Source organism: Homarus americanus, unplaced genomic scaffold (assembly GCF_018991925.1).
Source record: "Homarus americanus isolate GMGI-L3 unplaced genomic scaffold, GMGI_Hamer_2.0 scaffold22250, whole genome shotgun sequence".
Classification (NCBI taxonomy): Eukaryota; Metazoa; Arthropoda; class Malacostraca; order Decapoda; family Nephropidae; genus Homarus; species Homarus americanus.
Window position 1 is genome coordinate 11,486,515 of NW_024741189.1, and position 72,089 is coordinate 11,558,603.

The window sequence follows — 72,089 nt, forward strand, 5'->3', positions numbered from 1 at the left end:
ACAGAGGTCCTTTTGCAGCTCTTCACAGTCCGCTTGGTTCTTGATTTCCCGAAATAACTTGGCATCATCGGCAAACATTTGTATGGAGGAGTATACAACGTCAGGCATGTCATTTATGAAACAAACAAACAACAGCGGGCCCAATACACTGCCCTGTGGTACCTCGCTTATGACAGGTACGGATGATGATTTTGTGCCATTATTCACCACACACTGCTTGTGGTCATGTAAAAACTCTTCTATCCACGCCAGGACATTTCCCTGAATTCCGTACCCTTCCAGTTTGATCTTCAGCCTTTCGTGGGGTACACTGTCGAAAGCCTTGGCAAAATCTAGATAAATATTGTCGATATTACCACCCCGTTCCAGAAAATGGGTCCAAATATCCAATACCTTGAGCATTTGTGTTAAGCAGGAGCGCCCTTGCATAAAACCGTGTTGGCAATCCTTTACAAGGTTGTTTCATAGTAGATGTTCCATCGCAGCATCTCTGATAATACTCTCAAGTACTTTACATATTATGCTGGTCAGGCTCACCGGTCTATAGTTGTTCGTTGAGTGACGATCGCCTTTCTTGAAGATAGGACTCACATATACCACTTTCCATTCACTGGGGCCCTTTTGTTCATCCAGGCATTTACATAGGAGGATTTTCAGGGGCTCGGCAAGCTCGTTGCACAACTCTCTTAGCACTCTAGGATGTACAGTATATATATTGGATTTCAAATGTATCTGAAATCACTAAAAATGGAATTGATTACAGATTTTACATGGTTCTATTGCTAAGAGTTTAGGATGTAAGAATTATTTTGCAATAGTTTAATTTTATTATCACTATTGATTGGTTTTAAGGACAGTGGATCACTTTTAAAATCATTACCAAGTACAGTACCATGTATTTTTCTTCTGTTGAAGTAATTTTTGATGTGACTCATAGTATATTCTTTTAATGTTGATTATTGTTGTAAAATTTTGGTCAGTTTATCCTGTCCATCATATACTATAGTACTGTACAGTCCATGCATGTGTTAGAAACAATGCAACTAAGCAGTCAGGATTACACTAAGGGCCAATGAACAGCAGGAAACAGTTGATATTATTTCACAAATGAAGAATGACTTTGTCTACTCACATTTCCAGTGTTGAGAGCATGGTGGCAAGTGCTTGCATGTGTATTGTATGTGCCATTTGTGTAATTATGTTATAGTAAGGTGACTGAAAATATGTGAAATACTGTACATGATGATAAACTCATGTACAAACCAACCAGCCCTCCACCTCATTCAATGATATTGTACAGGTTGTACCTCTCTAGTTCGGCAACCTCGGGACCTGACCGGTGCCGGACCATGGAAATTCACCCTTTTCCTGGATAGATAGTGACTTGTGCTTATGCTTGGAAGCACTAGCACCACTTTCTCTGCATCATGATCTCTTTGAAGACATATTGAAGGGTTAAATGTCGTATAGTAGCTTCTCAAATTTCGCGAGTTTTTAATTCTTAACGTATTTTATTGGAACACAAAAAAATAAATCAATCAAAATTTTGACGGCGGAAACTTGAATTTCGACGGGTTTGAACGGCCCGCCAACGTGCAGACGACGTGCATAATTGTGTAAACAGCTTCATTTCTCTTATGTACAAAAGATTCATTTTTGTTTATTACTGAATGTCTTTTTAATTGAATTAATGTTTATGTGTGCAAAATGAGCAATACAATTCATTAATAATACGTAGAATATTAAAACACACGAGGAAATGACATAGCATTGTGTTACGAACCACGCCATCAATTGTCATGATCTACTTACCCAGCACTACGAACCACGCCATCTATTGTCATGATCTACCTACCCAGCACCACGAGCAACGCCATCTAGGGACGAAACCCGAGTATGACTAGTCTTAGTTACCACTCCGGGGTTTCCCTTCTCCATATCCTGGTTGTTGCGTCACCTCCAAGTCTTCCTCATCAGCTCCAGATCGAGGAGAGTTCAGTTCACTCTGGGAAGTGACCACACTAGGATCACCTATCCTGGAAACCTACGGCACAGTGACTACCTACCATCTTCTTCAATACTCAGCCTTACTCGTCAGCCATCTCAGCACTGCACTTGAGTATTTTGTAATCTTATATTGCCTCCCACCTCCACTTGCTTCTGTTTGTTGTATGTTGTATAAATATGTATATACTGTAAAGCCAATGTTGCGTATGTTTAGGTTAAGTATGGTTAAGGGTAAATTATAGAAAGCTGAATATTTTTGTTAAGGAATTTATGGTACTTTATTATACACAACAAAAACTCGCATCCTTTGTCTAACCTTTTATAGTCCGATTGTCTTTGTTTTTTTATTGTTGTTGCCTGTTGGGATCTGGGTAGACTTTTAACTATATTCTAAATCCCTAACTCGTAACAATTGTTTTCGTTGATTACAAAACCAGTGACTGACTGGTTCTACATATAAAACTGAAGAAAATAAGACCTTGGCTGTAGCTGTAGTAAAATTAATATGGTTGTTTTAAGTAATGTTATTTAATGTTAATAAATGGAACAATAGAAGTAGCTAACGATCATGGTAAAGAAAAAAGAGAGCGCGTATGTAAGTGCGCATGCGCACACGTGAAAACATATCGTCATTACTTTACATAAGAATATGAAAGCAACATTTATTTACTGTTCATATATATTTTAATTTATGTTTCTGAATTTGTTTTTATTGAATTAATGTTTGTGTGTGCAAAATTAACAATACAATTTATTAATAATACGTGGAATATTAGAGACGAGACGGCTGCTGGCATTGTTTATGTTAAAACTTACAAAACCAGTGACTGATTGGTTCTACATATAAAACTGAAGAAAATAAGACCCTGATTTTAGCTGTAGTAAAATTAATGTAAAAAAATTAATATGGTTGTTTGAAGTACCTGTAATGTTATTTAATGTTAATAAATGGAACAATATAAGTAGCTAACCATTAATGGTAAAAAAAAAGTGAGACTGCGCGTATGTAAGTGCGCACATGTGAAAACATATCGTCATTACTCTACATAAGAATATGAAAGCAACACTTATTTACTGCTCATATATATTGAAGGGTTAAATGTTGTACTCTGTATAGACAAGCAGAGAGAGAGAGAGAGCAGCCGAACTGCCGGATGTAAACAAACCTTAATTTCCCGCGGCTTTTTTTTTTAAGGGGATTAGCCCACCCGGGCATAGGTCACTGACCCACATTGGGGCCTGAGGGGCAAAAATTTAATACTCCTGTAATAATAATAATAATTCAGAGAAATAAAAAAAAGAAAAAAAAAGAAAAAAGCTGCCTATCTACCTATTGGACAAACTAAAATCGTTCCGGACCACGGGAGTTTCCGGACCACAGAATGCCGGACTAGAGAGGTACAACCTGTATATATATATATATATATATATATATATATATATATATATATATATCATATATCAAAAGGGATAGCCTAATAATAATTAATAATAATAATAATTATTCATAGTAAATAAAAATTTTAATAAAAATACACCAAAATAAAATAATAATAATAATAATAATATAATAATAATAATAATAAAATATAATAATAAAATTAATAATAATAACAATAATACTGTAATAATAAAATAATAATAATAATAAAGAAATACAAGAATGAAAAAAAGATCAAAAGTGAGAAACACGACCTAGACCTATGAATTATTATTATTATTATTATTATTATTATTTATTATTATTTTTAAAAATGTGGGTCAGTGATCTATGCCCGGTTGGGCAAAAAAAAAAAAAACTAACCATTCTGAAAATCAAAAAATTCTGAAATCCGAAATGCCTCTGGCCCCAAGGATTTCGGATAAAGGATTGTCAACCTGTACCACCTTTCACCTGGTTACAAATCTTGTTAATCACAAAATTGTCCAATTTGTACATGTCATTACTCAAAATCATGTTGACAGATTCGGTATTTTTGATGAGACTAGATTCTATATTGTTCCTACTGACAATGCAGTAGTCCAGCAATTGTGACACAAGAGAATAATGACTCAATCAAATATTTATTATGTAATCTCTTATGTGTGCTTTTCTTGTTTCCTTATAATGTAGTGTATCATTGTTACATCAATATGATAACTCATTTCTGTAGAATAATGAATGTTTTATTTGTTTTTTATTAATGTAAATAGTTTTAACCTAACTTATATGAGTTGCAGTATATAGTGTTAATGGTTTGCTTCCATAAACTTGTTTTAGTCAACACTTTTACCATAGGTTTATTTCATAAAAATTATGAGAGTAGGATTACATATTTGTCTGATAAACGGAATATTTATAGTCTTTAAAGAATAGAATGTGATTTATTTGTGAATGTTAGTAATGTTATGCACAGGTTACTCCTTGAAAGGGTATTTTCCTGTTTGAAGGAGCTTCTTTGTCAGGTTGATAGACCACTAGATCCCCATGCAATTAGACTGACTTAAATTTTTAGCCAAGCAGGTTAATGGGGTAGTATTCTGCTGTGGTGTTATATTAATGCCCAGGATTAAAATTGGAGGAAATAGCATATATAGTATGTTAGCTGAGCAATTAAATTTTTTTAGATGAAATACAGTAGTTATCACTAGCTCTTTGTCAGGGTTCCTCCGCAGGGTTCACCAAACTTAACATTAAAAAAAATGTTTTATTGGTTTAATACAAATGTATGTTCATTTTAGGCCTACCACAGTGATATCCCCATTAGCCTGAATAATTGGTGCAGAACTCTTCTGGGAATAAGAGATTTCTGGATAATGAAACTGCTACAGTACTTTCTCATCCTATGAAAAGTTTTCCAAGAGTCTAAACTATGCATCTCACATGGACAAACACAAAAGCTGTATTTATTTCTGCAAACACCACTGTAAATAAACAAAATAATGTATACTGTATACCACACTTACAAGTTTGATAATTTTTACATAACCCCCACACCTGAATCACTTCACTGCCTATGTGTCTTAACTTGTTACGGTATATTAATATTACCGTAGTTGAACAGAGGTGTGTGTAGAAGCATTTTGAATATATAGTACAGTACTTGTTCTCAAAAAATCTTGTTCCTTGTAACAAAAAAGTTGTGGTAAAATATAACACAAACAAATTTTCTACCGTTTTCTAATGCAGTGGTGGGCAATTACAAGTATTTTGATTGGCGGGACACTTCATAAATGGTGGTACACTTTGCAGGCCACAGACTTAATATAGATGCAAATGCATAATATTTGCACAAAGCAAAGCCTTGTATTTGTATATATATAGGATGTAAGGAAAATATTACGTAACATACATAGATATTTTGGGTAAATAAATACATCACTTCTTAGCTTGTCTCTTTTTATTATTAATAATAATGCTAATACAAATACTAATATTAATACTACTAGTAATAACATAGAGTTAAGGTGGAGTATAATTAGTACTTTATGTACATAAATGTAATAGAGCAGAATCGATCTTGCTGGCTGAAATTCTTCTTCTCTTGAGACGTTGTCTTTCCTCTTCCTTAGGTAGGTGGTGGTAGGGCTGAGTTGGTCAGGTCTGATCACAGCTAATCCTGCTTCTGGCTTCCCTAGGGAGGTGGTGGTTGGGTGGAGTCGTCCAGGTCTGATTGTAGCTGTCCCTGATCCACGTTGTCACTGCTGCACTCTGCTTGATAAATTAAATTAATAAAATTAAATATTTATTGGTTCTTCTTGATAAATAAAAAGTAATAAAATTAAGTTTTACATACTGTACAGTACTATGCTAGTCAGGCTCACCAGTCTATAGTTATTCGTGGAGTGACGGTCACCCTTCTTGAAGATAAGACTTGCATAAGCCATTTTCCAATCACTGGGATCCTTTTGCTCATCCAGACATTTACTGAAGAGAATCTTCAGGGGCTCAGTTAGCTCATTGTACAACTCCCTTAGCACTCTGGGATGCACCATATCAGGTCCAGGACTCTTATGAACCTTCAGCTTTGACAGTCTATTTCTTATAACCTCTTCTGTGAACACAATGTGGGTCAGCACTGTGTTGAACTGTCTTTATTTATAGAAATTAATTTGCATAAGTAGTTGATATTTATGTAATGCTGTGGCTATTACGCCGTCTCGTTGAATAGCCTGGTACTCTACGTAGCTGGGATGGCTACATAGACAGCCAGGCTATTCAGCTGTGAACCCATAAACATGTTCACAACTGGGATCATATGAAGATCTTCCCCCCCAAAGTATCCAACTGAAGATCCTCCCCCCCAAGTAGGTTTGGGGGGGAGGTTAGGTTTGGTTTGGTTTGGTTTGGTTTGGTTAGGTTAGGTTAGGTTAGGTTAGGTTAGGTTAGGTTAGGTTAGGTTAGGGGGGGGTGGTGGATCTTCAGATGAGCGCGACTGGGCTTGATCATATGAAGATCCTCCCCCCCAGGCTAGATCATATGAAGATCCTCCCCCCAAGTAGGTTTGGGGGGGAGGATCTTCATATGATCCCACAACTGAATATCTGTAACTATGTTTTATAGTCTTTGCTTAATATGCCCTTTGATTTGGAAGTTAGGCAAGGTTAGGTCAGGTACTGTGCATTGTCATTTACATTTTCTTGTTTAGTATCATGTAAATAACACAACCAGAAATTTTGGTGTAATTCTATAAACTCTTTCGGGTGCTAACCGGGTCCTCCACCATTTCCCCAAAATTTAACTCGTCACCGAGGGAGATTGGATGGGTGGGGGGGTATGGTAAAGCTGGAGGATTTGACTTAAGATATAGTTGATAGAAAATAAGTGAATTAAAAGTGGAATATCTCTTGCATCCAGGTAATTTTTTTAAATTTTGAATGGTAACGAGGATTATTAAAACCGATATGATTCTTTTAAAGTAATGTATGGGATAAATTTGTTTTGCTGCTTAGATATATACAGTAACTTTTGTCTCTGTCATTAGTTCGGGGATTAAAGGTAAAAACTTTGACGATATTTAAAGTGTAATCCCCCCCCCCCTCATTCGGGTTAGTTTATAATCGTTTTATAAATGAATTGTAATTTTAATAATCAATATATATTTTGTAGAAAATAAGGGAAATAGGGGCCATGTTCAAGCGGCTAACAAGCCGATCAGTGGCGAAGAGGATAAAAGTATTACCTAGGAATATGGCTTTGTTGTCTCTGATTTTGATTTAGGTTCGGAAGTAGAGTGGCGGGTGTTTATACGAATCCAGGAAAAATGTCAGATAAAAAGGCACGGAAAAAACCTAACCTATGTGAAATGCCATCATATATTTTTTTGGGTGGTGTCAATGCGTACAAGTCATGTGACTTTTTTTCCTGTGGACTTTATTTCCGTCCACCGTTTATACACCTTATAAATCTGAAAATAATTAAAAATATTACTGTTACAATATTCTTTGTTGGTTATTATAATAAAATTTAATATAATAATGCGAGGCAACAAATTAGAGAACAAAGTAAATAATAGAAGAGATAGATGAAATACCAAAGACTATATACGAAAGATATGAAAACGGACCGAAATGTGTTCATTGGTACTTGGCAGGTGCTGAGCCCAAACAATAGATGGCGCTAGTGTGCAACGACTAGTTAGTCTCGTCTGTTTGTTATTGTTATGTGACCGCGAAATTCATTTACTGTCAAAATGACATTAAGACGACACCCGTGCTGGCTTCCGGAAAAAAAATAAGATTCATCTATGGTATGTACAGTATGGCATTTCAGTAAACATCATGGTATCTAATTATCAAATTTGATTATGGATTTTATAAGCCTTGCATGGAAATACAATTATTTTTACTATATGGCATATATTTCAGAGCATGTATGATTTTGTTTTGTTTTATGCTTTATTTGGTTTCCTTGCATGCATTTATTTTTTTATTAATAGTTTTGTATATAAGCATTATGTAAATATTTTGTTCTGCGTGTCATTTATTCTTTCCTTTGCAACATTATTTTTGTTTTAGGTTTTCTTCTATGGTTAATTTGTTTTATTAGTGTTTACCTTTTTGGCATGTTTACAATTCCTGTTGATATTGTTTTTGTCTTATGTAATATAAAAATATATTAATGATTTTGTTCTGTTTGTAACAAAAATATGCTTTTTTGGTTCCTTTCCTGCGCGTGTTTCTTCCTTTTTGTGTCATTTTGTTGTGTTATGGCATGTTTTGTTATGATCATCCTCATATTTATTAAAGAAAGTTCCTTTAGGTTTGCATGTGGTGCTTAATTAACTGTGTGTGGCTTTTAAATTATGAAATGTTCTGTTATACATACGCAAATAAATGTTTTCATAAGTATATGTCTATATTTTGTTTGTTTAACAAATTTATTGGCAGAGCTTGTAGTACAGTTTGCCTATTCTGAGTAATTCAGTCAGGTCTTGACACTGAGGGTGGTATTGTGGAGTTCAGGATGTTTGGTTCACACTCAGGATGGGATGGAGAAAGGAAACTCACAATGTGCTCTCTATATACATGTTGTATTGGATGTACAATGCAGCTTGGTACTGGGAAGGCAGCATGGTTACAAGCGTTGTGTAAAGAGAGCTGGTTGGTGAGGATGCTCAGAGGAGGACCAGCTTGTGGGTCGCCATGCTCGCCGGCGGGACCGAGTACCGCCAGGCAGGCGGAGGAGGAGGGGGTGTCGCTGGCTGGTTGGTGTAGGTAGAAAAGAGGCAGGTCACCACGAGGTCAGGTCTTAAATACCGGGGGTAGGCGTGGCTTAGTAGTTGACCCCCGCTCCGTGATGTATGGCGGCGCTGGTTGACCTAGACCACGAGGCGTACACTGGGGAATTGGTGGGGTCAGTTACTGAGCGACAAACAGCGTTTGTAGGGGAGAAATCCACTACAGTATCACTTCTCACTGCCAGGCAGGACAGAGGTTCATACACAAAGAAATACATCATATTCATTAACAGCTATAGACTTAATTTTATGATCCACATTTATATATATTTTGTGAAAAATAAATCATAAAACTCTTTATGTATATCCTTCTCCCCCACAATACCGACTTTTTTGGGGGGTAGGGGGGGGGCTCCCCCCTACATCCTTGTGTAAGGTGAAGCGCAGAAGCGTTTACAGTGCCCAACAGGGAAGCATGCTAACTTCATGCTTGCCTTATCACACACAATACTGACTGTTACTTATGATCCTAAAAAACAATGTAATATTTTATATTCTGAATCATAGAACATGGGTTGGCAGTTGACTTAAATGAGTACATGCAATCGGATATTTATATGATTCACACAAAATATCCCTAAATATGTTCCAAATATGAATAAAAATTAAAGGGAGTAACAATTCTTCCAGTAACTTATTATAACATAGCAAGGTGAACGAATTATTTATACATTTTATGTGTATTATATGGAGAAAATATAAAATTGGTTATATTAACATATCTTAAGCATATTCCATACAGAAAAAAATACACGTTAGCAATCGTTAAATGATTCTCCGTACAGTGAAGCGCCAGCTCAATAGATAGCGCTGTCATAGATTCAGACTGCACATCCTTTCTAACAGTAGGGATAGTCGCTTTCCTATCTTTCGTATAGTCTTTGGAAATACTGCACTGCCCGTGAGAGGTGAATGACGTAAATAAAGAAATCAAAACCTATTTTACAGGGTAAATATTTCTCATTTATTATATTTATTTTTTAGTTATCTGTGATATAATATGAACTTATATTCATTAATATTATTTGTAAACGTGACCTGAAGCTCAAATATTTTTTGTAAATATTAAAGACGTGTTGCATAATGTGTAATGTGAGAAGCTGAGAGCTCCAGCTGACACACTGACAGTAAACAATCTGAGTTGGCGGTTTGTGATCGTCCGTAGGTAGACGGCATCTGTTACGATGGCCAGCCCAAGAACACGACGAGTACTTGCGGAAATTAAACCCAAAGATGAAAACAGTGTAAGTAACGATGGTTTGACGAAGTAAAGTGGAAATTTTGATTGGAAATCAAATTATTTGTGTGTTAGAAGTGGGTTACAGCCTTGAGGTCAAGGCTGCAAATTATCATTTGACCAAGGTCAAGCTTCTGATAGAAACTTAGATTTAAGATTCTCTATATGTGAATTGAATGAGTTTGTGTACAAGTTCTGGTATATGGTAGGCAAAGGACTAGTTAAAGCGGATATTAATTGGGTAAAATTTCTCCTGTGGGCACATAGAGAATTTGAAGAAATTTATGATTGCAATCAATAGTTTAGATAATTCTAAGGCACTTTTCAGTAATTTATGAGGAAACCGCTACCACTAGAAGGAGTTATAATCAACGACCTCACCAGCAAGGACTCGAACCCTCGACCTACTGGGTGGGACTAGGGAACGCTTACCAGCTAACCAGCTGGATTCGGTAAAATGCTACTGACACCACATACGAGGCACGGGCAGTTTCCCTATGAGGTTCACGGCGCCATCAGCTCGATGAACAGGCTTTGTGTGAAATATAACAGAGTCTAGGACTGCTTTTAGTGTCCTTGTGGGTTAGCCGGTAAGCGTTCCCTAGTCCCACCCAGTAGGTCGAGGGTTCGATTCCTTGCTGGTGAGGTCGTTGATTATATATATATATATATATATATATATATATATATATATATATATATATATATATATATATATATATATATATATATATATATATATATATATATATATATATGATCATAAATCACCTGTAGTGGGCAGGGTATGAAGGATGGGGGAAATTGCTGGGTAAAACATGGTGAAAAACTTAAATGACACTAAGATGATGTCTCTATGTGCTTTGCAGGCCAAGAAATTAATTAACTATTTAAAAACGTAAGAAATATGGTCTTATTTTACATAATGTATGGGTGTACCTGTAGTGTATTTTATTTCTAAAGCTTTTTGTTATTTTGTGTAACAGCAATGCTTTGAGTGTGGTGCCCACAATCCCCAGTGGGCCTCAGTGTCCTATGGCATCTGGATATGCCTCGAGTGCTCAGGGAAACACCGTGGATTGGGAGTACACTTATCTTTTGTACGTTCAATCACGATGGATAAGTGGAAGGACAATGAACTAGAGAAAATGAAGGTAAGTGACAATAATGAAATTGGTTTGCACATTATTGATTTATTCTAATATGGTACTGTATACTGTACTGTATACCTAACACACATTTTAGATTCTTGAATTTTAATTAATTTACTGTATTACTGTGATCATGTATAGCATTGAGTAGGTATATACCAGATAGTGAATTATACTTGATACTGGATTTTCTGGATAATTACCCAAAAACCCATTGAAACAATGGTTTCGGTTAACGAACTTTGTTTTACATCGTCCTGTGCATACCATACCATACCATGCATTTGGCTACTTTGGGCTTGCTATGATGACGCAAGAGATCTGCCCTGGTAACTGTACCGACACTCACAGCTGGTGGTGCGTTGGTGCGTCGTTTCCATTGTTTACTGGTAGTTACTGGTAAATATTTTTCAACCTAACGAAACTTTTACCCGTTTAGAGGTCGACCCCCAATTTTTTGCCAAATAATTTGGTCTTAAAAACTCGAACTACATACAAGTATATACGGTAAATAAGGACATGGGGGGCCAGGGGTTTTTTAGGGGGGCAAAAGAACACAGATTTTTAACATTCACGGGTATCTCTGTTACCTGACACCCGCGTATGTTAAGGGCCAACTGTAATAATAAAAAAAGAACCCTAAATAAAAAAAAGGAAAAAAGATAATGGGTGAGAAAAGATACTGTATACCTGTATGTTGTTGTCAAAGTAATAGAAACAATTGAGACCCTGCAATTATGTGTAAATGAGGCAGAAAATCTGTTTGATAGTTGCTTGCTACCTACAGGTTACAGCCAAAATATAGTGTGCTCTAGTTTTTCTGTGGTGTATCTTTTGCAGTAGGATTTCAGTGTTACCATAAGACTATATACAAGTCGTCTTACACTCTTAGTATACAGTAATCATTATATTGTACTGTACTTATTTACTATACCTGAAATATAGTTAATTCCCTACTGATTTATCTACAGTATAGTGTACAGTATAACAAAAACTCCTTCTGTACTACAGTAGACCCTTGCCATTCGCGAGTTTGCGATTAGCGATTTCGACGATTAGCAGTAAGCAGATGTGGCTATGGTGGCTAGCTTGCAAGCCTTTTCCCGCAGCCCAACGATTCACCCCACACAGCATCTCGTGTTGTACTCTCAAAACTTCAGTGTTTCTGTGTGAAGTGGCCCCTAAAAGACTGCCTAGTGTCAGTGCTAGTGATGCTAGTGGAGTGAAATGTAAAAGGCAGAAGTCAGTGATGACCTGACAAAGAAAGTTTTGTTATTAGATAAGTTAAAAGAAGGGATGAGTGCTGCTGCAGCTGGTCAGTTGTTTGGTATAGGTATACAGTTGTGCACTAAGGTAGTATAAGTTGCTATTTGCGGTTTTGCCAATTCACGCCATTTCTTGGAACCTATCCCTCGTGAATGGCAAGGGTGTGCTGTACTGGTAATTACTGTATTTATCAGAAATCACAATATATGAAAGGGTAACCAAAATTATGTTGACAAAACAACCACCACAGCGACAAAATCACCATTTGAACATGCTTTTGGTAAGAAATGGTCACAACTATAAATTTAAGGTGTACAGAAAGCCTACACCGCGGTAAACAGTTTCACACTTTTTTATCGAGTCACCTTGAGTCTACCAAAATGTCAGTTTTATTTATTTATGTATTTTTTTGTTTTTTTTGCTATGTTTTTGAGATGTTTGCATACCGGTATTTGTGACCCTGAATTTATTGAAGAAGAACTGCAACACATTTAGTTCATTCCGGAAAAGCTTGGCTACCCTTCATTGTTTGTTGATCGTTGTCTAAAAAGGGCTAAAAAAATCCTTCTATTGTACTCCTACTAGACAAGTTCCTACATTTGACTCTATCTTATCGCAATGAATTTGTCCCTTTAGTTCAATCCTTTAGATTACTAAACTTGTATGTTATTTTTAAGTATGACTCAACTATTACTAGTATGTTAATTAAGAACAGCCCAACCTTGAATGTAAATGGAAGTGTTTATTGTACAGTATTCCCTATAGCAATTGTAATGGAAATTATGTAGGTCAGACTGGAAAAGTATTGTAACTTAGAATAAAACAGCACAAGTATAATATTAGAACAGCATCTGAAACCAGTGCACTTTTCGTTCATATAAGGAAAATATTCATCCCATGGATTGGGAAAACAGTATAGAAGTGTTTAAATCAACATGTGTCACAGAAAGACTTCTTTTTGAAGCAAGTCTGATTAGGGAAATGAATTCAATAAACCTTAGTGATGGTCCGTACAAAGCTGATAATATGTTATATATATACGGCAGTTGCAGTCATATATAATATTTTTCAAATTAGGTATTTTCGAGTGCCGATGTTAGTGATCGCTCTGTGTACTGAAAAAATTTTCGTTTGTAATTCCCTTTAAAATGGCTTGTAAGCATAAAAGTGAGAGTTCTCGTGGTGTTGAGAAGAAAAAGAGACACCTATTTTAGAATTTCTATGTACTGTATTATTTTCGCCATTTCGACTTACGACCAATCGACTTACGACCTGGTCGTCGGGACGGAACCCCATCGTAAGTCGAGGAGAAACTGTATAGTTGAAAAAATTGACTTTCTGTTTATCTGGCTAGATAGAAACTGTAAAAATTATCCAGCTGGTTATTCTATGTGATACAACCCTAACATTGAACATTTCTACAGACTATTCTCATATTTTCAATACAATATATTTTGCCTTGTTATATATTATGACTACTGTAATCAGTTAATTAATTTGCAGATTGGTGGAAATAAAAGAGCCAAAGAATTCTTGATGAGTCAGAGTGATTACGACCACCATGCACCAATGCAACAGAAGTACAACACAAGAGCAGCTGCTCTCTATAGAGATAAGGTGAGTTACTAGTGTTTATATAAGGAACTATTTTATTGAAGGGGTCTTCTCATGGCCCTTTCATCTTGGGTGTTTGGAGTAGTACTGTATGACCGGTGAACGTGCCAAAACTACGTTGTGAGAAAATGAGTGCTCGAGTTTGAAATCGCAAAATGTATTTCATAACATTACTAATTGATAGATTTTGATGTACAGTTTTTTGTCTCATTAAACAGATTTTTTGTACATTGTAATTAGGAAGAAAAAATGATAATGAAATTTCATAACACAATATAATACACTTCCTGGCTCTCTTCTGTGGGTAGCCTGACATCAGGTTGTGCTTTACTCTGATGAGCCCATCGAGCATAGGAAAACTTAATAATTTCCTATGAATAATGCTAAATAGAGAAAAAATAAGGCATCCATAGAGGTGCAGGAATATACTGGCCTGGGCTGGATGCCCAGTGGCTCAGTCAGTCATGTGACAGTCTAGTGAAACACTCGTTGGCTGTGGGTGCTGGTGGGATCCTAATTACTGCACTGGCAGAATCTGCAATTTCTCCTCTTAAGTGCATGGTCCATCACCACTTCCAAAATGAGGCTACTGATGAATCTGCCATATGGAACTAAAATCATTTGAAAGAGGAAGGCTAGGGTAGTCTTCTTGTATAGATTTTTTTTTTTTAGCCCTGGCAGCCTCTTCATTACTATGCTGAACATCCTGCAATCTTCCATCTACTCATGCCACCTCTTATGTACCCACTTCTCCATTCATTGCATATAATTGAGTTGCTGCCAACACCTTTTTTACAGACAGCACTTGGCGATTTTTCCTCTTTCCACTATAGGTCCTTCACCTATGCTACTAAACAATACTTTAATTTTTACCACATTCACTCTCAGTCTTTTGACTACAGATTCCATACATCTATTTCTTAGATTTCTCCTGTCTCCATTACGTACTGTACTATCCGCTATCAGTGATCCACATACACCAATTCCCAGGGTAGACTAAGTCGAGACACATTTTCCAAAATTTTACTCTAATAGGTTTTTGAGCCCTCATATAAGACTATCACCACTCAAACAAGGCACTCCTCAACCCCTAGCTTTCTCATTGCTCACTTTGCTACTTTACATGGTATCCTGTCAAATGCTTTCTCTCAGTCTACAAACATAAAGTATAAATTTCTTTCTCTAGATATTTATCTTGTAGTTGCCTTGCCTTAAATGTTGCCTTTGTAGTCCCCCTACCTGACATCAAAGTGCATTTTCATTTATATCCACTCTCTACCATATAAATTTTTTGATAATTGTTTCCAAAACTTTCATTACCTGATCTAACAGCTACATGCCTCTGAAGTTCCCATGTTCAAATATATCACCTATACCCTTACAAGTATTTACGGTTACACTTTTAAACAATACAGTACATTCAGTCATGATTGCATTAGTCAGTTTGGTCACCATTGATGCACCTACATGCTTGATGCTTTCAGCATTTCTGCAACTACTGTATTCCTGAACTTTCACCCACCTTTCCATCGGCCCTGCACTTGTTTTATTACCCTTAGGCTGATCCTGTCATTCGTACTGCTTATGCAGTAATCAGTCGTATTATTTTCTCCTTAATTTCCTCACTATCAACAACCATGTTACCATGGTAATTTCTCGCACATACCCTGCTCACCAACAACATCCTTGCTTCTACCCACTACAGTACAGTACTGTACAGTATGTACATATTTACCATACTTATCTAAATATTTCTCTTGCGTTTGCGCTATTTTACATACTGTATCCGTGAATGTGTCCTGTACATGCTTCTTGGCCCTTGGGCAAGGGTGGCAGTACGGTATATTAAATTACTTTTTTTTAATTCCTATTATAAAAAAATATTTTACTGTACTGTAATTCCATATCGCATACCGTATATTAAATCATCATTACTGTACAGTTCTGCTTACTCTGCTTATCTTCACTGTAGTTTTAGGTAACTTCATTTACACAAAATTAGTATTTACTACTGTATGATACTGTATTCTTTTATAATTTCAATTTGTTAATTGATTTTTTATTTTGATAATTTCTATGGTATGTATTTGAATGTTTATTTAGGCATTTATTGAAGGAAGATTATTCAAAGGGTAGTTTTATGGAAACTGAAATTGGTATGTTGCTATTCAAGGTGCTTCTGCAACCTTTACCTGTATCTACATAAATACAGTACTGTACTCTCCTGTGCTCTACTATACTATACAGTGGTACAGTTATTGGCGTACCGAAGGGGAAGACGGCAGGGGTGATCCCCCATTGGGCTAATAAATTATTCCAAATAAACCATATTTAACAAGAAGAAAAGAAAAAATACTGTAATAACGATAACAAAATAAATACAAATAATAGCATCACTAATTGAACAGTTAGGTCATCGTGAACATATAGAAAAATATTAATTATCTCGTATTTCAACAATGCCTCAATATGTTTCGTTCAAAGTTTGCCCCCTGGCAAATTTCTGGGTACATCACTAAGTACCTGTACTGTACAAGTGTGAGGTGGTGTAAGATTTGCTTAGTATGCAATTATTATTATTTCAGTACAGTATTGCTAAACAGCAATTGTGTATTTGTTTTGTTTTTGACCCTATAATTTGTGAGGTAATTTTAATACTGTACCTAATTTGTGCATTTTGATAATCTTGAAAGAAACTTAGTGTGATTTAAAGAAAAACAATATTTCATTATTTATCATCCCTCTTAAGTGATTACAGTACAGTACTTTGATTTAATTTTTGATGGTACAGGTATGTAGATAACACACACATGAAGTGAAAGTGTTAACTATGTTGTATTGCTCTTTAGGAAGGAAATATATGAACAGTTTTGTGTGTGTATGTGTAAGCTAATACAGTACAAATATAACTCATTGTGCAGTACCTGTTACATGCTTGGAGGCTAATATTTTTATATCTCTCTCGATCAGATTAGTTGTGAACATAAAGCTTTTGCCAGGTTGTAAATGTGTTGGTTAGATGGATCCTTCTTATACAGTACTATCTTGAAAAGTTGATTAATCGTTGTTTCATATCTTGACAGCTTGTGATGGTATAATAATGCATTTTAATACTTTTACATTAGAAATTAGTAGCCTTATTTGCCAACAATAGCATTACTAAAAAAGTAAAACTGAAAGAGTTAAAAAATAAATACAAAATTGTCCCACTGCTAGGCTTCTTCAATACCAAACATAACATGTTAGTTTATGATTTTTTATTTACTACTGTATTTATCAGTGTCTCTACAGGAATTATATTAAAGTTGTTAATAATGATGTACAGTACTTTTATCCATTTATTTATTTTTATTTTTTATTATTTACTAGTGGTGACTGATTCTAAAGTGCATACCCACCACAGGTAACAGCATTGTCACAGGGCAAATCCTGGAGCATAGAGAGTTCATCTGCACGGAATCACCGATCAACATCAATTCCTAAGTGTACCTCAGCACCTGCCTTCAAATCACCAGGTAGGCTTTTTTGTCAATATTTAACTGGTTTGAGACCTTACTGAAGTGTTCAATTTGTAGAATTGATAAACAGTACAGTACCTGGAATGTAGATGTAGTAGTGTACTGTATTGTATACTATTTTATGTACAAAACTTACTCGTCGAATCAGATGATAAGGAAAGATGATATTCAATGCATGTGTTCTGATACAGCCAGCAAGGAAGTGATGTAGAGGAAGGAAAATTAAAATTTTCCTTAGTTTTACAGTACTGTATAAGAGTGGTGTGAGGGCAAGGCACAAGATTCACTTTTTAAATGAGACCTACTACAGTATATAGTATTTGTTTTACAGTACAGGAATTCCTTATACAAAGGCTTTTCTCACTTATACGAACATGGTCCCTTTAGGTAATGTACCAAATTTATATTTTGTTATTTTTTTAATGTGATAGGCTCTAAATTACAATTGTTAGGTATTAAATTACAGCACTTAGGTACTAAATAACAGTACCTAGGTACAGTACTAAATTACAGTAGTTAGGCACTAAAGTACAGTAATTAGGAACGATTACAGTAGTTAGGCACTAAATTTCAGTAGTTAGGCACTAAATTACCATAGTTAGGTACTAATTTACAGTAGTTAGGTTGTAGTTTGTTGTATGTGAATTGATTAAATTTTTTTAGGTGTGATATGGGGATTTTCTTGTCATTGGAGAACCGAACCCTATTTTTACCATATGTTATACTATTCAATATACGAATATTCACTTCAAGAATAATTTTCAAGGAATTTACCCATTCGTACAGCGAGGGATGCCTGTACTGCATACAGAACATTTGTAGTGGTTCCTTAACACTGATGTTAATTACAATGAGACATACTCTTTGTTTTCAAATTATTTCATTGTTTGATCTATTTGATTTACGATTTTTTTTTTTATGAAATACAGTATTATGCTGCACACAATTGCAGTACTGTACTGTACAATATGTGTTCTGGAAGTTGAATATTATAGCAGAACACATTTGTTCCAGACATTAAAGAGAACAAATGACAATGAATGGAGAATCAATGTCACTCTTGCTTCCAGTCACCTTGCAACTTGGTAGACCAGTACTGTACTTGCAAGAGTAAAAAAAATGCATGTGTAATTTCTACCTTTAATCTCCAATTGCAGTTTAAGATTTTAGCTGTCCTTATACAGTACACATTTACCGGTAACTGTTAATTTGTTAAAGTGATATGTAGCTCTTATGTGATTTTTTGCCTATCATCTTGTGTACCGTACTGTAGATCTTTAATTTGATTAGCTTGCCCAGTGTTTATGCTTTAACTTTGATATGAATACAAATTTTCTTAAACTTTGGGATGCTTAAAATAAATTGTATATGAAAAACTCAGAAAAATTTTTATTCTACTTTTTTCACCAGTTTGCTTTCAACTATTACATCTAGTTTTACTCTACTGTACTGTAGTAAAATCTCTGTTAACCAAAATCCCCATTAGCTGGAACTTTCCAATACTGTACCTGAAATTGAAATTGGCTCAGAATTTTTCTGGAAAGATTCTATCAATTTCGGGTCTGTGCATGAGTTTCCAAGGTTGTAAATCAGGCGCATGTTCTGAGGAAATTACGGAAAATCTGTCCGATTTTTTTTCCTGGTCTGGGAGCAAATTCCAAGGATGATTTGATGTGTAATTCTGGAAGATTCAGAGAAAATTTTGGAGACTTGAAATTCCGAAGATGAAAATTCTGAGAAACTTTTCCCAGTATGTACCCAGAAAAATTCTCGGGATGTGTGATTTTTCCGGGTTTGAGAGAGTTTCTCGTTACCCGGAAATCTCTCATCCCGGGAAGAATTCTGCACCAATTATTCCGGCTAATGGGGATATCACTTATAACAAACAGCAGTTCAAGGCCACCATCCACAATCTGTATTATAAATTACGGGACTGTACAGTATTTACTGTATACAGTATAACGTTGATATAACACGAGATATGTTCCAAGAGAGGTCACTTTAAACCGAATTCGCACTAAATAGAAGTGTTATTTCAATGGAATAATTTAGTTTGGTACTTGAGAGAAACACAAAGTACTAAAAAGATTGAGAATCTACCCAGATACACCTCAGCCCATCTCCTAGAATAAACAAAACATTGTTTTTTGTGGTACAGGTATTATGTTAAAACAAACACTCATAAATCAACACAGCTAAAATTAAGGGATGTGAAATGGTCTGTTTACTGGCTGGGAAGACGGGGGGAGGGAGGGAGGTGAGGTGATATGTTTGATAGTTGATGCCAAGGTCTTGTGCTTATTTATTTATCTGTCCTTAGAGTGACTTTACGTTTTTCTCTTATAAAATGTCACTGAACTGACATGGAAGAATATAATTAACATTGCTGGAATTCTTATAAGATAGTGATTAATTTGAATATAAACATGCTATAGCTCGCATTAGACATACACATTTTAGTTCTAATTTAAGAATTTTAGTACAAAGAGCAAAAAAATTTATCTCGTGCAAAAATATGGCATTTTTATTCAAATTATTTGCTGTCTTGCAAAGATTCCAGCAATACAAATTATATTCTTCTAACTTTAGTCTGTGACATAATATAAGATAAAAACTTTAAGCCTAAAACACCAAACCCTGGCTGGGAAAATGGGGGAGAGGGAGGGAGGGAGGGAGGAAGGGAAGTGACAGTGACGTGTTTGACAGTTGGCACCGAAGGTCTAGTGAAGTATTTATTTGTTTATTTATGTCCTTTAGCTTGAGATTATGTTTTTTGCTTATAAAATGTCACAAGTGACATAAATTTGCTATCTTCATCATCCGAGAGATATTAGCTACTTTTCCATCTTTTCTCTTCTAGGGCAAAATGTGTATTCTTCCACTGGCAATAATTATGATAACTTCAGCGGTGGTGGTTATCAAGATTATCAAGGAAGTTATCAGGGTGGCTACCAAGACCCTAGCTTAAAGAGCCAGACAGAGGCATTCTTTGCGAAAATGCAAGATGAAAATGCTTCCCGACCAGAGTAAGTTTCCTTTTTAATTACATTAATGTTAAGGTGTTAAGGTTTTATTCTCTGATTGTTAATGTCTTCAAAGAGAAAGATATTTGCAGAGATATATGATTTGGTAAACAGTATGTTTTAGAAGGTTCTTCCAACACCACAAAACTTAAATCATGAAGGATTGTCTATTAGTTTCCATCATTATTCACCAAATGGTGATACAAAGCTGTAATTATCCCCTGCAGAAGAGTATATAGAGATAGTAGGCATCGTTATTTTACTGCATTGAAAATTGCATTAATGTAGTTACCAATAAGTAGTGTACTAGATATTGGTCAACATTGTGTACGTATTATATATTTAGTATGAGTAAAAGTTCATTGTAGACATTAAATAAATTGTTTACATCTTGTTCCATGAACTGACAAATCTAGTATTTCTTATCTGTATTTTTTGTTTTAGTTTTGTGTTAGATGTTCAGTTCAAATTTAATTTCATTATGTTGAAAATTAAGGATGTTAGTAATCTAATTTGAATTAATTTCCTCTCCTTCACAGACACCTTCCACCATCTCAAGGAGGTCGGTATTCTGGTTTTGGCAATTGCCCCAACCCGCCCCCAAAGAGTGCCTCTACAGAGATTTTTGACACTGCTGTAACTTCTTTAACTTCAGTAAGTGTCACTTACAATATTTATATACAATAATGCATCAAATCCAATGATTTTTTTCAAGATGACTTGAAAGGAGAAAGATGCATTATATTATAATTTTAGTGGAGTTTGCAAGATAACACTGAAGAACTTTGTGATAAGGTAGAGTAGTAGGGTCACCCTTTTCATTCTTGTGTAGTTGGGTTAACTCTCGTAGGGTAGATGTTTGCTGAGTTAAAGAATCATTTGTAGTACCTCCTCCTCCCACTTTCTAGTTGGCTTTCAGTGATGAAAATTTCTTAATGGAGGATTTCTTGCAAGAAATAAAGAATTTCTTTGGAAATCCTATTTTCCCATAGAACCTGTTTCTAGATAGCTTGGATACTGTACCATCACCTTCTTTAATATGCAGACACACTATTATTTGTTTTACAGTCTGTGTCAAGGAGACAGTGAACAAGGGGGAGATAAATATGGGAGCTCTGTCCCTCACACCCTCCACCCCCTCCCCAACCCCCTCAGGCACCTGGTACAATTGCCACTAGTCCCATTTTCACTTATTTAGACTGTAAAAATGTCACCAGTGAGCACGGGAAATACGTAAATACAGCTGCATTTTAAAACAGCGGTGACAATGGGTTAAGTGCTGATAAATCTATTCCAATATTATTTACCAACTGTTGAAGACAGGTGTTGTGGTAAGCATGTGAGATGGGAGGCTGGCAACATGGTGAGAAGATCAGCTGTTAGCATTTAGTTAACAAGCACCAGTACAGTAATTTAATATGATGCACTGGCTATCTGGTGTTGAGCAATTCTTTTTAGGGGAAAGTTTATAATTTTATGATAATATTTTATCACCTGGCACCAAATGAACTTAAATAATATGGGAATTGTGGTGAAATTGCATAAAGATGTGTTAAGGTGTCCTTGGGGATGGAGGGAGGAGTTGTCAACCCACACTATCTCCCGCCTGCTGCTCCAAGATACACTCTCATCTCCCACATACAATACACCCCTGCTCATATATTTTCTTATTTTCATCTATAGTCCTGTACAATATTTAGTTTCTCCTTATTAAAAAGACAAATTCTGTGGTTTCATACATACAGGGTACTTAATTAAGATAAGTATATCAGGTGCCATCAAGAGAACACAGGCTCTCAATTAGCTCAGCCATGTCAATATTGTTATTATTAATGACTGTATCTTTCTGGCTAAATAAACTGTTTCACATATCAGTACTGTACTATCAATAATGTATAACACTTTGCAATACGAAACAGTCGTATCACTGTATCACTGAACAAAGTTTTCGACAAACATTCTTATGTCTGATTTTCTTGAAATCGGCTATGGTTATGTTCAGTCCCCCTCCCCCAACCATCAATTCACTTTTTCCGGACTGGGGTCTGCCTCAATTAATCCGGTGTATCGAGGTACTACTATAAATAAATATATTTTACTAACAAGAAATCTGATCAAGAGAAAGTGCAGTAATACAATTGCAGCAGATGAGAGAGTCATTATACAGTATCTACGTATACTGTATGTTAGATTTGTGTTGTAAATTTTTGTAAGTATAACTTGTAAAATTATCCAGATGAAATTCATAGTGAATGTTCTTTACATTTCAGGGTTGGTCAATGCTTTCTCTGGGTGCCACTAAAATTGCAGGGAAGGCGATGGAGTACAGCAGCATAGCCACAGAGAAAGCTACAGAATACAGCCACACCATCACAGAGAAGGTAAGTTAACCCATACTTGGTATCAAACTACAGTAGATCATCTCCACAGTATGAGATACTTGTGTAATAATAAAGATACAGTATTGTGTCCCTATGCCTTTATCACAAGTCACAGATTGTTAACCTCTCTCCCCAGCCAGCATCTCACTTATTGACTAAAGGCTTTAGCCTCAGATATCTTTTGTCCATGCCATTGGTAAGCTTGTAATTCCATACTAGCAGTTAGAGGCCTCTGTTTTAATATTCCACTTTGAGTGTGGGTCAGTGTTCGTTCATCCATTGATTTTTCTCAAACACTTTTCTCATGAAACTTCAGATGGATGTCTACTACAGATTGCATCAAAAGTCATTGTGACCTACATTTTGGTTGTTTTTCATTGTTCATAAGTTTTGGTTAACAGTTACATTTAGATGATTTTGAATGGTTAAACTTTGGGATCAATGTGCAAAACAAGGAAACTATGCCCTCTAGACACAATTTTTTAGTTATATTTTACATATAACCCTTCTTACTTAACCCATTTAGTGCCTCAATCTTGATACATCATGATCCCTTAGCTGTGCACTTCAGAATCCTCAGGTAAATACAATTCTGTTATAAGATTCAAATGATCAAACTTAAGAATTAGTTTCTTCCATCCTGTAGAAGAAAGATCTATGAAGGTACTGTATGTGAAAAAGTGTAACTACTGTAGTAGGGGCATGGTAAAGAGGCATGTGCTTATCAGTAACATTCTTTTATAATTTCTTTATGCTAATTGTATCTATGAATGCTTTTGGCTATTCTGTTTTGTGATGTTTTTCCTTTGTTTTTATATATTATTTGTGATCTTAAATATGAATTAAGCCTTAGTTACAGCTACTTCTTTTGTTATGACAGTTCAGTTGCAGAGATTGTTGTAGAACTGTTATTGTATAAAGTAGTTACTTTTATGATATATGTAGAAAAAGAGATCTGTGATAGATCGTTTGAGGTACAGTATGTGATAGTAAAATCAGGGACTGTGGTGATGACCAGTGGGTTACTAGAATGACCCTCAGTGTAGGATCACTAGTGTGATATAATTCTGTATTTAAGATTGTGATAAATTAATTATTATAATAATTAAACAAAAGATTAAACATATTTCTATACATGACATTTACCTAGAACTTATATAATCACCATTTGATGTTAATCACGACAGAAAGGTTTTAAGGTATTCAGCTATTATGTAGGAATCTCATAAGGTGGATTACAGTAGGGACATGCAAAATAATGGAGTGTGTGTAGCTTGTAAACATTAATGCCTAAATAGTGAGCATTTTCATAGAGAGATATAAATTTTCTAAGTGAGCACTTGTTGAGGAAATGAATGAGGTGCAGGAAATGCTACTGTACATAGAAGGCAATTTCCATATTTATTCTTTCAGACCTAGCAGATTTTGTTCAAGGCTGCTGCCTATGTTCATTCTGAGGTTTCAGGGAAGGCCAATCACAGACATGTACTGAACTGGCCTTGATGTTTTAATAATGTACTACAGAATGCATTAGCTTTAGGAAGTACCTGTAGTGCAATTTATTTCCTATGTTATATAAAAATGTGTTAGTTATTGGCTTGCCATATCCAGGGATTACTGTACATTTTGGAAGAATAGGGGATATGTTAGTGAAGATATATAATAGAGAGATTTTAAAATTATACAGGGCACAACTAAACAAGAACCTTTTTTCAACTTTCCTGCTCACACTGTAAAGCATGCAGAGTTTTCAGTTTTTACTGACTTCACAGTCGAGAGCTTTTTGTATTCAAGTACAGTAGATAAAATTTATCCTGCGAATTATTTAGCCCATTGGCTCCAGTGCTTGACTTTGAGCCTAAAATCCGTAAATCAATCAATCTGTGAATAATTCAGGGAGAGATGATGATGACCAGTGCATCAGTGCTAATCTTATCAGGCAGTTCCCTTTGACTAGTGCATTTACAGGGGCTTGTCATATAAACATTTCACAAGTCATTATCTTTGAAATATTTGTTTTTATATTGTTTTATTTTGATTCCATGGTATGTTTACTATTGCCAATTTCCTTCTGTCAAATGTAAACAAACACAGGGCTGCCATGCTGCACAAAACCTGACGAGCCCCTGTAAATGAACTAGTGAAGGGGACTGTACGCGTGTTCAGCCTTATAATAGCTGAGAAGGGTCACTTTGTTTCAGCTGTTGCAACTGTCTAATGGGCATATATCTAAAGATGCTAATGTACATTTGAAATGAAGTTCTTGTTATGTTTATCATGGTCAATGAGTATGCCACTCACCCTTTCATTCTCAAGTCTTTTCATCTACTAGTTCTTTTAAATGGTCCTCTCTGTAATGACATGTCTTTTTATTGTCTATGACAAGACCACTTAGTACTCCTAACTGAGCAACAACAGGAGGGATTCACCGGGTTATCTTAAATCTCTCCCTCCAACTTGGACTGTCCAGGAGGGTCTCATATAGGATGCTACCCACCAACATTGACACATCAGTAACCTCATTTGACCTGTCACCTGTGATATACTAACAGGGCTGAAGACAACATTGACTCCCTATGCAACCTGAGTTTTTAGTTAACAGTTGCTTGAGGAAAATATTTCTCTTCTGTTGGACCCTAAAAGGGAACAGTCACTCTTTTTTCATTGTATCTTATTGGATCCCTGAAGAGAGAAATATTTCTTGACTCTAATCTGTGGGTATTACAGCTATTAATTAGATTGCTTATTAAATACCCTAACCATACCTACTTAAAAGGGATCTACTTAGTTGTAAGTAATGCAGAATGGGAAATTCGATTACTTGAAAATGCATGATTCATTTCTAGTGAAATAACATGTTGTAGCACTTATTGGCTCACAATTCCAACTTTGTCACTTAAGCTAATTTAATGTGTTAAGTATGTCTTTGGAGCAGAGGATTTTTTCATCTAAGCTCTGTTTTTTAATTATGGTTGTGTTATGATACCCTTGCTTTATATTGTTGGAAAGACATTATGTAAATAGACATACCACAGTGTTCTGGATTTTTCTGGATTTTTGTAGTTAAGAGATTATGTTGGATAGGCACTCGGTAAAATTGGATGAATGTAGTACTGTATTTATTAAGATGTCTTTGGATTTAGCATTCAACAGACTGAGTATGGTTTCAACATTTAATAAGATGGGTGTGGGTTCAGTGTTTATTAAGTTAGATTTAGTTTCAGTACAGGCATCCCCTGGGATACAGAATTTCTGGTAATGGAATTTACAAATTTAGACCTTAATTTTGTGGTTGCAGAAAAAATTTGCCCTTACAGAATTTTTTTCATTTTCACTATTAAAAAAAAGATTTTTAATCTAAATTTTTACAAAAATAGTAAAAAATATTGTGTAAATCCTTCTATGGTGGCCACAAGGCAGTTGGAAAGCCTCTCACCTCCCAGTGGCGTGTTCAGGGTGTGGCCTGGGGTTGCCACGGCCCCCCTGAAATCTGATAGGCCACCCCATTTGCCCCCCAACTCAGAAGTGGTGAGATGTGTACGGTGATAAGACCCAAAGAGCAAGAGTTTCTTGGAAGTAGGAAGCTGTATTTTGCTTAGCAGAGATCTATGAGTGTGATGTTGAAGATCTCAGCCATGAGCTGCACCAAGCAAAGGGGATTTTGGAAAGGAAAGCTCAAAGTGGAATGCAGAAGCTGTCCAGTGTATTAGAGCTAACGGTGTTCTTTGAGCCCTACAAAGAGGTCTTTAATGAACTGTGCAGGATTGCCTTGGCCTTCCCAATAAGCAGCGCTGCTGTGAGTGCAGCTTCTCAGCTCTTAACTCACAAAAAGCCATTTGTGCACAACTATGGCAGACAGCAGACTGAGTAACCTGGGTGTTCTCACCATTGAGACTAGAAGAGCTAAGTCATGGACGAGTTTATTAAAATGTTCGCTATCCAGCACGAGAACAGGCGAATTCAGCTGTTCTAAAGGTGTATATAGCTTTGCAATATAAGGGTTGTGGCTTTGAACTTTATGTGGATTTTATGTTCTTTTTTGTGCTCATGTATTACAGTGTGATTTTGAACAATGTTCATTATATTTATGAAATTTAATTTATATTTTATTTATATTATATTCAATAAATGGAGGTAAGTGGATTATTACCTTACCATGTATCCTTATTACTCTTAGATGATTATTAGGTTACTTTGGTGTAACCTCGTTTGGACATTTCTGGTTGAGAATAGGCTCATTTGTATGCTAAAATGCATTTTTATTCCCTGAAAATATGATAGGTGGAAAACTGAACAGTACTGTACATGCATTTTGCGTTATCTTAATTCTTCAACAGGTTTAAGTTAGTACTATTCTAGTAATATTACTTTACAGTTATATAAGACACTTTGAAAGTGGAATTAGTGTTGTATGCTCATTTTCTTAATATATCATCCTGGCCTTGAGTTCAAACATGGAAATAGATGATGTCATGAGTTTTGAAATTGATGTATGAATTATTTCAATAGGAAGATGCATTCATTTAAAATTTTATATGCCCCCCCCACACTGGGTCTGTGCCCCACTTTGGCATCCCACTGTCACCTCCCCAATTGCAAGCATTCACCACAACAATGAAGCTGCTCGGTTAGAATTCTTTCCCCAGCTTGTGCTCAGTTATGCGTACATGTTTATGGCTTTATTTGCCCTTGCAGAATTTTGGTTAATTTACTAAGATTTTAAAAAGAAAAAAACTGCAATATAGAAGAAAAAATTTCACTGAATTTATAAAATTTATTTTGTGTGGATTCTCGTGGTAGCTACAAGATGGTTGCCGGGCGGCTCACCTCACCAGCTGATAGCAGCCACAACAGAAATGGTGCTGCTCAGTTTTAATTCTTTCCTCAGTTTATGTTCAGTTATGCATCTGTGTTAGTGTGTACCCTTAATCAAGATGAGTGGAAAAAGACCATCAAGTTCAAGTGAAAGCAGTGGTGATAAAAGATTCCATACATAAAGGAATTGCATTGGACATTAAACTTGATGTTTTAAGGAGGTAACTCCCAGTAATTATGATCCCACAACCTCACCTCACCACCACCTGCAGCACTCAACATTATTTCTGATAAGTAAAATTTCAGTGTTTTGTTCATTTATTATCATGTTACATCACAAATGACTCATTGTATGTGGTTAAAACCATCTACACCTGTTATATTATACATATATGTGCTTGTGTCACATTTTTGGGCCTCAAAAACTGTCCTTAGGAATGCGTCTCAACTTTTATAATGGAAGTACAGTACAGTATATGGGAAAAATGGTTTTGCGATATGGAATTTCGTGTTACGAAAATATTTACAGGACTGGAACCCGGGTGAAGCCTGTGCATTAGAATTGATAAGGTTTAATATTTATTAAGATTGTTATGGCTTATTCATCTAGTAAGATTACTCACATTTTTGGTCAAGTTGGTCGAGAGTTACTAAGATTAGGCTGACGAGATAAATTATTCACAACCTGATTTATTGTAGCTTATTGTTGAATAGGGTAAAGGAAACTGTTCCTTGATTATTTGTTTCATATATGATTAAGGTCATTATTGAATGAGGAATATGTTGTGAGGCTGTTGTCTTATTGTTGTGGTGGTATTGGCTCTAGGTAACAAAGAGTGACATAATTATAAAATAATGGTTTGTATAGCAACCAGGAAAAAGACCTTTAAGTAGATTTATTTTTTTTAGTGTACAGTAGAATGCTGTCAAGTGTAGAGTAGAGCATGCTGATGTTGTAATGTTGATTTCTTTTATTTTGATGTTTTTAACGCTAGGTCCGTGATGGCAACCTGATAGAGGAAATAGCGACTCAGGCCACTACCCTTGGCTCTAAGGTAAGTTGGCAAGTGTTCTATATCTGTGTTGTTTTTACAGGGGGTATTTCATTTCTATACAATATTTTGTAATTATATGTTCTGAACTCTGTTCTACCTTAGGTGGACAAAAATGCATGTCATATTTTTCTGTTCCGCGGTTTGGAAGGTACTGTACTTAAGTGAAGTAATTAGGACAGATATATACACTCTACAAGGCTTAAGTGCATATTTTCATTGAATGTCGTGTACCAAATTGGACTCCTTAGTATAAAAAATATTGAAAATGGAAAAATATAGTGAGTGATGAGCCAAAAAGATGATTCCCTGGTATGTACAGAACAAGCTGTATGAATCCTGTTTAGAAGAGCATAATTTGTTTAGTTGCAGAAAATGGAAAACGAGGGGATTTAATACTCGTATCAGTAAAGTATTCCTTAGCTGAATGTCCCATAGCCAGAAATTTCCAGGAACCAAATTTGAGAGCCATCCAGTGTTTCTGATGTTTTCGTTCTTATGTACTTACTCATGTGAAGATCCAGCCCACCTCCCTGATTCTAAAAATGCCTGTACTCTTCTGGTACATGTGAATTTTCTTGTGGTTTGATACTTGCAAATGCTCTGGAGGCACACAGGACAACTCTGATTGACTGGTCACGTGACTCCCCAAGCGATTGTGTGGGTTCTCTTTGAAAGTGTTGCCCACATATTTTGCCTGTTCCTTTGTCTTTGTGTGTTGTGATCACATAGTTGAAGGATTTATTGATATTTTCTCACTTTCTTTGTGAAATATCTCTGGAACCATGGGGAGGAGAGGCACAACGAAAAAGTGGTTGACAGTGAAAGAAAAGCTTGAGGTTAACCATTTTTGTGTTTTACTCAGAAATAATTTTTCCTGATATTTTCTAGCTTAACATTAAGTTGATTGTCAAATTTTCTATTAACCCTTAACAAACGGCTTTCTGAAACTTTGCTACACACTGTCTGCGCCCCCCAAAATACAGGGTTTTCGGGTGTTACTTTTGATTTTATTTTTTTTTTCATTAAATATCTGTAGTAGTAAAAACGTACTGTATGCAAGAATGATATATTATGGTGGAGACTCCACGTAGTGGTGGACTAGATTTAGTGGGTTGCCTGGTTATCACATGATGTTGGCTGAGTTTGTGTGTCAAGGAAGCATGAATACTGTACAGGTACTTTGTTTGAAGGGATGAAAATTATGTTTTTCTGTATATTATATATATTTTTTAATAACATTAATGGTAGTCCATTGTATTATATAATATAGAACAACTTTTACCCACTGTCTGTGCTAATTATGGTCCACAAATATTTGTAAAAATAATATACAGTACTCTACCAGAGACTGAAATAATAATTTTTTCTAACTCCTTACACAGTTGTGTGTTCACCTCTCGAGATAAGCTGTACTCCTAGACCTACTACACACATCTCACACCATATATATCATGGAATACACAGACAGACAGACAAACAAACTTACACAAGACCTTTGTGTCTAACAAAAATAGATTATTTCTTTACAGAACAGAATATGAGATGAAATACACATACACACACATCATTTTATATATATAGTAATGACATTTTCACAATAATACAGTGTACTTACACCTTTCCTACACATACACACGGTGATTAAAAGAATTTCAGTGTGTGGAACTCCACCAAAGCAATTACTGACACAGACCTACACCACATTTTGGGCAACAAATTGTAGTCCAGGTACTACTGTACTGTGCATCTTTTCTGCTTCCTTCGGACAGTATGTTTGCATACATAACTAGGTCTACTCTCCATAATGGCCCAAGACTTTCTGACACCCATGCATTGCCTAGGCTCACCATAACTCAAGATATAAACATTGGGAACGTGGGAAGGTAATACTGTAGGCCTTTAAAAGTCATGGCGGGAAAGTACGGTGTACATATACATTGACCACAATACCCTACAGCTGTGTATACTGTATGTACATTGGCCACACTTAGGGATTGAGACCACTTCCAGATGTCATATGATTCACTTGACTCTTAATTGCATTCCATAGATTGATTATTTCACGAGCTTTGTTAATTGCTTTTTGTTGGAATTAAGTTGAAATTCAGGTACTGTACTGTACAGTATACTGTATAAGACAAAAGGTATTGTTAATTCTTAGAGCATATTATGTACTGTACACAACTACACTTACCCATTAAGCTGTCATTGGTTGCATATTTAAATCAGAATTCCCAATTTTCAAAATTGCACAGTGCAGTACTGTGCTACTTGTTTTATTTATGTTCACAATACAATTTAAATACAAAAATGTAAAATGATAATGCTGTATCTATTAAGTATCATTTATTGTGCCTGTAGCCAATTGTAATACCTGTACATTATTTGGTAATTTATTCTATCCAAGAATATGATTTTCACCTTTTTGTGATTATTTTATTTCTTTAATATTGTTTGCCAATCATATTTCCCTTCTTTCTTTCTTTTTTCTTTTTAGAAAAATGGGAACACTAAAGGAATGTTTGTTATGAATTGCATTTGTAATGTTTATAACCTGTTACCATTGACTCAGAGACAAACAAGATTGAGGGTTCAAAGCCCTGGTTTCCCAGGATCTCTTGATATGGCTGACTGGAACGTTTTTGAAAATTAGTTGACCTTCCCATTGCAACATTAACCATTTAATATCAAGGCACTCCTGGGAGGTAAAAGCTGCCACTTTAGGCTGAAGGCTTGGAGTCTCTTCTACCATTCTAACATGCGACTTTCTTGGCCCACATACAGTATTATTGTACTTTTCTATAAAGCATTTATTTATTGGCTTACCCTTAATTCCAGTCCACTGTGCAGCAACAGCAGACATCATTTCACTCCATCTCTTTGATAGAATGTGAGGCACTTGCTTAATTTATTCTTTTTCTGAGAGTTTGTCTCTGCAGTGTTGGGTCTTGCAAACTCCTAGCTCATTACATCTCATGTATTTTTCAGGATATGCAAGTTAGTTATTGGGATCAGCTTTTCTGAAACTTTTCAGGGAAATGTACATTAGGGGCAGCATTTGCCTTAATGAAATTTTGTTTTCCATTCAATTTTACAGTTGAATGTTCAATAGATTTATCTGAGAGTGAGGTAAGAAGTAGTCTCCTGTCTTGTCCTTATTCTTAAAAGTTCCGTGAACGCATTTTGTGTCGAGCTGAGCTAGGAGTGTCCTGGTTTAGTGATGTTGCAATCTGTTGTCACATGACCATAGAGGTGTTACATCTTCAGTGGTCTTTCTTATTAGTGTGTATTCATTTCGAGAAAAGGGCCTACTTGTAGGTGTACTTCACATACCGGTATTTGCTGATACTTAGCTTTATCACATACCGGTATTTGCTGATAGTTAGCTTTATATCAGAGCTGCATAACCTTAGAGAATTTAATGTTTATTCCTTTCATTCTACTATGCTTTTGTTTGTAAATTATTTGGGAGTACATATGTTGCACAAGCACATGAAATTGTTGTGCCTCTTTCCTCCCATTTCTAGCTGACATGAGATACTTGAGTTACTTGGGCTGCTGTTGAGGAATTTATCCTGAAATTCTGTTTTATAGCCAAGATTCTCTTTCTTCCTGTGGATGCTGTTGAAGTGAGCTGGAACTGAGGAATCTACCAGTGAAATGACACACTTGTAATCCAGTCATGTGTGAGTCAAAAAGTACACATGTTATTGTGAAGACTCTTAGCCTTCTGTTTGAAGTGGTAACTTTCACCTTGTAGATCTCTTTTTTTTTATTATTATCATATTATTAATATTTTTAAGGGGATTGGGTTTTTAATAGGATTGTCAACTGATTTTTAATTAGTTCTAGTTAAGAATATCAGAGGCCCCGGGAACCCTGGATTTTCAGGCTATACTCGAGTTCCTTGATTCAGGCTTGGCCATGAAATATGAGTTTAGGATTAACCTTGCATTTTTGAAGAACTATCTATATACTTATTCTTTGTGTGTTCTCTCTTATTTTGCATTCCTCAGTCTCTTTCTGGCCTTACTACAACAGTCACAGCTATTGCTGGGGTTGATTGGTCACAATCAGAGGCTGTAGAAGAAAATCAAATAGAGGTGAGATGTTGTACAATGTAGACCAAGGTGCTCTTTATGGTACAGATCAGTAGTTTTGAGTAGGCTTGTTCATGGCACAGATAAATATAGTAATTAGAGATAGTTGCTCCATTGACTTTGGCTCTGTAATAGATACAGTATATTAGCATTGATCAGTGTATTAATTGGAGAATCTAATGCTGATCTTTACAATTGCTTTTTATTTGAAGGCAAACTGTTGAGAATATTGGTTGTAATTTAGTAGAAATGAACACCAAACCTTGATGACTTAGTTAACATTGTTAGATACATTTGTACATTGTTTTGTATATATTGTTTTGTTTGTCTTTTTTATATAGAAAGAGAGAATATTTCGTGTTAAATTTGTAGAACTTGTGAATTTATTGTTACACCCTTACATACAGTAATACTGTACAGTATAGTACCTTTATATATTTAGCTTGTTAGAGATGGTTAGTGCAACAGTTGTAGTCACTTCTCATAGTGCAGTGCTGTGTATTTATAATGGTAATTACAATTCCAAGTTGTGTAGTAATTGGTACATTTTATGGTATAGTATTGAGATGTGTTGCATAATATTGTGGGAATTCTCCACTTTAGTGATGAATGAATATTGGTAAAATGAAAATTTGGGGGTCAAAGTGATGACTAGGAGTTAAGTAAATACTTGATTCCTTAAGTAGGTATTGATGGTATTCTTTTGTTTCTAGTTATAGTAGCTGGCCTTCTTATACATTATCCAGGCCCCAACCTACTGCTGGCAGTGGAAATTGGCTTAGTCAGAAGTTTAGCTTCTTAAGACATAACTTCTGTGCAGTCACATTTTAGATACTGTATTAAATATTTTTTAAATCATAAAGTATCTGTGGCAATCAAAATCCTTCTCATTTGAAGATATAGTATATAGATATGGGACCATTTGTCAAACAATGGTTGGGACATGGGGGTTGCCATGTAAGGGGTTCTTTTGGAGGTTGGAGCACCAGGCCTAAAATGTACAAAATTTAGAGTAAACCCTCTGTAACTGGCTGTGAAGAGCCTTTTTAGATCACTAGATTCACCCCTAAAAGTAGCTTTAACTTTACACTGTAACATTAAAACTTGAAATTGTAGGCACATAAACAAGCATTATTGAAAGCATATAAATAGTACAGTATCGTAATGAAAGTTTAAAAAAGAGCAAAAATTATACAAGTTAGTGTACACTCGGTAAAAAAGTATCATTCATGAGGGCTCCGATGAATTTCGAATTGAACAATCCACACTTAGGGCTACCAATGTGAGGTGTGCCTCTTGGGCCTTTATCAAAAGTATTCGTTCATGGTGTCATTTTGTTTCGCACAAGAATTGTAAAGAAATTTTTTTTAAAGAGTGTACAACCCACATCACAGTAGCCCCTGAAACTCGCAATAACAACATAACTGTGGTCATAGCAATGGTGCTCTGACGTAGACTCTCCACACACTGACCATACAAGCAGCATCCAGAGCACAAGCCCTCATCATGGGAGATTTTAATCATATGCCAATAAACTGGGTGAATCTTACTACACAAGCCTTGGGAGAAGAATACTGTGATCTCATTCAAGACTCATTTCTCACACAACACATGTCAGAACCCATGAGGGGAGACAACATTTTAAATTTAGTCTTGCTGACTGAGGAGGCTATGGTGGACAAGGTCCACGCTGGGGAGAAACTTAACTCCAACCAGCTACAACTACATACTAAGATGGAATACAATCTTTGATGGTTGAGAGAAATTAGTTGAAATTAGTTAGCTTGCTGGTATCTTGACTGTATTGGTCCAATATTCTCTCGTGTTTTAGTTTGATATATTTGAAAGAATCCCTTGGAATTTGAATTCGCCTCCCTTGCTACCTTCAGTTCATTATTCCTCTGCTTTTCTTATCTCGGTCTTAAGCCTGCCTGCCAATACTTTATAATAATCTCGGAGGTAAACTTCACCATGATTTATTCTCCTACCTATAGCCTTCCTTTGTCCAATAATAATCTTTAAATAATAATTTATCCATTTGAGGTCTTTGTTTGATTTGAGTTTTCTGTATGGTATGCTCTGCCTTTGTGCATTAAGTAACTCATTATTTAAATTGTTTTCAACCTCAGATCTCATGATCAGGTCATCCCCAACCTTCACATTTTGTGAGGTTATCATTGTCAGATCTCCAGGTAAAGTGAGGTAGCCCTCAGTGAAGGTCGCCTCACGTGAGGTCATGTAATTCACACCCAAACGTCATACCCCTTCTCTCTGCTGCCTTTTCAAATTATCAAAGTTTGCTTATCTGAAATTGGGACTGTAATGGAATTTTCCTCGTGACTGCCATTAAATTCTAATTTGAATCTTACTTCTTTGTGATCGCTGTTAGTTAGTTCATTCCCTGCCTTGATATTACTAATGAGGTTTTCTCTGTTTGACAGAACTAAATCAAGTATATTATTACCCCAGGTGGGTTCAGCTATATGTTGACTTAGGAAACAGTCCTAAACTGGTCCAAGAAAATCCTCTGATTCAGAGTTACCCGTAAGGTCCATCCAATCTATTTGACTAAAGTTAAAGCCGCCTATTATACAGACTTTCCTATGTCTGGCTGCCCTGCTTACTTCATCCCAAATTAGTCGCTCATTAACTCTATCAAGATTAGGAGGTCTATATATTACTCCTATGATTAATTTTTACGTACCATCGGTTAATTCTATCCAAACTGTTCCTGTATTCAGTTCAGTTTTTATTAACTTATTTATTCCACACTTGAGATTATTCCTGACATAGATTGCTACTCCGCCTCCTTTCCTAATCTGCCTATCGGTATGGAATAATTTGTAACCTGCAATTTCGTATTCGACAGGTAATTCAAGTGAGTAAGTTTATCCATGTTTCGGTGAATGTTATTACTGTATATTGTTTTTTTCGGTATATATCAACGCCCTGATTTCGTTTTTCATACTTCTACTGTTTGCGTGGTAGACCTTTAAGTTAGTCGTGATCTGAGTCCTCCCTTTGTAGCGTTTAGGTTTTAACCCCCTGCCTAATTTAGTTTTGTCATCATTCCTAGCACTAACAAAATTGTCAAGAGCAATGGAGGGATCCTATACAGGCCACTTGGCCTTCTTCCCTCGGTAACTTGAAAGTACAGAATGTGTTTGACAGCACTGACAACGTACTGTACTGTAGATATTCATTTAACATCTTGATCCATTATCAACCAGACTTTCCTCTCATCTTATACTGTAGTAGAAAATAATTTTATTTTATTTTATTATTGTGCTGAATTCGACCTCATCTCATCATTTCCCCCATTCACAGTATCATTTGGCTGATATTACTGTTCTACCTTACTCATTGTCTGAATTAATTTCATGTATTTACTGATACAGCATTTGATGATCGTTTTATTTATCTTTGGGAATGAATTAGTGTCATAAAAGCTTTGTTATTTGGTAAAAATGTACTACAGTACAGTGATTATATGTTACAGTCCACCCGGCGTACATGAAAAGTTTCTGATCTTTTATATTTCAGTGGTGCAGGTCTGATGTGGGGATTTGTAAGAGTGCTCTATTATGTTGCCCTATGCTGTACTTGTTTATAACTTATGGCTGAGATTCATTCAGGAAAAGCATTACCATTAACTCAATGTGAACTGAATAAGACTACATAGAGAGTGTGCCTAGATATGTCTGTCTGTAGATGTAAACTTTATAAGCACAGCAAGTCTTCATTTTTAATACTCCAGTTCTGTGTCATGGCACATACTGAACATGTTATTGTAGGTAAGATGTCTGATGATATTGCATTTAAGCAGTCACTGACATTGTTTGACCTTTCTGAGGTAACCAGAAGGTGAAGTAAAGATAATAAAACAGTCTATTTTTTATAGAGCTCATGTGCTGTGAGTACACTACACTACATAGTTCCCTTTTTCTTGTCCAACTTGTAATTGATAAAGAATGTTAAATTATTACAATGATGATAAGATTACTATTTTGATAGCAGAGCTACCCATGAGTAATTGGAAGAGCTAGGTATTAGTCTAAACAAGTGACTTTTACCAGACACACTTGTCTAGAACTCATAAAAAAAAGATAAGTTTGACCCTACTCACTGAACCTTAATTTAAAGGTCACATTGCCTGAATTTCAGTTGTATACTCACTTTAGCAACATATACAATGATTTTTTTTTTAATGTTTGTACATAAAGCATAATTGTATTTTTACATGATGTGGTTTATATTTTTCTTTAACACACACACACACACACACATTGTTTATCATGGTCAAAAGGGCAATAAATTTGGTGGACTTTATCATGGGTTTTTAACATACGTATGAAATTTGTCCACAGGATTTAATAGTTCTGTATTGCAACCAGGAAGAGTGACTTGTGTACAGTACTCTGAAGGTCACACTGACTTGTTAATATAAAAAAAAATGAAGACCATGACTTTTGGCATGTTTATACCCGTAGATAAAGTTCATGGCTCATTGTTTTATATATATATATATATATATATATATATATATATATATATATATATATATATATATATATATATATATATATATATATATATATATATATATATATATATATATATATATATATATATATATATATATATATATATATATATATATATATATATATATATATAAAATTGCAGAAGTGTCATCACATTTTTTCTAACAAAAAATATTTTTTCATAGGTTCTTGATTTAATACAATCAGTAGTTTTTTGCCACAAATTTATTGAAATGTACCTTACCCTAACATAACCTTTACCTAACCTAACTTAACCTTAACATGTCTTACCTAACCTAACCTAACTTATCTTACCCCACCTAACCTTTCCATTTTTATAATGCATTCGCAGAGATAATCAAAGGTTAAAATGCATAATAGTGATATCCTAAGCTATGTTTATATATCATTAACAGATTTATAGATATATTGGAGAAATGAATGTAAAAAAGTTTGTTTTCTTTGCAAACGTACAGTACGTATTTTTTAAAAAGTCGTTTAATTTTTTCTAGAGAACTTAATTTTTTGCCATGTGCATTGTGACTTTCTTGGGTTAGATTAGGTAAAGTAAGGATAGGTAAGGTAAGATTAGGTAAGGTTACTGTAGGTTATGTTACGGTAAGATACATTTCATTAATTTTGTAGCAAAAAACATCACTACAGAATGTATCAGATATAAAACCTATGAACATTATTCTTTTTTATCAGAAAAATGCTATACCACTGTTAATTTTTATCCCCCTTTTTTATTAGGTTTGATTAACTTAGATTGAGTTGGGTATTATTTAATTGAACATTTTGGCTGTAAATTGCTTATCCATTACCAAAAGCTCCTGTGTAGATTACTGTTGGCGCACAGAAATAAGTCATGGGTAGTTCATGGATACTTGGCAGAATAGCTTGCTAAACTTGGTCTTAGCCATACCAAGATATTTGTGAGTTATAGTGCCTTGAAAGGTATATTTTTCATTTCATATGTGGCACACATACGAAGGACCTTCTTTCAGACTTTTACTATGAAGCTTGCAGAGTTTGCAGAGCTTGCAGCAGTTTTTATTGCAAGTGCACCTTGCAGGGTCGAATTTTGTTATGCCATGATTGGCTTACGTCTCCTATTCAGTTATGTATCAGTCCCTGTCGGCATTTTAAGAACTATTTATAGAGTTCGTACGACCACTACACCTCAGTTATGAACCTTGAGTGAATCGCACTCGCGGGAGTTCGTATGGACTTCAGATCTCCCAGAACTTACTAACTTTGTATCTCAGCAGTTTTGGTGAATCTGAGCCCAGTACTCATTATTTTAAAGTAGAGTTTACTACAGCTCCTCCCCGACTTACGACTGGGTTAGGGACCGACATCCAGGTTGTAAGTCGGAAATGTTTAAATAATACATAGAAAATCTAAAATGGGTGTCTCTTTTTCTTCTCAGCACCACAAAATACTCACTTTTAAGCTTGCCAGCTATTTTAAAGTGAATTACAAACGAAAATTTTGTCTGTGTACTGACTTTGAGACTCGAAAATACGTAATTCGACCAAATTTTGGTACGACTGAGGCAGGTTGTAAGTCAAGTAGGTCATAAGTCGGGGAGGAGCTGTATATATTTTTGATTACATCACTTACTTGAATGTAGATCAGTTAAGCTTGATGGATAAGTTATAAAAATATATAGGAAAGAGGTAAATGTAGTGGAATGTTAGGGGTGAAAATAGCCATTTTATGCAAGAAGTAGCCCCAAGGAGCTAAAAATAGCCAAGTTGTGTAGGATATGCCCAGATACGGTGGTAAATTAGCAGGTGATGTAGGAAGCATCCAAGTGGGGTGAAAAGTAGTTATTTAGCACAAAAAACAGCCAGCCTCCTGAGGAAGTGACCTTTTGTTTTAGGATTTTATTTGGCCACTTAGGAAATAGTCAAGTGTGTTAGATACTTGTCAGTTGTGGTGAAAAGTAGCCTGGTATAAAAGAAAGTAACCAGGTGTGTAGGACAGTAGCTAGGTGTGTATGAAAGTACCCAGGTGTTTAGGAAAGTAGTCAGATGTATTAGAAAATAGCCAGGTATATAGGAAAGTAGCCATGTGTATAGGGTAGTCGAGTGTGTTGGAAAATAGCAAGATGTGTAGGGAAATGGCTAGGCGTATGGAAAGTTGCCATGTGCATAGGAAAGTATCCTGGTGTACAGGTAAATAGCCATGTATATGTTTAGGAAAGTAGTTAGGTGTGCAATGAAGTAGTCAGACCATAGGAAGTGTGTTCAGGAAAGTAACTGGAAAACTAAGGAAAGTATCCATTCACCTGGGAAACAAGCGAGCTGTCGAAGTAAATATCCATGGGTAAAGGAAAGTAGTCAGATTATCAGGAAAAGTTAGATATAACAGGAAGTAGCCTAATATTTAGAAAAGTGGCCAGTCATCTTGGGAAGTAGCCTGGTGTCTTTAGTACTAGTCAGATGTCTTGGATAGTACCAGGTGTCTAGGGAAGTATCCCAAATGGATGGAAAAGCAATGAGTTGTTTTGGAAAGTACACAAGTATCAGGGAAGTGTCAAGGGACGTAGTTGTATCTTGGAATAGTCTAATGTTGGAAAAGTAGCCAGATGTATGTGGGGATAGCCGGAGAGATAGCGAAAAATAACAAAATCGAGATGTAGAGATGTTTAAAAAAAGACATTAGAGGCTTCTTACTGGTAAATAAGGCGGGAAGGTAGTGAGAAATAACTAATAGTGACGTGTGGCTTTTTAGGGTGGTCGGGAAGTAGCCGGCCGGGACGAGTCTCCACATATTCGGCAACTACTACCCCGGAGACCAGGAAGTAGGGATGTGGGGCAGGGTCAGAAGTAGCCACATTAGAGGTGGAAGAAGCCAAATTACAGCTGGAAGTAGCCAAGTTTATAGTGAGAAGTAGCCTATTAGAACTGGAAATAGCCACATTACAGCTCAAATAAAAAATTTACGCAAAACGATAGGGGGAAGCATTATTACTGTAATGGTAAGAATTAATAGTAATAATATTAAAACTTGTATGACGAAAAATTATCACATAGATACACTTCTTATTTGCGTAATTTTCAGTGTCGGTAGCAGGTAAACCCAGGCGGCCTTGACACTACCAGCTGCCACGTGAAACACTTGGTAGGACCTTCTCCAGTTATCCTCCTCTCATCCCAGTTATCCCACTCACCCCAGTTATCCCCCTCTCACCCCAGTTATCCCACTCTCCCCAGTTATCCCCCTCTCACCCCAGTTATCCCACTCTCCCCAGTTATCCCCCTCTCACCCCAGTTATCCTTATCCCCTCCCATCCCAGTTATACCTCTCCCACCCCAGTTATCCCCCTTCCATCCCAGTTATCCCCTTCCATCCCAGTTATCCCCCTTCCATCCCAGTTATCCCTCCCATTCCAGTTATCCCTCTCCCACCCTAGTTATCCCTCCCATCCCAGTTATCCCCCCTCCTCCTAAACACAGCTTTACCTTTCATACCAGCTGTCCTCTTTACCCAGCTGTATCCTTCACCACAGCTGTGCCCTTCACTGCAGCTAAACCCTTCACCCAGCTGTACTCTTTACCACAGCTGTACCCTTCTCTCAGCTGTACCCTTCACCACAGCTGTACCCTTCTCTCAGCTGTACCCTTCACCACAGCTGTACCCTTCTCTCAGCTGTACCCTTCACCGCAGTTGTACCCCTTCACTGCAGTTGTACCCCTCCACTGCAGCTGCAGCTGCAGACCTTCACCGCAGTTGTACCCTTCGCTGCAGCTGTACCCTTCACTGCAACTGTACCCTTCACCGCAGTTGTACCCTTCACCGCAGTTGTACTGCAGCTGTATCCTTCACTGCAGCTGTTCACCTCTTCACCCTTCACTGCAGTTGTACCCTTCACTGCAGCTACTGCAGCTGTACCCTTCACTGCAGCTGTACCCTTCACCGCAGTTGTACCCTTCACTGCAGCTGTATCCTTCACTGCAGCTGTACCCTTCACCTCAGTTGTACCCTTCACCGCAGTTGTACCCTTCACTGCAGCTGTATCCTTCACTGCAGCTGTACCCTTCACCTCAGTTGTACCCTTCACCGCAGTTGTACCCTTCACTGCAGCTGTACCCTTTACCATAGCTGTATCCTTCACCCAGTTGTACCCTTCACCACAGCTGTACCTCTTAAATTTTTAAGTCATGGTTTGCCTCAGTACTGTATTAGCTATAAGTCATTTATTAAAGGTAGGGAGAAGGTATTTGGTGGAAAGAAAAGCCCGTGTCAGGAAATTCTCAGGGTGGGCGGGAAGTAGCCATCCAGAGTGGGCGGGAAGCAAGCGCCAGGCAAGTGGCATAGTGCCAGACACGTCAGTGGTGTTGTGGTCGTCAGTGAGTGAAGGTGCGGCGGTGGTGCTCTGGTGACCGTGTGTTGTCTGGTGGCGGTAGTTTCCGTTCATAACACGAGCTCACTGTTTACCATTAGGATGTCCTCTGTGGAAAATTTTTCGAACAAATTCCTAGATACACTTTAGGTATTATTTGAACTGTGACTTGATATAATTCTGAAAGTAGGGCCATGTGTGGTCTTTGTTACTACGAGTAACAAACACTTTTATGTGTGTGTGTGTGGGGGGCGTTGTGTGTACAGTACAGCGGAACAACCAAGGTGTCAGTGGCCATAGTAACATGGGGGTAAATATTGTGATGGGGAGGGAAGACTCGGTTGAGACGCAGATGCAACATGTTGTGGGTTATGAGGGAGGAGCTACGTTTTGTTATTGGTTGTGAGTGTGATTGATCCCGAGTGAGGGAGTGTGTCCCTTTAGTAACCAGCTGAGAGCCACACTACCCTCACAACCCCCTCCCTCCCCCCATCCTCCTGCACCACCACCTTGTGTTCACTCTTGCTTTGTCCTCTACGCCTCCTCCCTCCCTCTCTTTCTTTCTTTATCTCATCTTTACATTTCCATTTTTCAGTCCCTCACACTTCATTGTTTTCCTCACCCTTTCGCCCCTTAGTCCTCTCTTATTCCTTCTCCCGTTCATCGTTCTTAATATCCATTACCTTTTTAACTCTCCTTTATTAGTCCCTCTTTATGTGTGTGCGTGTTCCTCTCTCTCTCTCTCTCTCTCTCTCTCTCTCTCTCTCTCTCTCTCTCTCTCTAAGTGTGTTTTCCTCTCTGTACCCTCTTCCCTCCCATATTTCACCACCCAGTCTCTCTCATCATGATAGAAACGCAGTGAGAACAAAAACATTTCCTCCATGACGTTTGTGGAGAGAGAGAAAACGCCATTTGGTGTGTTAGAATCGACCCCGACACTCACTGATCATCCGTAATCGCTCTACATTACCCAACAGGTCTCCATCTATCTACCTGGTTGATTTTGTTTGTGTGTGCGCTCTCTCTCTCTCCCTTATCCATCCCAACCCCCTCTTACTCTCAGTCCCCTCTTCTTCACTCCCCTCCTCTCCCACCCTTTCCCACACTTTGAATCCTTCCCGTCCCCCTTTCTCATTTCCCTCTTCCTTTCCTCTTACTTTCAATTATTTCCCCTTCCTTCTTAACTTTGTCTTCTTCCCTCTCCCTCCCTTTCTTCACTGTCTTTTCGCCCCCCATTTCCCTCCCCCATTTCCCTCCCCATCCTTCCTCTCCATATTGCCCCAATCCTGCCCTCTTGCTCCCCATCCTCACTCTCCCCTCCTCACTGTCACTGCCCTCCCTTCCTTACTGAACCCTCCCTTTCCTCCTTACTGAACCCCCTTTCCCTTCCCACCTCATCCTCCCTTCCCTTTCCATACCCCTGTTGAGTGGTGCTGGTAGCTGGGGGTGCAGGGTGAGGTTGGCACCCAATACAGGTCCTGGTTAATGTGCTGCGCCATAGTCAGCCCACCTCTCTTACCTCCTCCTAAACTTCTTCAATTTCCGAACTATAACTTCCTTCCCCCACCTCTAATCCTTTTTCACCTCTTCTTTCTCTCTCTAAAAAAAAAAAAAAAATTCACCCCCCTCAATCTTCCCTCCACATACTCCTCCCTCCCTCCATACACTCCTTCCCTAACCCTCCCTTCCCTCCCTAACCCCCACCCTTCCTCCTAACCCCCACCCTTCCCTCCTAACCCCTCCCTTCCTAACCCCCTCCCTTCCCCTAACCCTCCCTTCCTCCTTCCTCCTCCCTCCTCCTTCCTCCTAACCTCCTCCTTCCCCACCTAAACCCCTCCTTCCCCACCAACCCCCTCCCTTCCCCACCAACCCTCCCTTCCCCACCAACCTCCTTCCCTCCTAACCCCTCCCTTCCTCCAACCCCCCTCCTTCCCTCCTAACCCCTCCTTCCCTCCTAACCCCTCCCTTCCCTCCTAACCCTCCCTTCCCTCCTAACCCCTTTTCCTCCTAACCCCTTCCTCTAACCCTAACCCCTTCCTTCCCCTAACCCCCCTCCTTCCCTCCTAACCCCTCCCTTCCCTCCTAACCCCCTCCTAACCCCCTTCCTTCCCCCTAACCCCTCCTAACCCCTTCCTTTCCTCCTAACCCCCTTCCTTCCCCTAACCCCCTTTCCTTCCCTCCAACTGCTGGAGGTCATAAACCCCATGCCCCTCACCTCTCACTGTCCCTCCTCCTCTCTCGTGATAAGTCCCTTTCCTTCTCCTCCCTTTCTCACCTGATCTCTTCCTCCTTCCCCTCTCTCACCTGATCCCTTCCTCCCTCTCTCACCTGATCTTCCCCTTCCTCCTCCCTTTCTCATCTGATCTTTTCTCTCCCCCTCCTCCCTCTCTCAGCCGCCTCCTCCGTTTCACAGCTAATGACATCTTCGTCAAACTTTAATACACTTGTAACTAATCCTTGTAAATGGGTCAGAGCAGGTGAAGCTTGTACTTGGGGGTCCACAATCAGCTGTGTCTTGTACTTGGGGCAACACGTAAACAGCTGGAACAATAGTAAAGAAACTACCCCAACACGTAAACAACTGGGACAAGTAAACTAAGATATACTGTTATGTTTTTCTTTCATGTCTATTTTCATCCGTTTGTCTTTTGAGTCGTGATGGGGTAACAATTCTCAGGAGAAATAAGACTTGTCCAGATCTCAGCTAAGAAAAATGTGTGAGGTGAGGGTTAGGTGTGTTTATGTAGGCTATTCAATGGACAGAAGTGAAGTTTATTATTATTTTCATCATAATCACCGTCAGTAGTAGCAGCAGTAGTAGTGATAGTAGTAGGACTTGCAGCTTTATTGTTACATTATTACTATTATTATTATTATTTTATCATTGTTGTTGGTGTTTATTATTAATGTTATGATATCCTTAGTATTGCTACTGTCATATCAATGGTAACGGTTCCCCTTGACGAAGCAAAATACCTTTCCTCCGTTGACTTGGTAAAAAGTTCCACTCCAGGGAATACGACGGGGAGATCTTCCGTCTTATAGGGCTGGTACCCGGGTGGTGGTGGTGGGGCAGACTCGGTCACAGGTAATTAGTGGAATTCATGAGGTGTGTTGGGTAGTGGGTGAGAGGAGACCTTCAACCACTAGGGTAATGGTGGAGGGAGGACGAGACTAGTGAAGGAACAAGGGGCACTAGAGGAGGAACAAGGTGCACTAGAGGAGGAACAAAGCACTAGAGGAGGAACAAGGTGCACTAGAGGAGGAACAAGGAGCACTAGAGGAGGAACAAGGAGCACTAGAGGAGGAACAAGGGGCAGTAGAGTAGGAACAAGGAGCACTAGAGGAAGAACAAGGCATTAGAGGAGGAACAAGGAGCACTAGAGGAACAAGGAGCACTAGAGGAGGAACAAGGTGCACTAGAGGAACAAAGAGCACTAGAGGAGGAACAAGGTGCACTAGAGGAACAAGGAGCACTAGAGGAGGAACAAGGGGCAGTAGAGGAGGAACAAGAGGCACTAGAGGAGGAACAAGGAGCACTAGACGAACAAGAGGGCAGCAGTTAGTGGTTTAAGTGGGCACTAAGTGAAGGGTAGAGGTGCTTGATCTTCACACACACATACACAGACACACACACATACACAGACATACACACGGGAAAAACACACAGCTCTCACCCAGACAATGAGATCAAGGACGTGAGTGGCTGCTCCTGTCTCCTGCAGCTGTGACCCCTCCTCCACCTCCTCTTCTTACTACTACTACTTTCTTCTCCTTCAACGACTACTACTAATACTATTTTTTTTTCTCATCTTCTAATTTTTTTTCTCCCATATTTTTCCCCTTTTTCTCTTCCTCCTCTGACTATCCTTTCTCTCTTCATCCTTCTCCTCTTCTCATCATTCTCCTCTTTTGTTATTCCCTTTTCCTCTACCTTCTCTTATTGGACGTTTTCTTCTCATCCTCCTCCTTTTCTTCTCATCCTTCATCACCACCTTCTTCCCTTCCTTCTCCTCCTCTCCTTATTCTCTTTCTATTATGTATTTGTTCTATTTCTCTTCCATGTCTCATTTTTCTCTTTGTTTTCCTCTCCTCTTCTTTCGTCTTTTCTTTCCCTTCTCCCTCCTGCTTCTCCTCCTCCCACCTTTCATATATTCTTATTCTTCCCAATTCCTTTCCTCCTCACCTCTTTATCCTCTTTATTTATCTTATATCATTACTATCTTCCTCCTGATGTTGTAGACAGCTGGTATTGGTGTAGACAGCTGGTGGTTGGGTAGACAAGGAGTGATACTGGTAATAGCCGTGGAGAACGATACTAATTAACACAGACAGCAAGTAATTACGGTAATGACGCCGCTTATTTGATGATTATGTAATTACGGTGATGGTGACACTTAGTGAAAGCTGGTGAGGAGTCCTGACAGCTGATGGTGGTAACAGGTGGTGATAATGAAGGAAGGAGATCATCATGTGTAACCAGACCTTCACACTGTGTACACTATGACCACACTGTACTGATGCTCTTAAACTCATCGTTTGAGAGCTCCCAAGGCCACTGTTGAAGAGGTGACGATGAGTGAGTGGGAGAGAGGAAGGTGATGATGAGAGGGGGGGTGACGATGAGTGAGTGGGAGAGAGGAAGGTGATGATGAGAGGGGGGTGACGATGAGTGAGTGGGGAGGGGAAGGTGACGATGAGTGGGTGGGAGAGGGGATGTGGAGGTGACGATGAGAGGGGGGGAGAGGGAGGTGACGATGAGAGGGTGGGAGAGGGTGAGGTGTCGATGAGAGGTGGAAGTTAGTGTGGGATAGGGGAAGTGACTGTGGGAAAGGGGATAAAGGTTGTCAGGTAGAGAGGTGGAAGGGCTAGATGTGAGAGAATGTGTGGGGAACGGGAAGGTGAGAGAAAGAGGGAAGGTAAGGGAGAGGGAATGTGGGGTGTGAGTGAGGTAGAAAGTGACGATAACCATATTTGGGAGGTGAGAGGAATATGGCCGTGGCTGACGATCCTCCTCCTCCTCATTATTTCTCATAACTCATATTTCGTCTCCTATTTTTCTTCTTTTTATTATCCCTTGCCATCTCCTCTCTGCCATTTTATTCTTCAGCGTCGTTTTCGCCTGTTTCTTCCTCTTCTTCCATCTTTTATTGCTTCTCGGCATCCCCTTACTATCACCTTTGTTGTCATCTTCCCTTCCTTTTTTTATGTTTCTTATTATTATTCTTCCTACCACATTCGTCGTCTTCTTATTCCTCCTCTTCCTATCATTTATCCTACTTTTCTCTTCTTCTTGACCCCCTCCTCAGCACTTTCTCCCTGACCTGGTCATCCTATTTGTATTTACTCACCTTGACCCATTGGGAGAGCCATGAGTGTATGCGAGTAACCTGGGTGTATGTGGGTGACCTGGTGTAGGTGGGTGAGTGTCCTCAGTGGGTGTTGATGTAGGTGGGTGTGTCCTCAGTGGGTGTTGATGTAGGTGGGTGTGTCCTCAGTGGGTGTTGATGTAGGTGGGTGAGTGTCCTCAGTGGGTGTTGATGTAGGTGGGTGTGTCCTCAGTGGGTGTTGATGTAGGTGGGTGTGTGGGTGATGTAGGTGGGTGTGTCCTCAGTGGGTGTTGATGTAGGTGGGTGTGTCCTCAGTGGGTGTTGATGTAGGTGGGTGTGTCCTCAGTGGGTGCTGATGTAGGTGGGTGAGTGTCCTCAGTGGGTGTTGATGTAGGTGGGTGTGTCCTCAGTGGGTGTTGATGTAGGTGGGTGAGTGTCCTCAGTGGGTGTTGATGTAGTGGGTGTGTCCTCAGTGGGTGTTGATGTAGGTGGTGTGTCCTCAGTGGGTGTTGATGTGTCCTCAGTGGTGTTGATGTAGGTGGGTGAGTGTCCTCAGTGGGTGCTGATGTAGGTGGGTGAGTGTCCTCAGTGGGTGTGTCCCCAGTGGGTGTTGATGTAGGTGGGTGTGTCCTCAGTGGGTGATGTAGGCGGGTGTGTCCCCAACAGGTGATGGTGTAGGTGGGTGTGTCCTCAGTGGTGTTGATGTAGGTGTGTGTCCTCAGTTGGTGTAGGTGGATGTGTCCTCAGTGGGTGTGTCCCCAACGGATGATGGTGTAGGTGGGTGTGTTTTCAGTGGACGGTGGTGTAGGTGGGCAAATAGGTATTGTAGACACAGACATAATGACTCAGGTACAGACTGTCTCTTTACTGTTCGCCACTCTCTGCTCCTATACGTGTGGGTGGGACAGTGGCGGGAGGGTGGGGGCTACCGCATGCTATTGGGGGAGGGAGGAGACGGGGTAAAACCAAGGTAGTTCACTGGGTTGGGGAGGAGCAGTGGACCTGATGACATTCTTGAATCTGGTTATCGTGACCTGGGGCCGTACTGTAACCTCTTGTCAGGTCAAAGGAAGATGGGGGGGGGGTTGAGGAGGTAAGGGGGAGGGGAGGTGATTAAGGAGGTGCGTGATACCAGGGCGTGACGGTAGGGGGGAGAAGGGAAGGAGGGGGTAACGGGGAGACGTGAGGCAGCCACAAGCAGTTTACAATATTGATCTGGTAATATAGTGAGGTGTGTAGTGCGTTGCCGTGTAGGGCGGTAGATGGGGATTGTGGGGGTGTGGTGTACATGACATATGTAGATGGGGGTACAAAGCGGTACACCGCAGGTTATGTAACAGAGGACTGCCGCCCACTAGGGTGTCCCGGCAGTAGGGTCCGTGGGCGGGTAGCCCCTGAGCCGGACATCCTTCCTACAGAGCGTTGAGGATAACATGAGCCGACTGTACAGCGGATGTGTACAGGTGGGATGTACAGTGACGGGCGTGTCATTCTGTTTTTGTTTTGTGTCGCACTCCCTCACCGCCAGCTGGGCGTTGCCGCCGCCGCGTGGCCGGCCAGTCAGCTGTTGCTGCTCGTGCTGGTGGCAGCAGCCGGTGGGGACCCTGGTGTGAGGCGCCTCCGTGATGTGTGATGGTGTTTCTTGTGCTGAAGGCACATGATGGCCGAGCGACTTACACTGACCAATATCCTCCCATACAGGATGTTGGTGACATTACACCCGCTTGTATAATTGTAGTGAAATCGACCTTTGCACTACGCCCTGGCTTGGTGAAAACCGAGATGAGTATTGGAACAGTGAGATAGAGAACGGCACGGCGAGGGGCGGTGATGCAGTGAAGCGCGGTGGGGATCACCGGTACAGTGAGGCACGGAAAGTATAGTGATACGAAACCGGAGGCTGTGAGAAGGTGATTGGGCATCAGGAAACTCATTCGATAGTGGTTAGGCAGTAAGAGCCTCAGTCGACTGATTGGGCATCAGAAGCCTCAGTCAGCAGTGATTGGGTAGCAGGAGGAAGAGACGAACGTGATTGGACAGTAGGAAGGAGAGGAATATGGCTGACTTGGAAATAAGTGTGGGCAGAGGTAGGCTGAGGACTTGCCTTGACGAAGATGACGACGAAGAGGAGTCATCCAATCAAGGGGGCGGCCCCGGAACACTCGCACCCTGGACACGGTCAGAGGGCTCGAGGGCAGCCTTCGGACGGCTCAAGGCCAAGCTCTTCGAGACCCGGCTGGCCACCCACGTTCGCCAAGCACAACTAGCCCTCGCTGACTCTATAAAGCACGCAGGATGGGCAGTGGAACACAAGGTGGGTCACCACACACTGAGAGTCTTTAGAGCATTGAGTCATGAGAGGTCATAGGAAAATTGGGTGAGTCATAAGAGGCCATAGGAAAATTGGGTGAGTCATGTGAGGCCAAAGGACTATTTGGTGAGTGGTGATAGGTAATATGAGGATTGGTAATTCATGAGTGGTCGTAGGAGAATTAGGTGAGCCATTAGAGGTCATATGAGTATTTGGCGATTCGTAATAGGAGGATTGGTGAGTTATGAGAGGCCATAGGAGAATTGGGGGAAATATAAAGGGAGTTATGGGAGCATTATATATGGCAGTAGAGGTCAGGGGAGTATATATTAAGGGAGGTCATGGGCGTATTTATTAAGGGAGGTCATGGGAGTATTTATTAAGGGAGGTCATGGGAGTATTTATTAAGGGAGGTCAGGGGAGTATTTATTAAGGGAGGTCATGGGAGTATTTATTAAGGGAGGTCATGGGAGTATTTATTAAGGAGGTCATATTTATTAAGGGAGAGGGAGTATATATTAGAGGTCATAAATTTATTAAGGAGGTCAGGGAGTATATATTAAGGGAGGTCAGGGGAGTATTTATTAAGGGAGGTCAGGGGAGTATATATTAAGAGAGGTCATGGGAGTATTTATTAAGAGAGGTCATGGGAGTATTTATTAAGGGAGGTCAGGGGAGTATTTATTATGGGAGGTCAGGGGAGCATCAGCTGTTCATGGATAATCAGGGAAATTTTAGTTGTGGGTGGACCAGGGTGAAATAGAAAGGCACAGGGTGGGTCAACAGCTGCCAGGGAGGCACGGGTGGGTCAACAGTTACCAGGGAGGCACAGCAGTTACCAGGGAGGCACAGGGTGGGTCCAAGTGCCAGGGGAGGCACGGGTGGGTCACCAGGAGGCTTGGGTCACCCAGGGAGGCACAGGGTGGGTCAACAGTTACCAGGGAGGCACAGGGGTGGGTCAAGGCAACAGTTGCCAGGGGAGGCACAGGGTGGGTCAACAGTTGCCAGGAGGTAGGGTGGGTCAACAGTTGCCAGGGAGGCACAGGGTGGGTCAACAGTTGCCAGGAGGCACAGGGTGGGTCAACAGTTGCCAGGGAGGCACAGGGTGGGTCAACAGTTACCAGGGAGGCACAGGGTGGGTCAAGAGTTACCAGGGAGGCACAGGGTGGGTCAGCAGTTGCCAGGGAGGCACAGGGTGGGTCAACAGTTGCCAGTGAGGCACAGGGTGGGTCAACATTTGCCAGGGAGGCACAGGGTGGATCAGCAATTACCAGGGAGGCATGGGGTGGGTCAGCAATTTGCTTGGGGGAGGACAGGGGGGTCAGCAATTTGCCTGGGGAGGTCAGGGTGGTCAGCAATGTTCAGGAAAGTACAGGTTGGGTCAGCAGGGTGAGTCGATGTGTTTGGGAAGCACAGGGTAGTGCCGGGGGTGTTAGTGGAGTACAGGGTGGGTCAAAAATTGTTTAGGAAACAAAGGGTGGGTTAGGAGGTGTCAGAAAATGACAGGGTGGGTCAGGAGGTATTCATGAAACACAGGGTGGGTTAGGAGATATCAGGGAAGTACAGTCACCCACAAAAGTCCTGTCGCCTCTACTGTTCATGTACCACAAAATTCAGACTCGTGAACCCAAAACAGTATACACTGGTGCATTATTCTGTTTTTAAATGCTTCGGGTTCATGAGTCTGAATCTCCAAGTTTGTGGTTCAGGAGGAGAGGCAGCAGGACTTTTGTGGGGTGACTGTACAAGGTGGGTCAGGGAAGTACATGGTGGATGAAGAAGTGTCTGGGAGGGACAGGATGGATCGGGGAGTGTTATGGAAGGATATTGTGGGTCAGGAGTTATCATGGAAATACATGGTGGGGTCAGGTGGTGTCTGGGAGGGACAGGGTGAATCAGGAGGTATCTGGGAATTACAGGATGGTCAGGAGATGTCTGGTAAGTACAGTGTGGGTCAGGGGTGTTTGGAAAGTACAGGGTGGATCAGGAGGTGTCAAGGACATACAAGGTAGGTCAGGAGGTGTCAGGGAATTACATGGTGGGTCAGGAGGTGTCAGGGAAGGACACCAGGGTTCAGGAGGGGTTATGGAATACAGAATACAGTACATTTTGTATGTTGGAAACTTTAATTTTTTTTAAACATCTTCACTAGATCTTTTCCCAGTTGTATCAGTGGGCCAGACTGTAAGTCTGTACAGTATTCAATCTACAGTGTTGTTTTGTATTATCAGGACGTGTAAAGTACAGTACATTCTTCATTTCATCAGTTTTTATTTTCCGGACATCTTAATTGTAGCATCACCTGTGTACTGTACATCATTCAGCCTGTGTTAGTCCTTGAAGCTAGTCTCTCTGTCCCTTATTGTGGTTATTTACAGGACTGCATAGCTTGTGTGCTGCAGCATATCCTTGAGCTATTTCATAATGAGGAGAGGGTGGAGGATCCTACCTCGAAATACACTACATGTCAGGAATTTGGGCTCCTATCATTGTTATGTAAGCTGCTGTGTGCATGGTTAATGATATGAGATTTTCTCACTTTAAAACATAATCTGTGATTAATATACTTTATTTTGATGCAAATACCCAATGTGACTGTTCACAGTAACCATGCATATACTTATTCTTTGTGTTACGACTAAATGCATTTCTACATATACGAACTGAATAAAAACATTCTAAGTGGAGTTATTTTATATAATGATAAATCTGTCTAGTAACATGCAATTTCATAAATTTTTCATTCTTATGATTATTATTGTCATTATTTCAGCAATTTTCCATGCATACAGCAGTTATGGTGACTTTCCTGCCTGATGGCATGGTGACTCATTTACCATCAGGTATATATTTATTTCAGTTAATGCCCATAGGTTTTAAGTATGGTATTTATGATACACAGGATTTTGATGGTTAAAAGAAATTATTCAATGCAACCACTTATTGAAAATTTTATATAGGGAGGAGTTTATATTTTTTTATTAAATTAAAAAAATCAAAATTTCATGATTTCTTTGGTATGAAAATGGAGTGTATTCGGGTATGTGTTAATACAGTATTGCACTTGAAATCTGTGGACAACAGTCAAAAAGGTATGGTTCCACTCAAGTTATTTTTTAAGCTTAAAAACAGGTAAGTGAATATGTAAGTAAAATAATCAAGACTGTGATATTGAGGTTTTTTTATAAGAGTTCATTAACATTATTGTCAAACACTTTACTGTACCTGGTATCTTTCCTGTTCTCTCCTCTTTGCTAATCTGAGTGCTTTGTTTCAGGTGAGCGAGGTGTCCCGTCGTGGGTGGAGTGAAGCTACCCGGGCATGGGGAAGTGGTGGAGCTGGTGGTGGAACTCTAGCCCTCACAGGCAGTTCAGGGGGACCACATGAACGCTCTTCCTTGTTGCTTGGCCCAGGTGATGGATACCAGCGGCTTGACAACAACAGGTTAGTTTCACTTTTTAGTACTGTAGAAAGTTCTTTTCTTCTGCATGGACTAATCCTTCAAATAAGAAATGGTGATAAAGGAAAAATTCTTGCATATACAATACATAAAAGAATTTGATTTTTCATACTCCATGTTTAATGTTAAAAACATAAGAATATGGATTGGCAAATTCACACATTTACCTGGATCTTGTATAAAGTGACCAACTTGTATTGGCAAAATAAAAACTGACTAAGAAGACAGGATAGTGTTGTATTAAATGGTTAATGGTTATCACTAGAGTACTGTACAGTATGGGAATTACAAGTGACCTACATCATTTTGTAACACTAAAATTTTTAGGGAGTGAACTCTAAGAGGTAGTGTATTAACAAAAGTTAGAAGTAGTGCATTACAGAAGATAAATATCACATGATATGTTTGAGTCATCAACCATTTGTGGCAAATATATTTTAGCTGCTAATGTAATGCCGCTGTTTAGTCATGCTTATTACAAAACTTATGGAAATGGATATGTATATCTTGTATTGTACTTGCATAACAGTTGTTCAACTCTTGTATGACCAGTAATACTGATATGGCAGAGGTTTCCTATTTTAATTGGGTCATAGAGGCTTCAGTAAAAACTGAAGCTAAATATCAGGAGAAAATTTTTCTTTAATATATCCTTGAAATACAGACTCTTGATTCACGTCCGGTAGATTTCAAACTGCATTGAGAATTGCACCTAAAGATACCTGTTCCTGTGTGGAGTGTTTCCTATAGGATAACTGGTCCAATTTAATGTGATGGCTGGAACGATATTTACTAAAAAAAAATTCATTGTTCCTTTAAACTTTTATAATATGATATTGTATTGGTTAGTTCTTATTTCCCATAATTTGTTGCATAGAAAAATTCAGAATTAAATCTGTCTTATAATTCTTTGTCAGGAGATTGAAAATGTACTACTTCTTTTTTTTTTGCATAAATACCTAACCCAGTATTTGTCATCTCCATATCATCGTTGTTTTTGGTGCTTACTAACTGCATGGTGGCTGGATTCACTAAATGCATGACAACTGAAACTCCTGCATGACCATCCCCTCACTCAGCATCAGTGGTAACCAGGCTGCCTTAGATAGTGACAGTGGCCCACAGAATGACATCCTCCAGGACAAAGAGGATGAACCCCACTTGAGGAATGAAAATGTATCAAGAAGTAAAGATCGCCACTTAGAGTAAGAAATTTGTTCTGCATATTCACTATACTGTACTGTATATCTATTTTTCTTCTTATAGTATAATATTATCCAACACAAGGAAATGTGGCTCATGAATGGCTAATCAATTCTATTTGGTCCATTGAGATGTTGTTAGCATCAATATAGAATAGTGCTCATTGGTTCCACTAGCATTACTTGCTTTTAAGAAGACCTAAGTTTGAAGGAGTAAATTATCATAGGAATCTTTAATATGCTGTACTATTTATATTTTGGTTAATAAGTGTAAGTAGTAGTTAAGTTTATAGAAAAGAAAACTATTCAGTGTTTAACACATTAATCTATCAGTATGAAACTTAAAAGGAACTTGAGAACTGAGTACAGTATATATATGTGTGTGTGTGTGTGTGTGTGTGTGTGTATAGAAATCTTGATGTCTGGTAGGTTTTTCACCCTCAGTTTCTAGTAGGGATGGAGAAATTTTAATAATATCAAAATAAAAGAATGTTTGCTAAGAGACCAGGCTAGAGTTGTATACTGTAAATGATAGCTGTATATTGTTCTTTCATCAATGAATCATATTTGAGTTGTATTTTGATAGTGAAAGTTACAAAGGTTAACATTGAGCACTATTCATGGTTTTCATTAACCCAGTTTAATTGATCGGATCATTTTTATCATGGGTAACTAACAAGTAAATTCTCCTTTGTTCCTGGTACAACTTTAATTAAGGAGACAGACAGAAGGTTTTGGCTTTAACGTTGTAGTGTGAACTCTTGTGCTAGATTATATTAGAAAAATTTTAAAAGTAATGTTACTAAACTTTCTTGTGCATTTAATTAGAGACTCTCCACTTGGGTGTTGCACTCATAATATCTGTTGCTAATTTCTAGGGAATGTAGAGCACTGTAATTAACATTTAGTAATGAATTCACTGTTTCCAGATGTAATGATGGTTGGGGAGATGACAACTGGACAAATGACTGGGGTAGCAGCAACAACAGCAAGGCATCCTCCCCTTTACAAACAAGAATGGATTCCCCTGATCCTTCCCCAAATGCCCGTGTCTCTAAGAAGAATGCTAATAACAGCAGTAAGAAGAGTAAAGGCTCTACTAAAAAGGTACAATATAATGCATTTAGTGAGCGTATACTCAGGTCTTAAGATCAACTCCAACCCCCTTCTTAATTCTTAATTTTCATCTTCAGTACTGTACAGGTATATCGGTTATAGTCAGGAGGCAAAATATATTTTTATAAATGAAAACCATAATCTACTCAGAAATGATAATTTAGGCTTCACATTAGGAGAGTCTCTTCTCATAAAATGCCATTTAGTAGTTCCCAATATATAACCAGGATTCTTCCCTTAAGGGGCTCATGTAAACACATTCACACTTACTTCATTGCACCTATACAGCACATTAAGTAATGGGAAATGAGGATTAGGTTTCAGACAGTGCCAAAACTATCCATTAAAAACTTTTGTAAACCCCTTTTTACCATCTTCCCACCCATGCAACATGCTTATTCTTTCTCAAGATCATGAGGCGTGTTTTTATTACAGCTAAACTTAATGAGAGGTGATACTGATGATTTTTGTTGTCTGTCTTTCTTTCTTTTTTTAATTACTGTAATATTATTTTTTTATCAGGATGGAAAGGCAGAACAGGAGTTGCTGGTGGACCTTGGGAACAATGGCACCAAAGGTCATACTTGGGACAATTGGGATGATGACTGGGAAAAGGTGGATGGACAGTGATTCATACATCTTTGTAAATGATGCAGAACAAGTAACTCAATTATTTAAAATTAATAGTGTTGACTTTATAGTACGTGTTAGACTGAGTTTCATTATAGAATTGATTATTTATATATTTTTTGTAATTCATGATAAGTTAATATAATATAACCTTTAGAAAACCTTGAAACTAGGTTGAGATACATCATACAATGAGTCATTAACTTATGCCAGTGAATAAGAGAGAAACAAGATGTAAAGAATAATGAGAAAAGTATTACATTGTAAGTGGGAAAAACAAATGAGAATATAAAATGTGCCTTGAGATTTAATTAGTTGAGATACCATCAAGAGTGTGATTAAGAGGAAAAACTTGAGTACGTACTGTACATTACAAGGCACCAGTTTGCACCATTGTGAAAGTTCACTTGAGATGCTACTAATAATGTGATGAAAATTGAAAGTTTGAAGGAGTGCTAGAGAGGCAGTGGTTTGCACCACATTGTATGTTGAATTTGTAAATATTGTTCAGGTATTTTCAACTGAATTGAAAAATTTCAGCATGATCATTCCATGAGAAATGGTTGCAAACATTCAAGTGTGTGTGAAATGTGGGGGTCTTTTTGTCACCCGTATTAAATAATTTTGCACATAATTATTTTATTAAGGAAGTATTTTGCAGGAATTAGAAATGATTGGTAAAAAAAATGTGTGAATCTGGTGCAATTTACTTATTATAGTACAGGAGTTAACTATTATATATTTTGTATGAAGATTTAGTATAAAGCAAGTACTGAGAAATGTACTCTTTTGTTTTATAGTTTACAATAGTAAGTAACTGAACAGGGAGTAGAGTACAGACTAAACACCAGTACAGTTATTCAGTTAGGAAGGTTCTAAAATTATTATGATATTTAATTTAATGTTATCGTATTTTACTTACTTTCTAATTTCCATTCTCTAGAATTATAATCTCAATCTTCTTAACTTTTATATTTTTTACATCTTCACTCCTTGTTTTTTTGGTTTGTTATCGTGATGTATTTGTTCATAGATACATTTTAACATTGTCAATAATACAATTAGATTTACTTTTTTGTTATTTTCTTAAATAAAAACAAAGCACTTATGTACACCATGACCTTATGGAATGTGTGCTATAATCAAAAGCCAGCAACCCAGGTCTCATCTAACATGACAGTATGATTGCTCATTGTAGCCTCCAGTGATATAAACAGATGGTATCATCCTGTCTCCCCTGGTCCTGAACCACGGCTCTGTGCAAAATGTTGTTCCGTTATGTAACTGAATGTAATGGTTACTACAGTATAGGTAATCAATATTCCTGATGATATGAGTGAATGGTTGGGAAGTGTACCAGTGCACGAGTTCCTAGTCCTGATGACCTATGCTATATGAAAAGGTAGAGAATCATAGCTGATGTGTATGGGTATAAAAGTTTCTGACATGGCAAAGATTCAACTGTATTGTGCAGATTTTTTTTTTTTTTTTAGATTACTCAGTAAAAAATCAAGGCAGTTACATGCTGTGACAAGTGTCTGCTTCCCACTAAAGAAAAAACACCTCTACCCCAGATGTTATTTAATACAGATAGAGTATACATTGTATTTACAGTGTGTATACTCATGAAGTTTATTTTGTATCTTAAATTGTCTTAACTTTTTATGTAATATATAATGGGTCTTAGACAGTAGATATTATTTGAAATCTTTATGGAACTACATATATAAACTTTAAAGTTACCTGATACTTATTGCATACTGGTTTCATATTCACATAGTATGCAAAAGAATCACAAAAATTTGGTTCCAGATTCTTGAAGGTCTATACAGTAAATATTCCCTGTAACTGGTGATCTGATAATACATGTAGACAATTGATATAAGCTAAACCATAAACATACTGTTCAAAAATAGCATCAAAATTATCCTGAGACTCAACTAGACACAATCATTTAGCACTAGTTAGGACCAAAAAATTAGGGTAGAGAACCTTTTCCAACAGATTCTCCTCCTTAATTTTGTTAATGTATCAAGTTTTTAGAGTCTCAGTGTAATATTGGCACTATTTATGTGCTATAGCTTCTGTCAACTAATTAGCTCCTCTTTTTACATACTAGTTATGGGAAATATATACTTACAGTATATAGACCTTTGAGACACTGGACCCTGTACTTACACATAGCCCTAATATACTGTTTTTCAGTATCTTTTACAAGGATTGCAAGTATTAAATCAACTCATTTGTATAAATCGATATGCACAAAGTTCACTGAACCTGAGACATAAGTAGGAAAGTTTAGGCTTAAATCAGAGTAAAGTATCAATAATGTATCCATAACTTACTGGTAAATAAAATAATTTTTATAGGATATTTATGCTGTACTTCATTGACCATTGGATAGCTGACAACCCTTTGTTTAGGTAGAAAATGTACAGTGTGTCAAATCTCAGCAACCCATTTTTTTTGGGGGGGGGGGGCAATATTGTTATGGTTTTTAATAAACTTGCCAGGTCATGTTGCCGTTGGAGCAAAGTAGACATAAACAGTAATATATCCAGTTATCATTTGAATTATGGAACAAACGTGTATTACTGTACAGTACAGTACCGTATTTTGATTTTAAGAGTACAGTAGTGTTTACTGCCCAGAATTTTAAGTGCTGACATCATCATAATATAATTTTACTAGTACAGAATTAAGATTTTTTTTTTTTCCATTACAGTACTTTAGATACAGTACGTACTGTAATATTCTTCACCACCCATAGTTTGCTTTTCTGGAATAGTTTGCATAGAACATCTTTCTTTAGCATGTGACTATTCATAAAACAGATGAAGTAATGGATATCCTGACTAAGAAATCTTTATAATGGTATAATGGGGTGAACTTTTTTATAAGTAGTAATCATATCTGGCAATATAATTATGTATGTATTTATCTATCACCCTAACTTCATCCACATTACAGTAGCAGTGGGTTGAGAAATATTAAGGCTTTCAGCACCTTCAAGCAGATAATTTATTTGCCACTACTGTACTAGTTTTCTAACCAGTCTACTATAAGTTTTTTCTTACAGCCCATAAAGAATATGGGGGTTATTGGTAGCTTCTAGGCCTCTTTTATGATCTCAGTGGTCTGAAGTAAAATCAATACCAGATAAATTTGCACTGTACTATATCAAACAATGTCATTATAATGGAAGTTAAACAATTAAAAGAAAAACTATCCAGTTGCAGTACAAAAAAGAAAGTCAGATATTCTAAGTATGAAATTCTCCTGGTATATGGTGTGTTATTTACTGAATTGTCATTTTTTTTTATAACTATCCACAGGTGGTCCCCGGGTTATGAACGGGTTCCGTTCCTGAAGACGTTCTTAAGTCGGATTTGTACGTAAGTTGGAACACATGCTATGTGAAAACCATACTTAGAGAACAATGTTTAAAATCCCACTATACCATAGCCTAAGTCCTTACATACATCTAAAATCACTTAATTTAAGAGAAAAGAAGAAATAGAATGACAAAATACAGTAATGAAGGTAAAACATAAGTCATCAGGTAAATAAAATAATGCAAATTTCAAGTTTAACCCCGTTCGTATTGGCGGGCGTTCGTAAGTCGGGGACCTCCTGTACTTAATATACACCCATACATGCACTTGAAAAAAACACCTACTGTCATTTATATTTTATAAAACTATGAAAAAGAAATTATCAGAAAAAAAAGGTTTGTTATGTGAAAAGAATACAGTACAGTACGTACTTTATTTTGTTTCTTCAGATCCTCGCACTTTATTACCTTGAATGTAGATATTGTATTGGTATTTACACTAATTTATTAGAAATTAAGTATAGGTAGAGGATTTATACCATTTTGTGAGAATGCATATGATTTATATCAGTGTTTAAACCTGTTATTTTATTTTGTCAGAATAGAGTTGAAAATATTCAGAAAAACAGTAATAAATTTCAAGATCTAAACCATTTTATTTTTCTCTTATATCAGTACCACCCATCCCTCTTTCCTTGACCATTCACTCCACTCATCCTACTGTCACACAACCATCCCCCCCACTGCCACATATCCATCCCCCCCCCCCACTGCCATGTATCCATCCCACTGCCACGCATCCATCCCCCACTACGCATCCATCCCCCCCACGCAACCATCCCCCACTGCCATCCCCCCTACTGCCAACCATCCCCCCCCCTGCATCCCACTGCCATCCCCCCCCCACTGCCAAACCATCCCCCCCCCACTGCCACGCAACCATCCCCCCCACTACCACACTACCATCTTCCCACGACCACACAACCATCTCCGCACTGCCACACAACAATCTTCCCACGACCACACAACCATTTCCCCACTACTATACAACTGTCCCTCCACGACCACACAATCATCCTCCCACAACCACACCCCACTCTCTCCAGTACCCTCACTCCTCACTACTACACAATCCATTCTAATCTTGTTGTTAAAATGACCTGGAAGCTGCCACCATATACTGGGTGTATATTGTTATTTTTCTCCCCTGCACTGGTACAGTGTTCAGTTTTTTCTGCCTAAACATGTTGCTTCTTGTGTTCATCTAATGTTGGTTAATGTAATATCTTTCCATTTATCATTGTAATTATTCCTTCCAATGTCCTTTCATGAATGATTGAAGTTTTTTATATTATACGGTGCTTTGGACTTTATTATAGATCATAAATTAGCCAGTGCTAGATAAGGAAGCCCATTTTTTTTCACCATCTCTGCCAACTTTCAATCTCATTAATTTATATCATTGAACTGTAGTTATAAGTTTTACTTCGACAATTTTGTTTATTGGGAGAATTCAACAGATATGTATATACACTATTGCTTATTTACTATACTGTATATTTGACTACTTTTATAAGTGAAACTGGTAGAACTATTTTAGAAGAATTTTGAAAAGCTTTATGGAAGAAATGGTGATATTCATTAAGTAGGATAGAACAAGGACAGTGTGACTATACTCTGAATTGTGTTCATATGTGAATTAACCTTTAAATCTATAGTATACTGTACAAGATAGTAAAGGGGACTTCACTTCATGAAGAAAGCCTTAAACTTCCAAGCTCAAAGAGTCAGGTTGTTTTCTCATAAAGGTATGTTAAGGTTTGATCATTCTTATTATGTTTATGGACTAGTTTAAACTTCATTTATCTAGTTGTCACTTGGCTTTGTGGGAAGTGGTGTTGTAGATGTCAGCCATAGGAAAACTTTATTATGTACTATAGTTATATTCCATTATTTGGGTGGTATCCTTTCCAAAGAAAGGGAGATTGCCAATCCAAGATACTTTAGTAACAGATTCATGTAAAAAATTGTGGCAACAGTAATTAAGTTGGTCATACAAGAATACTGAACCTAATAGTTGACTGGCTATTTACACCAAACACACCAGAACAGTCCTAAATTTGGGTGCTACAGCATGTTCTGTGTGATAGGTATATATAATCCTTTGTACTTGACAGTTCAGATACATATACTATATCAATTCATTATAACAATACTTCAACACAGTAAAGTAGTTAATAGAGTTTTAGGATGACAGAATTCACAAATGTAAACTGGAGTTAACATTATGACAGAGCTAGACTATTTGTGGTTGGTGTTGTATTAATGGGTGGTAACATTTAAATAGGTCAGAAGGATAGGAAGAATGTAAAAACCAGGAATTAGCATGGAAATAATTGATAGAAATATGTTGTCATGTTACATGCCTTCTCTGTCTGCCTGTCTGTCTTATATATGCCTTACAGTATGTAATATGGAGGTTCATTAAAAAATTCCAAATACTGTACATTACTACATTTACTGAACATGACTAAGCTCTTTCATATCAAAACCTCTCGCATACACTTCCCTTGCTCTTTCCTACAGTACCTTTGATCAACCTGTGTGGTTTTAGCCATCTCTTCATTCATTATATTCTTTAAGCCTGTTTATACATCCAGTAACCAATGGTATTTCACTATTTTCTTCAGTGATCCCTCTTTTATAAGAAATATTTCTCACATTTTCAAAACTTCTTTTACATAGTTGAATCATCATGAATTACATCTTCAACCTCATCCCAAAACATTTCTTATGCTCAACACTTCTGTGCATTAATCCTTATGTGCATATTCATCAATATTTTCAGCCCTTAGGGGGTTTACAATGCCAATCTTACATCTCTCAAATCATAATCATTCCCTCTCTTACTTCATTTACAAGCATTTCCCAGTTCTACTTAGCTGAGAACTTCCCCAGCATACTGTACTTTACTCTGGTAAATGGGAATCTAGTTATTGGAATTAAAATATTTTACAGCTTCCAGTACAATTGTACTATTCTTTTTTTAACATTTTGATTGTTAAAAATTACTGTAGATAATAGCCAAATGTTTAAGGAAACTAAACTTGAGTCTGTGATAACTTTATCACAACAATTTAATTTTGGAGGAGATAAACTCGTGGAAGCTTTACACTGTTAGCCAGAGCACACCACTCCTATTACTTATACATACAGTACACTGTTAGCCGGAGCACACCACTCCTATTACTTATACAGTATAAATAATATCTCAAATGGGATGATTTTGTGATTTTTTAAGCTTAATGCTTTACATAGCTGTGCACTGCATTTCATGACCTTCAGTGACACTGATTAATGTTAAAGTATCATTTATTTATATATATATATATATATTTATATATATATTAGGGGTATGTTATATTATATTAGAACTAATCTCGATTAATGCTTTAAAGGACAAAATATCACTTCGGTACAGTATTTTATTCTGGCTAACATCAAACGATTTTATTCAGCTGAGGGTAACCCCTGCCAGTTAAAGAGTCCATTTGAAATAGCTATAAGTATGGAGGAATATACTAAAGTAGAACTGAAGTATTTTTTAATATTCATAACCTTTGCCTTCCTAGAATCAGTGGATGAATATTTTTTTTCCATGTAACTTACTAGACTTGTACTGTATTATATATTTTCATGTTCGCATTTTTTTTAATATGGTTTGACACATGAACATTTTCTCCATTATGTTTATATGTATATACGTACAGTACACATGTAAAATCAGTTACAGTAGGAATACAGTAGTAGTGATTTATTTATGTATACATGATGATCGAGAACTTCTAATGCACGTCTGGTATTGTATTATAAAGTTAAACAGTGTCCATTTTATGGCATGCAGGGATCTTCTTAAGAGAAGAAATCATTATGCCTCAGTATCCACTTCCTGAATGTCCAGTACTGTATAGGTACTTGTGGTTCTGATGCATGATTGTTAATGATTTCTTTTGTTTGTTTGTTTTTTTGTCTTTCCTTTTTAACTTTAGCTTATCTGCCTCCTGATGTAATGTGCATTATAGTACAGTATATGATATAATCTCAACAAAAGAGTTCATGTATTAATCCTGTTGTCAGTGCTGAGCAGTACTACTGTACTAAGAATACACTACCTGTACTCTCTATTTTTCTTAATTTTCAGTACTACTTCTGGGAAAGTGTTGACTACAGTATTCAGACATAAATTCTGCAATATCAAGATCTTTTTGACCTGATGGAGAATGACAATTTATATAAGATAAAACAAGACACAAACACTTATTATCAACAGCAAATCATAAAAGATTGAGGCAACTACTTTACTGTTAAATGACTTCCTCAGTTATGTTCAAAGGACAATGACAATTTTTATTGTTCTTCCATACAAATGGGTTACAGTACTCATTTAGTTCTTTATAGCTTTTGTAATCAAATTGTAAAAAAGAAAAATATTAATTTCCATTAAAAAGAGATTCTGAATTGTTAGCCTTCATTGTACTCACCAGCCATTTATATACAGTGCAGTGTGTTGTAGTAAAAAAAAATATTTCTTAATAAAGTTGATATGTTATTGAATATTTTTGTAATGATTAGCAGATTAATTGGAAAGGAAATCAGAAAATTTTATTTTTTTACTTACTGTAATCCTGTTGTCATTATCAGCAGACAGGAAACTAGCAGATATAAAAAAATACAAATTAGCTGATCTTTTAAGTATGTCAGCTAATACTTTGACTAAATATCTCTTGAAGTGCATCATATTTTATGCTGTACTGCACTTTAAAATAATTATCAGTACAGGTATAATTTTTAACCTTTTACTGTATGTTGTTTTTTAAGTATACAATAGTATTTGCTTTGCTCTGGTTGTAGCAGATGGTCAATATTCAAGCTCAACATGTTTGTGAGAATGCCATGTGACAGCAAGTTCAGTACTTTGTCATGGTTTTGCTCTTCCCAGGCACTACAGTAGAGTCATGTTGGATTGAAGAAAAGTGAAAAGTGTGTTACTGTATATGATTACAACACTAGTGAACGGTTGGAGTTCATTAATTTATTATTTAAGAATGTGTTTGGAGCAAATACAGTACTATGTTATTGACTTAATTTTCAAAAGGTGCCAATGCCATATAGGCTAACTATGCCATACACATTTGTAACCATATTTTTAAAATGTTTTGCAGGATGTGGTCAATTTTTAAAGAGCATTAAAAGATAATAATAAAAATAACTGGTGATGAGAACCATCATCTACTGTACTGTACTGCACTTGTAAAATAAGAATCTGTTAATTTTTTTAGATTTTCTTAACTGCTCGAGAATTAGACTTTTAATTGAAAGTATTTACACTAGCTCCTGTGGGTAAATGATATAAGGCAAGTACAGTAATATCAATATGATAATTATATGTTTCATGAGTTAATTTTCACAATACCGTATTTTACTGTGTACTTTAACAGCATGGTACTGGTGAATTTAAGTCATAAAGACTCTTGGACTGAAGAGCCACAAGAATAACGATCAGGTTTGTCGTTTTACTGCATGTAAAAAATTTGTCAAATGTAATAAGTGTGATGAATGTAAGATTTATTGTGTGGAGAATATTAAGCTTCTTGTATAATGTGAAATGCCAGGTACTGAATGATTTATAAAGGTGGGAATATCTTTTCTGGTTATCACCCTCAAACCAGGCAGCTCTTGTAAAATACAGAGTGTCTTACTAGTGAGTTTTATGTCCTGAGAAGCCCCTTATATTACCATTTCACTGTTGTCCTCAAATGAGGGAGAGTTAGTGCAACATTTATTGCTTGGGCCAAACCCACAAAACATTATGGTCTGAGGTATGACGTTCGTGAGAAGTGATCAGCAAAAGCTGATGCTACCGATAGCCACTTTTAGGGCTGGTAATGTGTTGGTAAGCATTATGAAACAATATACAGGACAGTATAGAGAAGTCCTACTCGGTGTGATAATGCCTGAAACTGTGGTAACTGTAAGTAACATTCCTGAACTATCTAAATTTACTTACACATTGTTCTTGTAGAATATAAGTGGAACATGGGAGAGCCTGTTTATTATGACCATCTAGGAATTGAATAGGATATGGAAGATCAGCCTGGAATCAAAGATGACAGAGTAACATCAGTGTGCTGCATACTGCTTAGGTAGACACAGCCATAATAAGACCTTCCGTCTTTTAAGGGCAACCAGTGCACTAAATCCCCCACATTTGAGACCAAAAGTGTGATGAGGAGGAAAGAATTTGACTAGTAAATCCTAATGGATTAACAGGTTGACCCTGGATGGCATTATGAGGACTTTGTGTAAGGACAATAGAACTGCCTGTAATGGACTCTGCCAGAAAAAGAGATTTCAATCAGTCTCCCCGTATTTTTATGTAGGCACTGATGTATTTAATGTAATGGGAAGGTATTGATATTTTTATGTGGTATCATAACAGGAACTGAAGGTTAAAATTGTGAAGAAACCAAGAATAGACCTGGATGACACTAGAGGAAGTTGTATTGTGGGAGATGTTTCATGGTGTTCTGTTTAAAGTTGTCCATTTGTGAAAATGATCCCTTGAAACATTTCCCCAGGTACTGTGTTCCATTGTTACATAAACCATTTTTTGTAATAAGTTATCTTCATAGTTTATTTTCATAGTCAAATCTTAAACAGCTACCTGTAATTAGGTAACTCATAATTTATCTGCTTGATTACATACAGTTCTTTATTTCATATCTTACATTAATTCTTAAATTATGGAATCTTCAATAAATATATCATAAGTAATTTTATCCTTATTTACCCAATTCATTCATATTAAGCTCCTCCCTGACTTACGACCTACTCGACTTACGACCACCTGCACTTATGACCTGCCTCAGTTGTACCAAAAAAAAAATTCCAAATTACATATTTTCGAGTCCCAACGTCAGTACACAGACAAAATTTTCTTTTGTAATTCACTTTAAAATGGCTGGCAAGCTTAAAAGTGAGAGTTTTGTGGTGCTGAGAAGAAAAAGAAACACCCATTTTAGATTTTCTATATATTATTTAAGCATTTTCGACATACGACCATTTCATAAGTCGGGGAGCTGCTTTGCGTATAATTAGATTACAGGTACTACTCATAAATACTTGCATTGATAATTGAAGGACAAACTGTACTGTGTTTAATTCTTTTAACCCTGCATCTTCATTTTTGCTGTTGCTGATATTTACCAGGGTGTCATATTTTTCAATCCGCTCGATAAAATACCAAACTTTTTTATGGCGACTTACAAGAGGTTTATGATTGACCCCGTGCATCTAAGGAACCCCTACAACAACCCACCACACACACACACAGCACAAATTGATGAGTAAGTTGTGTCATTTCAAGATCTGACCTCACTCCAGTAATGAATTCAATATACTATATACTGTATTTTTAAATGGTATTTAGCTATACTATTTTTAATGATGCACTGTACATGATTTAACAAAATTTAATCACCAGTTTGTTTCAAAACATACAAACTGAGGTGAGGGAGGTACTGTACTGTAATGATTGTGTTTGAATTTAGCTATTTTATTTTTAATTATGTACTGTACATGATTTAACAAAATTTAATCACCAGATTTGTCTCAAAATGTACAAACTGGGGTAAGGAAGGTACTGTACTGTAATGATTATGTTTGAATTAGTTGTTCTCCATTACCTAGAAATTAGGGTATTTTGGTACTGTACTGTACTATTACAAAATATTGTTCTTATCATTCTCTTTGAAAATCTTAAAAAATTCTCTTATCAGTAGGGTTAAGCATTGATTTACCCCCACAAAAAAAATTATATATTTTGAAAGCATTAGTACTGTATACTGTGCATTAATGTTTGAGTTTTGCTGCTTGACACTCTTTCAAGATGCTGTTCATCTTGTACAGGTTGTTGTACCTCAACATACTGGAGTGTATTTGTAATCAACATGTCGTCCTCATCATTGACTTTGTGTAGATTTTTCTTACATTCAGAACATTATATATATATATATATATATATATATATATATATATATATATATATATATATATATATATATATATATATATATATATATATATATATATATATATATATATATATATATATATATATATATATATATATATATATATATATATATATATATATATATATATATATATATGATACCTTATACATATAGAGTTAATCATGAGATTAAGCCTTAAAACACATTGAACAGTTAAGCAGGGATAAATTTTGGGTTGGATTATTGTAATGCCAAGGAAAAAGTGCATACTGTATGTACTGTACAGTATTTGGTTTAATTGACTCTCCTACTTAAAACATCCTTACTAGCCCAACATAATTAACTTAATTTAGTTTCGGGTATGTAAGCAGTGTTGTTCATCTGTACTGTAATTTTTACTGTACTATGTTTACCTGCATGATTGTTCCTGTATATTGATTATATCATCCGGTGATAAACAATTATTTCTTTTCTAATATAATTATTACTGTACGTATTACTCCGTAGCTCAAGAATAAGAGTCGACTCCAGTTCTAGTTCGGTTAGAAAGAGTGCCAACTCTAACACTTCCGAGAAGAACACAGCTGCCATATTTACGAGGAGCAGCCAGAGGCCAGCTTCTGGGAGCCTCAAATCTCTCTGCTATTATTAAACTTGTGAGCATTGTACCCCATACCCTTACTCCTCAACACCTCATTCTCCTGAAACTATGGGTGGTGGTGATTGATGAAAGGCAAATGCTAGTGCTATGATGATGCAATTTTATATAATTTATTATGCAGCAGTCTAGTACAGTAAAAAAAATCAGGAAACAATATATTGACACTCCTTGTTTAAATTCAGCAGGGGGTGTCTAGACCCCCCTTTCATCAGAAAATGCCAATACTTTTTCTTTAGTGCAATATTGACTGCAGAATATCTCCTAATATCAAGTACATGTACACATGGCCACGAAAAGACCTCAAAATGCCCATGACATTGGTCAGATTTAAAAAACAGAATTCTGGGGGCTTGCAGCACCCCCCCTCCCCTTTCCCCACCACCACCAGTTGAGCTCGCCATGTTCCCTCACCCCTGAATCCACCCCTGTTGAGAACCTTGAAGGAACAACATTATTTATCAGGCTGGATCCTAAAAATTGACTGACGGACAGGAATGATTGATTTAAGCGACTTGTTCCCAGAGTAATACATCTCATTTGTTTTCTTTTATAAGTCATTCAAAATGATGTCACAGCCAGAATTGCCCTTTCAGAATGACAGCAAGCTGTAAAATGTATCATATCCTTTCCGTGGTGAGTCTGTTGCCCTCTGGGCATAAGTAATCACTTCATAAAAAAATCGTCAGTTTCAATGGTGAATTTCAGACGAACCATAACTATGAATATTACAGATCAGTGATTTTAAACTTGTCAGCAAGTATGTTAAACTGGCATTGTGTTTGAACAGAAATGTAGTCAATAGTTCCACTTGTCCTACTATAGGAATTACGAACATTAGTGTTGGTGTACAGAAACAAGACAATCAGAAATACATGCTTATGTACGTACAAAATGCCACATTTGCTGCATTCTTATACAATGCAGGGGTGAATCCGGGAATATCAAGGGGGGGCGGGTATATGGCGAGTGCAGCGAGCCCACCCAGCTGGGATTTTTTTTTTCGGGGGAGGGACTGTAAGCCCCCCTGAAATTCTTGGGGGAAATCTGGCCAATATGGGCAATTTGAGGCCATGCGCACTTGATACTAGGAGATATTCTAAAGTCAATAGTAAATACTTTTTACTATACAAAAATGCCTGAGTACAATACTGCATTAAAGGAAAAGTATTGAAATTTTCTGGTGAAAAGGGGGGGGTCCGGACCCCCAGGACCCTTCCCCTGAATCGGCCGTTGCTACACACCATACGCATAGTCTAAAAAAGGAACACTCATTCACTAATAACTCGACCTATATAATTATACAAATACCAAGACTAGCTGACATTGGTGGCCAATGTGTAAGTCATACCCTCATGGGGGGATGTACAGTTTTGTGTAGCATGTACAGTAAAATAGTTCACATTCACATGTTTGCCAACCTCTATATATGTTATTTGCGTACGAGCTATGTAAACTGAATACGAATACAGTATATCCATTCTTAGAGTCCGGGAAAAAGACGCCCACAGTCTTCATACACCAGTATCAACATTGAAATATTGTATATTTGTACTACACTTCCTCAGACAAGAATACTGAGCAGTCTAATTTCTCCCTACAAATTTTCTAACTCATTTAAGGGGTCATACCAAGGCACAGTGCAACGTAGTCACGATGCTGCTTTAAAACTTGTGTATGATTGTGTGTAATGAAGACATGTATTTGTATGCTGAAAAACCATTGCCATGCCAAATACAATAATAATAATCCATGATTTAATATGCAGTAGTGTCTTATCATTAATTAGAGCCAGCTGGTTGAGGGTACAGGGAGAGAACGTTTTTGAAGAATCCAAGTGGTATAAAATTTAATTAAAGGGGGGAGACTTAGTTATTGTCAGGTGTATCTACAGATCCCCGGTCCGTCCCTCGTGACGATCTTCAGGAGTGAAGTGCTTCCCCTTCTGGAGTACTGTCACCCCATCTGGTCCCCGAGATATGCTAGGGACTGTCAGTTGGTTGAAAATGTTCAAAGGAGGGCCACCAAACTGGTGCCTGCACTTCGGCACCTCAGCTACCCTGAGAGATTGGAGCGCCTGAACTTGCCTAGCTTATACTACAGACAGGCAAGGGGACCTAGTTGAGGTGTATAAGCATCTCAGGGGCACTACTCAGTTGAGTGTCCTTACTTGGAGCTGGCGGACGCTCGCCCCACAAGGGGTCACAGCTCAAGATTGAAGAAGCCGCAAGTCCAGAAAACCGTGAGGGCAAACTTTTTCGGAGTGAGGGTTGTAAACTCTTGGAACAATCTACCAGAGAGTGTTGTGACGGCACCGAGTGTGAGCTCTTTCAAGAGAAGACCTGACCAACACTGGAGCGGGTTCAGGTACATTCAGGAGCCGGTGCATGCCCAGTATTTGCCAACAGTGCGTGACAGAGACGTGACCGATCGCCCGGGCGGCTAGAGAGCCGATCTTTTGTGAAGAATATAAATGAAAAGAGACGTGACCGATCGCCCAAGCGGCTAGCAAGCCGATCAGTGGCGAAGAGGATAAAAGTAAAACCCATGAACAGGAGCTTAAAATATTTTGGGTTTTATTTAATCCAACGACTTTAAGCAAACTGTAGCTTACTAAATCAAAGGAACTTAAGAGCTTTAATAGGTAACGCAGGGATGATCAACCCTAGCCACCTCCTTATCATGGGGTACTTTAACTATGGCGACGTCGACTGGAGAAACGAGTTCACGTCAAATTACTTGAATAACCCTGCTACTCTTTTTGTAGAAACTCTGAGAGATAATTTTCTGTTCCAACATGTTAAAGACCCGACACATTACAGAGGGGAGCAAACACCCAAGCCACTAGACCTCATCATAACAAACGAGGAGGGTATGGTGGCCAAACTGGAACACCTTGCACCAGTTGGCACCAGCCACCATATAGCGTTGTCATTCAGATTTAACTGTTAATTAGTTCATGAAAAAGCCAGGCCAAGGTGCAAATATTACAAGGGAAATTACGACGGGATGAGGGAGGAGATGAGGGGTATCCACTGGCCTGACTCACTAAGGCATAAGAATGCAGACACTATGCTGAATATCATAACAAGTAAAGTGACCCATTTGATTGATAAATGTATACCCAAGACCAAACCCAGTGCCTCTAGGTATACGAGGGAACCCCTACACATGAACCATGCGGCGGTCGACAAAGTTAAGAAGAAAACCCAGAAATTCAAAGCGTGGATTAAGTCAAGCGATGAGCAGGACAGGAGGATGTACAGTATGCAAGAGCCAGGAACCAAGCAAAGTCAGAGTGTAGAAGGACTGAAAAGGAGTTCCAGAGTCTGGTTGCAAGCGAGGTCAAGTCAAACCCAAAGGTATTTTACTGCTATGCAAAGTCGAAATTAAAAACGTGAGTAGGAGTATCAGACCTGAGGCTTGAAGAAGGTGGTTACGCAGATTCTGACTAGGACAAAGCTGAGGCATTGAACAGCTTCATTTCCTTGGTGTTCACAAGAGGATGCGATTAACCTACCTGCGTTTGAGGACAGACGGTTCGACACAGCACTGGCCCACATTGTGTAAACAGAAGAGGTTATAAGAAATAAACTGCCAAAGCTAAAAGTCCATAAAAGCCCCGGCCCTGACATGCTGCATCCCAGAGTGCTAAGAGAGTTGTGAAACGAGCTTGTCGAGCCCCTGAAGATCCTGTTCTGTAAATGCCTGGATGAACAAAAGGTCCCCAGTGATTGGAAAATGGCTTATGTGAGTTCTATCTTCAAGAAGGGCGATCGTCACTCCACGAACAACTATAGACGGGTGAGCCTGACCAGCATAGTATGTAAAGTACTTGAGAGCATTATCAGAGATACCACGATGGAACATCTATTACGAAACAACCTTGTAAAGGATTGCCAACACGTTTTATGCCGGGGCGCTCCTGCTTAACACAATTACTCAAGGTATTGGTTATTTGGACCCATATTCTGGAACAGAGTGGTAATATAGACAATATATACCTAGATTTTGCCAAGGCTTTCGACATTGTACCCCATGAAAGGCTGAAAATTAAACTGGAAGGGTATGGGATTCGGGGAAATGTCCCAGCGTGGATAGAAGACTTTCTACATGACCGCAAGCAATGTGTGATGGTTAATGGCACGAAATCATCATCTGTACCCGTGTATGGGGCGCGCTGTTGTTT

The 72,089-nt window shown here is 37.8% G+C and overlaps 1 protein-coding gene across 3 annotated transcripts; it reads left to right on the top strand.

The window, feature by feature from the left end:
- Window positions 1-9,830: 9,830 nt before the first annotated feature.
- Window positions 9,831-58,206, top strand: LOC121875751 (ADP-ribosylation factor GTPase-activating protein 1-like). Of its 3 annotated transcripts, XM_042380430.1 has the most exons (12): window positions 9,831-9,970; window positions 10,950-11,117; window positions 13,884-13,997; window positions 17,398-17,509; window positions 20,373-20,538; window positions 21,075-21,189; window positions 22,806-22,916; window positions 28,727-28,786; window positions 52,703-52,869; window positions 53,965-54,090; window positions 55,017-55,194; window positions 55,726-58,206. In XM_042380430.1, exons 1-12 carry the CDS (start codon window positions 9,911-9,913, stop codon window positions 55,831-55,833), a joined length of 1,485 nt encoding a protein of 494 aa, XP_042236364.1. In that variant the 5' UTR covers window positions 9,831-9,910; the 3' UTR covers window positions 55,834-58,206. The 3 variants fall into 3 exon arrangements, with proteins under 3 accessions (XP_042236364.1, XP_042236366.1, XP_042236365.1); XM_042380432.1 differs by lacking the exon at window positions 53,965-54,090; XM_042380431.1 differs by lacking the exon at window positions 28,727-28,786.
- Window positions 58,207-72,089: the final 13,883 nt, after the last annotated feature.

Coding starts and splice junctions, on each gene's coding strand:
- LOC121875751 (XM_042380430.1), top strand. CDS start 9,911: ATGGCCAGCCCAAGAACACGACGAGTACTTGCGGAAATTAAACCCAAA. Junction 13,998..17,397: donor CTGCTCTCTATAGAGATAAG/GTGAGTTACTAG, acceptor TACCCACCACAG/GTAACAGCATTGTCACAGGG. Junction 20,539..21,074: donor GAAAATGCTTCCCGACCAGA/GTAAGTTTCCTT, acceptor TCTCCTTCACAG/ACACCTTCCACCATCTCAAG.